The 71,502-nt window shown below is 45.7% G+C and overlaps 1 protein-coding gene across 1 annotated transcript; it reads left to right on the top strand.

Moving 5' to 3' along the window:
* The first annotated feature begins 41,325 nt into the window (after positions 1–41,325).
* Positions 41,326–70,930, top strand: GTPBP4 (GTP binding protein 4). The gene is made up of 17 exons (XM_066281002.1): positions 41,326–41,481; positions 43,232–43,402; positions 46,413–46,516; positions 47,034–47,170; positions 49,588–49,688; positions 50,919–51,011; positions 52,584–52,775; positions 52,858–52,923; positions 56,243–56,332; positions 57,098–57,208; positions 60,081–60,158; positions 60,505–60,556; positions 61,449–61,549; positions 63,775–63,972; positions 65,389–65,454; positions 69,022–69,165; positions 70,287–70,930. Exons 1-17 carry the CDS (start codon positions 41,434–41,436, stop codon positions 70,437–70,439), a joined length of 1,905 nt encoding a protein of 634 aa, XP_066137099.1. The 5' UTR covers positions 41,326–41,433; the 3' UTR covers positions 70,440–70,930.
* The last annotated feature ends 572 nt before the right edge of the window (positions 70,931–71,502 follow it).

The following is a 71,502-nucleotide window of genomic DNA, read 5'->3' as shown; positions in this document are numbered from 1 at the left end:
CACATACTCACAACTGTAAACCTACTTTCCCCCTACCCTGTATAATGTGATATAACTCCCATGATTATGTGCATTATTTGGTAAAAGGATTTTATTTTTGTAAGAGAGTGAGAGAGAGAGAGAGAAGAAGAGAAGAGACAGATAGACAGAAATGAAGAGAGATAAGAAGCATCAACTCATAGTTGCATCACTTTAATTGTTCATTGGTTGCTTCTCATACATGCCTTGACCAGGAGACTCCTGCTGAGCCAGTGACCCCTTGCTCAAACCAGTACCTTGGGCTCAAGCCAGTGACCTCAGGGTTTTGAACCTGGTTCCTCAGCATCCCAGATTGATGCTCTATTCACTGCACCATCACCAGTCAGTCAGTAAAAGAAATTTTATAGATGTGATCAAAACCCCAAGTCAGTTTACCTTGGGTGGGCCTGACCTAATCAGGTGAGCTCTTTAAGAGCAGATGGTTTTTGTGGCTGGCCTCAGAGAAAGAAAGCAAAGACCTGTAGAGAGAGATGTCAGCTTCTAGAAGGTGAGAGTGATCCAACAGTAGCAAAACTCAGGGACCTCAGTCATATAATCACAAGCAACCTGAATGAGCTCAGAAGAAGGTCCTGAGCTATAGGTGAGACCACAGGCTCTGCTGGCAGCGTGATTGCAGCTTTGTGAGACTCTGAGGGAAGGGGCCCAGCTAAGCCATACTCAGACTTCTGACCTACAAAGCTGAGATAATGAATGGATTTTGTCTTCCACACTGAGTTGGAGGTAAATTGTTATGTAGTGATAGAAAACTATAATATATTCTCTTTCTACCAAGGCCATGTGACAAGCTATATTATTTCCACTCTTTGTACTGAATATTCTACTCCCCTGCTTGGAGAGAACTCAGCCCAGGACTAATCCCACTGCTCCCTGCCCTTGTCCTGTGTCAGGGCTCCTGGGGTGTTTGTTGCTGGTGGCCTCAGAGACTCTAGGGTCCACTCAGTCATGCTCTGCAGCCTGTCACTCCCCTCCCCCATTCTTCATGATGCTGTCAGACCTTCTCCCTCCTCCTCAAACCACTAAGGTCCCCCCCACTTCACCATTCTTCAATTTCACAAAGAAAATAAAAGCCACCACACAACTCCCTTTGTTCTCTGACACAGACTCTACTGCATTCTGTGTGTCCTGTTTCCTAAGAAGAGGTGAGGTCTTCCTGGGTCAGGCTGATCACACTCTGGAAACAATTTTCTACATTTGTCACCCCCTCTTCCCTCTTCCTAGTCGTTCTCTTAGCCCACTGCCAGCTGGCCTGCACCTCCCTTTGTCTATACAGACTGCACCTGCTGAGTTGCTGACAACCTCCCAAAGAACAGTCTTCAGTGCTTGCCGCTTTGCCTCAGTTGGCCGCAGCCTTCTTTCTGAGCAGTGTCTTTTCTTGACTGCTCATCTTGACTTCTCTCTTGGCAGCCCTTCTTTGTTTGTTTTGTAGTGTCTCTTTCCTCTCTTTCCTAACTTCTAGCACCTCTTGGGGTTTGCTGTGCATCCTCACTCTGCCCGCCCTCACTAAATGACTTTCCATCACCATTTCTGTTTCAATTATTCCCAAACCTGCTTTTTTTTTTCCAAACCTGCTTTTGTGTGTATATATATCCAGAAGTTAAATTTTGTTTCCCCAGCTGCCTACTCAACACTTCCCAGAGGGCTGAAAAAAGTTCACCTTCTAGTAAATAGAACTGAATTCTGAATCTCTCCTACTGCCTGTCCCCTCTCACCTACTGCCCTGTGCCCACACCAGTTGCTTCTTTTTTGTAACCAGTCTCTGTGAGAGGTGTTAGTGACCAGTTCTGTTCCTAAAGACAACTCAGTGTGCCAGATCTCTCCACTGGACACTGTACTTAGTTACTAGTACACTTTCCTCACCAACCTGGTCACTACAGAGGTCTCTTTGTTCTCCCAGCATCCATTCTTGCCACACCCCAGTGCAGTGTCCCTCAACAGAGAAGGACAAAGTTAACACATGAATTTGCTTACAACTCCTGCTCTGTTGTGTGTGTGGGGGGGGCATCCAAGTCTTGCCCGGGCACCCAAAGTCTTTAGCCCTTTCCTATCTGGCTCCTTTCCTTTCTGACACTCACTCCTTCGCACTCCCCTCCTGAAATGTTACACTCCATCCATACTGGATGCTACCCATTTCCTACGTGGTCATGCCATAGCTCAACTCCAGAGTGCTTTCCCTTCACCAATGATGCGTTTTTGCATCTGGAGCTCAGGAGCCAACAAGGGCTGATCACAGCCTCCCAGGCCTGACCCAGCAATAGGTGGGATGGGAGAAAGCAACAGAGTCTGCAGGGCTGAGGGCTTCAGGGAAGGCAGAAGGCTCAGAGAACAAGAATAATGTAATGGACAGATCAGATGATGTCCTTTGTGGGAAAAACAGCCGTGTTAAGTGTGCTTGCTGCTGGTAAACTTTGCCTGATTAGTGCATGGGTGTGTGGCAGCACCCTGTGTGTAGGGTCTGTATAAGGCTGTGGGTGCTTTCCCTTGGGGGCGATTCTCCCAGATCATTCTCCCGCCTCTGTGAGGTGCAGTTTTCCTGCTCCCTTGCCCTTCATTATGAAGATTTTTTTTGTTTATTAGTTCATTCCCTTTTTTGTTTATTCACTCACCTGTCTTTGCGAGCTTCCAATAATGGGTATGGCCCTACGTTTTCCGGCTCCTCAGTTCCTCTACCATCTGCCTAAATTCAATGCGAACCTGCTTGGCCTCAACCACCAGCATTATGTATGGCATAGTCATCAGGATTCAGATCAGATTGTTATGGAGCCGCTGACACCCTTGAAAGGTGGGGTAGAGGGGTGGTCGTTTTTCTTCAGCGTATGATTCCCCATGGATGTCCTTTTGGGGGCTGTGGGATGGGTGTTTTTTACAGCCCTGCAAGAAAAACCAAGAGCCTGTGCGAGAGGCTGCCCAAGGTCAAAATTCCAGGATGAACTGAACACTGAGCACTGACATTGGCATGAGCTGTAACAGTTACTAGAGATAGAGCTACAGGTCCAAGAACTGCAGGGCAGGCTACAGGCTGAGAACCAGCAATGGCATGAACTGGAGCAAGTGCTGGATAAGGAGGCCAACTGGGTTCAAAACCTGCAGTGTGAGATGCATGCTGAACACCAACAGCACCTAGAATTGGAACGATCTCTGGAGAAGGAGATATGGGTTCATGAGTTGCAAATTTGCCCTGCAAGCTGAATAGTGGCAGCAACAGATGTTGAAGAAACAACTGCAGGTTCAAGAGCTCAAGTCTCAACTTCAGAAAGCTGGTAGCTTCATGAGCTAAAAAAGTTTCTGAAGAAGGAGCAGCATCCAGGCTGATGGAGTAGCTCTGAGTTGGTAGGAGCAGGCATTTTCAACCCCTCCTCTTCTGAGGAGGAGGTTTGGGCTGAAACTGCCTTCCGCAAACTCAGAGCCCAGCTGGTGGTCACCCAGAAAGTAAAAACCCAGCAGCCAAGAGTCCCTCAGGGGCAGGCACAGCCCCCTCCCCAGGTAGTGGAGCACTCTGTGGTCTGGCCCTACACCCAGGCAGAGCTGATGGAGTTGGAGGTGCAATTCAGGCAGAAACCCACTGATTCCCTGGCAGCGTGGTTGCTGTGGTTGTGGGACATAGGGGACATGTGGGCATCATGTTCTCTGGAACAGAGATGGAGAAATAGGCCACTGTTACCACATACTCCTCCTTAAGGCAGCATCTTTAGAACTGCCATGACAATCCAGGAAACCACACCCATTCATACAGTCTGGCAGAATGCTGGGGACTTTCTGGGGATAGTGAGTTGGTGGCAGTCATATACTGAGCTACCCTAGGTCCTCTGGGAGCTAGGTATGAAGAATGCTGCTTTCAACCCGAGGTCCTATGGGCCAGATAAGGAAGTGTTTATGGCAAGAATGAGGGACCTTATTCTCTGTAGCACCCCGTCAGCCCTTTTTGGGTCACTAGTGGCTATCTTGAGCCCCTTTGTGGGGCAGCCCATCAATGTTGTTACACAGATGGTAGCAGATTTGGGGGAGCTGGAGGCAGTACAAAATCTTATAGCTTTGAAGGCTGTTGCCTGTGCTGCCCCCCTGACTAATAAAAGAAATGGTCCTGTAAAGGTTACCCAAACACAGATATGGGTAGACTTGATTGTGGCTGGGGCAAATTAGGGAGAAATTGGATGGCAAGCCTAATACGATTCTTTTGGAGCTTTGGCAGCAGCTTAAACCAGTAACGAGATTCCAGCTGCTGTGATGAACGGCCCCAGCAACTACTAATAAAACGGTGTGTGGGTTTCATGGTTACAAGATTATATGATGGAGACCGCTGAAGGAGAAGCGGACCCCCAAGACTCACTGTTCTAGTTTTAATAGGAGGAAGGTTGAGGGACCTAACAGGGATGGGCGGGAACCAGAGGCCCCACGTGGAACTGGCAATCCACTGGTCTCCTTCTAATGTAAAACAGATTTGGCTTTGGTGGATACAGGTGCAGAATGTTCCTTTCTTTATGGGAACTCTCAGAGCAGTTTGCTGGAACCCCAGTGGCCATTAACAGTTATGGGGGCCAAACTGTTCAAGTGAAGCCAATAACTATTCCATTGGGGTTAGGAAGACTGCCTCCTAAGCCATATAAGGGATCTCCTATTCCTGAATATATTTGTGGGGTAGATATTTGTGGGGTAGATATCTTACAGGACTGTGGTTGGAAACTTCAGCCAAGGAGTTCGGCCTTTGAGTCCTGGTTGTGAAGGCAGTGTTGTGGGGACATGTAGCACAAAGCAGTACCACCTGCCAGGCGGTAATGAAGAAATCAGTGGACGATCCTCGAACTAGAAAAGGTGGGGATCATCTGGCTGGCACACAGCCCTTACAACTCCCCAGTATGTATGGCCTGTGTGCAAACCAGACAGAACCCAGAAAATGACAGTGGATTACAGGGAACTTAATAAAGTTGTTTCCTGCTTGCATGCTGCTGTACCCTCGGTAGCTAACCAGATGGATCAGTTAAGCCAGGGGTTGGGAACCTTTTTAGTTGAGAGAGCCATGAATGCCACATATTTTAAAATGTAATTCTGTGAGAGCCATACAACGACCCGTGTATGTTACGCATTATCCAATAAAAATTTGGTGTTGTCCCAGAGGACAGCTGTGATTAGCTCCAGCCACCCACAACCATGAACATGTGTGGTAGGAAATGAATGGATTGTAATATATGAGAATGTTTTATATATTTTAACTTTTTTTTTTTATTAAAGATTTGTCTGCGAGCCAGATGCAGCCATCAAAAGAGCCACATCTGGCTCACGAGCCATAGGTTCCTGACCCCTGAGTTAAGCCATGAAGTGAGGATATACCACTTTGTGGCAGATTTGGCTAATGCCTTTTTTTCTATTGATATAGCTGCAGAGAGTCAAGACCAATTTGTCTTCACTTGGTAAGGGCAACAATGGACCTTTACAGTATTATCATAGGGCTATTTGCATAGTTCCAGCTTGTGTCATGGGCTGGTGGCTGCTGACCTAGCTAAATGGAAACAGCCAGAGGCTGTTTGTATGTATCATTATATTGATGACATTATGCTAACTAGTGACTCTCTTCCAGAATTGGAGCAAGCAGTCTCTACTCTGCTATCCCATTTGAAAGCGTGTGGCTGGGTGGTCAATGAGGGCAAATTACAAGGACCTGGGTTATCTGTTAGGTCCTAGGAGTTGTCTGGTTGGGTAAGACAAAAGTTATTCCTGACACAGTTGTAGATAAGATCCAAGCATACCCTGTGCCCACTACAATAAAGAAGTTACAGGAATTTCTAGGTCGATGGAGGTATTGGAGAGCATTCATACACCATTTAGCTCAGTTACTGTGTCCCTTGTATCACCTTATTCGGAGGGGGTTTGCTGGGATTGGACTGAGCAGGCACAAGGTGCGTTTTCAGCAGCTAAGAGAGCTGTTAAGGCTCTCTTGATTGGCTTTGATTCTGCGTGGCCCTATGAGCTTGATGTCCTTGTCACCTCTGAGAGATTTGGATGGGGCTTGTGGCAACGAACAGAGCACCTACGGAACCTATTGAGTTTTGGTTCCAATTGTGGAAAGGTGCTGAAGTTTAGTACTCATTAGTGGAGAAACAGTTGGCAGCTGTGCATACTGCCCTCCTGGCCACTGAGAGTATTATGATCACAACTCCAGTTACAGTCAAGACCACATACCCTATTGCAGGATAGGTGAGAGATTGGACAACCAAACCTTGTAGTGGTATAGCCCAAACCTCCACCCTGGCCAAGTGGGGTGCACAATTGCAACATCGCTGTGCTCTTAGCACCAGCCCATTGAGAGAAGAACTGCAGGAAGTCTTGGGTTCAGTCACTTATGCGACTTTAGAGTCAGATGCAGCTGGGGATCAGGAGGCAGAACCTGAAGTCAGTCCCTACCAGGAGGGGCGGGTGCCCATCCCTGAGGATGCCTGGTGTACTGATGGTTCTACCAGGGGCCAACGTGCCAAGTGGACAGCCACAGCCTTCCATCTGGCCACTGAGACTATTTAGATGGACGCAGGTACAGGCCAAAGCAGCCAATGGGCAGAATTAAGAGCTATATGGCTAGTTGTCCGTAATGAACCTTCACCTCTAATGATTTGCACTGACAGCTGGGCTGTCCATCATGGACTGAACTTTTGAATTGCTACTTGGCATATTAACCAACAGATGGCAATGCACCATCCACTATGGGGTCAGGTCATGTGGCATGACCTATGAGAAATAGGACACCAGAAACAGGGGACAGTATACCATGTCACAGGGTGTGCCCCTCTAGCCCATCCTGGGAATGATGAGGCAGACACCTTGGCAAAGGTATGATGGTTGGAGACTATGCCCACAGGTGACATGGCGCAGTGGCTCCACTGTCATCTGCTCCATGCGAGACAGAAAACTATGTGGGCTATAGTTAAGGGGTGAAACTTGCCTGTGTCCTATGCAGAGGTACTTGTAGCCTGTGAGTAATGTGCAGTGTGTTCCAAGAAGCACCCTCAGAAATAGCTGGTATCACCTAGGCAGATCCAGAGGGGTCATGTTCCACTGACACGATGGCAGATAGACGTCATTGGACCCTTACTAAAGTTGGACAGGTACCAGTATGCAGTCACCTGTGTAGGTACTGTCACTGGTCTGCTTGCTGTTTACCACACTTGTAACCCTGACCAGAGGACAGTCATACAGGCTCTGGACCACCTGAGTGCTGCATATGGTCAGCCACCAGTCCTTGAAAGTGACAGTGGTACACATTTCACTGGTAACTGGTGAAGCAATGGGCTCAAGACCTGGGGGTGGACTGGAAGTACCATGTCCCCTAGGATGTTGGTATCACTGAGCGATATAATGGACTTTTAAAGCAGGAACTGCAATAGGAGGAGGTCACTAGCTCCCTTACTGGATGGACATGCCGCTTGTGGACAGTACTCTGGATTCTGAATGAGAGACCTGCATGGGGGACCCAGCTCTGGTGGAGGCCCTCCTGCTCCGGGCAGCTGCTCCCATCCAGTTGCAGATACACAACAAGGACGCTTTGCTCAAGCCGGGCTTTGGATGGCAGGGCAACGTGCTCTTGTCTGCCCCAAAACCTTCCTTAAAGGCCAATAGCTTCAATTGTCATGGCCCTGAACTGCATAGGCCCCGTATCTACAATGGGTGGCCTTGTTGGCACCATGGGGTAAGGGGCTAGAGGTAGCCCTCCAGTTAACTCCCTGGGCAACCAGCACCTGGCCACCTAAGGTAGAAGTGTATTATCCCTTGGGTGCTCAGGCAGACAGCATTATGAAGGGCGCCTTTGTAATTTCTTTATGGCCCATAATGAGTTCTCCCATTCTATTACACATAGAACCAGCAGGTCCTGGTGTGCAGGCCAATAAGGTTTGGTATGCCCGCCCAGGGCGGCCTCTGGTACCAGCTACTGTGCTGTCTGCAGACAAAACTCTGGCCTGTATTCTGCCAGAAGGGAAAGATTTGCCTCTCTTGGTGCTGCTGACCACTCTCTCATTTTCCCCAAAGCTGTGTTTATAATTCTATTGCTGTAGTCTGTACTGTTTATGTAATGTACCCCACTCTTTGCACAGGGACCATCACAGAAGAAACCTGTCGTGTAGATTGTGAGGTGAGCAACCCTAAAGGGGTGGAATGTGGGTAAACAGCTGTGTTAGGCTTGCTCGTGGGTTTATGGCTGCAAGCACTTTGACTGCTTGGTGCATGGACGTGTGGCAGCGCCCTGTGTGTATGGTCTATGTAAGGCTGTGGGTGCTTTCCCTCAGGGGCAATTCTCCCAGATCACTCTCCCGCCACTGTGAGGTGCAGTTTTCCTGCTCCCTTACCCTTCACTACGAAATGCAGGTTTTCTTTTGTTTATTAGCTCATTCCCTTTTTGTTTTTTGCTCACCTATCTTTGTGAGCCTCTAAAAAATGGGAATGACCCTATGCTTCCTGGTTCCATAGTTCCTCTACCATCTGCCCAAATTCAATGCGAACCTGCCTGGCCTTAACCACCAGCATTACCCTCTCCATGCTAAGAATCAGTCTTGACAGATGGACATTAGAAAGAAGGGCATTCATTTGTCAGCAGTGATGTAAAGGGGCAGGACTGACCCAAGCGAAAGAGAGCAGAGACCACACTGGAACCTGCTTGATCACTCTAGCTAGAAGGTAGACTCCTTCCAAGAGGCAGTGAGAGGTGTCTGGCAAGAGGTCATCTTTCGTTTTGAAACTGCCTCCACCGCATCTTTCTGTCTGTCTGTGGCATAAATGATACTGACTGCTTTTTTCCACATTAATCTACTTCTATAGGAAATAGCACTGTGATCCAAACCAGAAAATATAGCCCAAAATTGTATTCTTTGTTCTCAGATTCTTCCATATGCCTTCACCTTAATCCTGAAACTTCAGTACTCAACAAGTACTTGTTGAGCATCTACAATGTGCCAAACAACACTGTGCTGGTGAGGTTCAATAAGAAGGATGTGCCTGAGGTGTTGTGTGTGAGTCAGCAAGAAAGACACACAGGAAATGTGCTCTGGACTTAGCAGCCAGGGCTTCTTTTTATGCTGCTGATTGGTTGGTGGAGTGATGTCAGATAAATGATGAGTAAAAAATACAAAAACCATGAGCTTGATAAAAGTGGACATCCCTAAGCCTGCTTTAGACATACAGACAAAATTACCTGCAAAAGGGCTGAGGGTTGCATGTTTTATAAGTTCTCCAGGTGACTCTTGGATGTATGAGAATTTAGTGGTCTCTTCAGCATCTGAACAGAAGTGTAGAAATGTAAGATGATGAGTCATGGTCTCCTTCCCCCTAGAATCCCCAAGTCTACCCTGATGGTATACAGGGTGGCAATGTGGGGAGGACACAGTACATCCTGCAAGGGAGCTCTAAGGAAACAGATATTGTAGGTGCCCACATTTATAAACTTGTCCACAAGCCCAGAGGGACTTGGTCATCTTTTTAAAATACAATTTCAGTAACATTCAAGGCATGCTGTGTTTTGTCATGGGCTAGGTAGGGCACAAGCCCTGGAAATTTATGGATTAGGGACAAGGACTACGAAATAACCAGAAACCAGGATGTCAGATATTTTTGCAGCAAATCATCGATTTGGGCTAAATAAAAACTGACCATAACTGAAGTGCACGTGCACCAGAGGCCTGGTTCAGCAGACGTGATAAAAGTTAAAAGCCAAGTCAGGGTTAAAGGTCACAGGCCACAACATGCAGGGATCAAGGTGACTCAGTCCCCAGACCCTGCTGAGGCAGTACAGTGTAACAATGGGGTTTCCATGCACAGGTGATGCTGGCCACGCTGGCCGAGGCTGGAAGCTGGGGAAAGGGCAGCTTCTCTCGGCTCGGGGCTGAGCCAGAGGAAGAGCTCAGACAGCTCAGATCTTGGAGAGGAATGGAAAGGATGAATGACTATGGTGGAAGAGGAAATGTTGGAAGATCTGGAAATGAGGGTTGTGAAAAACCAACACTTGGTGTAGACATCCTGACCAGAAAATGACTCCAAGTAGACCTTCCATCCCGGTCCCTGCCTTTCACGCTGAGTCTCTGAGACGGCTTCTACAGGAAGGTCAGAAGTGAAGAGGTCACCAGGCATATTGAGTGGACATTTGTGTGACGGTGTATCATCCTCTGCTCCTGTTCTACAACCACTGGCTTTCTTGAGAGAACCACGCCCTCCTTGGTCTGTCTCGGTGGGAGTCACAGCCGCACAGACACTGTCACTGAGGAGCATGGGAGACCCCAGCGCACTGTCTCCCTGACTCAGTGGGAGTCTCTCAGGGACAGGAGACAGTGGTGCTGAATGATTTCTGTAGCAGATCAAAGGCCAGGGCTTGTCTGGACTCTGAGCCCGACACTGTCTGGGCTCTGTCTTCTGTCTGACCTCCTTCCTTACTACCACCATCTTCTTTACATGGATGTTGCCACATGGGCCTCAAGGATGACCTCAGATGTGCTCTGCATGCTCCTTCCATTTCAAATTCTGTAATTCTGAGACAGCCCATATCTTCAAATAACTGATAATAGAGCCAGAGAGGCCAAAAATATAGCAAAAGATGCAAGAGAACTGGCTAAGTACAGACATTTGTATGTAAGCAAAGCAAACTAAAAAAGAAGAAGTAAGAAATGTGTCATTTTGAGTCATTTCTACATGAATCAGTTATTGAATAGTCAAGTAATCAATGAGGCCATTGTTGATTCACCAAGTTGTTCAACAGACATTTGTCAAGCACCCAGGAATGACTGACCCCTGCAGGAAATAGGGAAATATTACCATGTTGAGAGATGACTCTCTTTTGGAAAAAACAATTATGTCCACTCTTAATGTAATAAAGTATTATAAGAGTGTGACAGATGAAATTTTAGTTCAGGTTTTCAGAACTGTTCAGTGACTTATACCAATCAGCCAGCAGAAGGAATTAATGCAAACACTCGAGCCCCTCCCGTCTGGGGAGGAAAAAGCCTTCCTTGTGGATCCATTTGTTATTTTCATTTGTCTCTGAGTTCGGGGTGTGATGTTGTTTAAAAAGTAGAATGGAGGTAATGGGGCCTTGTTAATTGAAGGCACAGTTTTTCCTTTGTTTCCATCTGAAATCTCTCTGCCATGCCCATAGAGGCAGAGCAAGAAAAGAGAAAGAAAGAAAAAGGGAAAAGGATATGGGGCAGGAAGGGGAGGGAAGAGTGGGAAGACTGTGGGACTTGGAAAGTGGGTGAGTGTGGCATCATCACTGAGGACAGTGGAGCCCAGAGAACAGTCCAGCCCAGAGGGAAGCCGACAGGCCACTTGGGTACCTGAAGCATTCCAGGGGCACAGAGATGGGAAAGGACACGTATCTGTGAGTGGAGGAGAAGGTTGGCTTGAAAATCAATGAAAGGCTTGTTGGAAATTTGAAAAGAAGCCCCTCCTTCCACCGCTCACAATAAGGTAGCTGCAGTCTGGAAGAGTCTTGGTCCTGGACAGGGTCAGACAAAAGGTCTCTGCTGAGTGGGTTAAGTGAGCGACCATACATTGTGGGGTGAAGCCACTCCACACCCCTTTCCTTTCCACACATGAGTCTCATAACCCTGGCAGCTGCAGGACAGCATCTACAGCAAGATGTGGACACATTTTTGTAGTCTCAGTAGTCCTTGAGAGAAGCCCAATAGGTTTTAATTCAAGCACCCTGATGACACCCCCACACTCACCTACTCCACGCGGGGCACATACACAGCGACCATTGCCTCGTTAGTGCCCTACTCCTACGTGTGGATGGCTCCAGCTCACTTGACTCTGGAGGAAAGCAGCCAGTGTTGAATTATTACCAGAACAAACAGAGGCCAATCAGAGGAAATGGACACAATGCAGGGAGACATAGAAACCCTAGGGATTTGCACCCTGGGAGAGAGGAGAGTAAATACTGCAGCCAGGAAACAAGAACAAAGATAAACCTGTGGTTTGGTGAGTAGATAGAACATTTGAGGGAAAAATTGTGGACGGAGGGATCATCCAGACCTTCTATAAGGAATGCTATCTCGGCATTCCAGAACTTGGGAATAAGGCATGATCCTAAGAGCCACACAGGGGAGGAGCACAGCCACATATAGAATTGGAAGCAGATGCCACCGAGGACTGTAGGAGCCAGCGCTGGACTGTAAGAGCTGATTGGGCGAGGCCCCCCTGCACTCTAAGGACAGATTGCCTCCCACTGGAGTTCTTATCCAGTCCAATTATTGGAACTGGTCACAGATTAAGCCAAGTTCCAATATTCAGAGTCGCTTCCTCTGGAAGCTAGTGGAGATGTGTTCCAATCAAATGAGGGATTAGACAAGAAACACAAGGACACTGGGCCCAGAAAGAAAATCCACATCGGGGAGAGGGGAAGAAAGAAAGGGAAAAGTCCCCGGAGTACCACAGTGGAAGCTGAGCAAACCCAGTGCGTACTGGGGAGGAAGACCACACGCAGCCTAGGAGCTCAGCACTAGGAAGTGGGACAGAGGAGATGCAGCTATAACGTGCATGTCGGGAAGAGGTGTATGTCCAGGGCCAAGAGACTGTGCTGGGCGATTTATTATAGCTACATAGAAAGGTAAACAATAGAAAGAACAGGCACCACTCGCTTTAGGACAGCAATTTTCAACCAGTGTGACCCAAGAATGTTTAAGGCATGCAATACCTGAATATTTAGTCAGGGGCATTGACCTCTTTTCATTTAGATTGTTAAATAAAAAAATGACAACAGCCAACACAACCATAGCCATTGCTGTAAATGAATCAAAATTATACCTATTTTTTGGTCAGTTAGCAAAAAATTTATTTTTGTAGTACCGTAGAATTATAGTAATTAGTATTTGTGTGACACAAAGTGAAATGTTGTAAATTGTTGCTTTAGTGGGGAAAAGTGTAAAAGAAAAAAACCAGAATTATAGTTGTTGTTTTTAATACGAACAGTGTTTACATGGATACACTGTTGGTTATGATAACCTAGTGGTTATGATAGAGCACGGTGAAAATACAATGGCTGGCATGTGTGTGCATGTGCGTACATGTGTGTGCATGTGTGCTCCTGTGTGTTTGGTGGTGAGCAGCAGCCAGCTGCGGATAGCTGAAAACCCCGGCACACCAGATGGGAGTCAATGGCTAACCCTAGGAAAAAAAGGAGCAGGAGGCAGCATTATGAACACTTTCAGAGATAAATCTGTGAGCCAGATGGTGGGGTCTGGGCAACAGGATTATTGTGCAACCAAGGTTAGGATCCTGTGAACAGAGATTTCTGGTAGGTCCATGTTGCCCATGAAGATGGCTGCAGTCAGTCTTGACTATCTTTTCTGAGTTACACCTGTTTTTTCCTTAAGTTCCTTCACAGAGAAGCAGAACATCAGGCTTTTGGGTGTGGGTGTCCCTTTGTCCTTTGTGTTGGTCGGGAAAAGAAGGGGACAGAGAAAATCAATAGTTATTGATCTCCTTTATGTGTCAAGCACCGTGTTAGATATTTTGCACATAGTACTACACTTAGGAGACACACAGATAAGGAAAGTAAAGAATGGGGCTGCATAGAGACTGGTTCAAGGCCAGGGAATCAAAGCTGCAGTCAGCCAATGCTCAGTGCTGCTCACCTCGCCGCCCGTGCTCTGTAAGCACTGCGCACTGTGTGCGTGGGGTGTCACCATACAGTGGGGTAAGGAGGAGGGGTAGGCAAGCAGATATGGGGCCCTATCCCAGTCCAGGTAGCTAGTGTTATTTAGTCTGTGACAAAATGTCATCAGAAAGAGCTGATCTGTTTCAGAAAACAAATCTAAAACAGGGGAAAGTAGAAATTGATTAGAGGAGTTTGGCTCAATTAAAATAAATTCTCTCTCTCTCTCTCTCTCTCTCTCTCTCTTGAGATTATGGAATATATATATACACATACTATATTACATAGTCCATGATCAGAAGAAATATTCAAGCAGAGGCTTTTTGCAATAGATGGAAATTTAGAGTCAATATCCACTGAGGTTCTATCTCCAAGGCCCTAGAATCCTCATGGCATGAAAACCTCATTAAAATTGGTAACTTGTAATAATCATCCAGGGCTCAACCAGGCATCCCCAAACTACAGCCCACGGGCCGCATGCAGCCCCCTGAGGCCATTTATCCGGCCCCCCACCGCACTTCCGGAAGGGCCACCTTTTTCATTGGTGGTCAGTGAGAGGAGCACTGTATGTGGCGGCCCTCCAGCAGTCTGAGGGACAGTGAACTGGCCCCCTGTGTAAAAAGTTTGGGGACCCCTGGTCAAGCTATACTATAGTAAGTACACCTTTGAACTAATAAGAGGGCATTCTAAATCAAGTCATACTACTTGAAAGCACATTGAGGTTAACCGTTACAGATGTGCCAAACATTTGTATGCTAACTAAAAGAATTATTTGAGATAGTTTCCAGATAATTTTTCTACTCAGCAAAGTATTTACTAGCAAAAATATGCTAATAAAGTATAGTTTTGGTTACTACATGCACTTGACTTTTCTCTAATTCCATCGGTCTTTCCTCCAATTAACCTACATTGATAGGGTTTTGCTCCATGTGGGTATTTTAACTACAGGTGCAGAATGAAGGTTTTAATGAGGTTCCTTTAATTAACTGAGAATACAGAGAAGACACTCAGGATGAGACTTCTACTTCCTAGATGGATAGTCTAAGGCAGTGGTCCCCAACCTTTTTTGGGCCACGGACCAGTTTAATGTCAGAAAATATTTTCATGGACCGGCCTTTAGGGTGGGACGGATAAATGTATCACGTGACCGAGACAAGCATCAAGAGTGAGTCTTAGATGGATGTAACAGAGGGAATCTGGTCATTTTTAAAAAATAAAACATCGTGGCCCTGGCCAGTTGGCTCAGTGGTAGAGCATCGGCCTGGCGTGCAGAAGTCCCAGGTCGATTCCCGGCCAGGGCACACAGGAGAAGCGCCCATCTGCTTCTCCACCCCTCCCCCTCTCCTTCCTCTGTCTCTCTCTTCCCCTCCCACAGCGGAGGCTCCACTGGAGCAAAGATGGCCCGGGCGCTGGGGATGGCTCCTTGGCCTCTGCCCCAGGCGCTAGAGTGGCTCTGGTTGCAACAGAACGACGCCCCAGAGGGGCAGAGCATCGCCCCCTGGTGAGCAGAGGGTCACCCCTGGTGGGCGTGCCGGGTGGATCCCGGTCGGGAGCATGCGGGAGTCTGTCTGACTGTCTCTCCCCGTTCCCAGCTTCAGAAAAATACAAAAAATAAAATAAAAAATAAAATAAAATATCGTTCAGACTTAAATATAAATAAAATGGAGGCCCTGGCCGGTTGGCTCAGCGGTAGAGCGTCGGCCTAGCGTGCGGAGGACCCAGGTTCGATTCCCGGCCAGGGCACATAGGAGAAGCGCCCATTTGCTTCTCCACCCCTCCACCGTGCCTTCCTCTCTGTCTCTCTCTTCCCCTCCCGCAGCCAAGGCTCCATTGGAGCAAAGATGGCCCGGGCGCTGGGGATGGCTCTGTGGCCTCTGCCCCAGGCGCTAGAGTGGCTCTGGTCGCAACATGGCGACACCCAGGAGGGTCGCAACATGGCGACGCCCAGGATGGGCAGAGCATCGCCCCCTGGTGGGCAGAGCGTCGCCCCTGGTGGGCGTGCCAGGTGGATCCCGGTCGGGCGCATGCGGGAGTCTGTCTGACTGTCTCTCCCTGTTTCCAGCTTCAGAAAAATGCAAAGAAAAAAAATAATAATAAAAATAAAAATAAAATGGAAATTATGTAAGTTATTTATTCTTTTTCTGCGGACCACTACCAAATGGCCCACAGACCCGTACCAATCCACGGCCCGGGGGTTGGGGACCACTGGTCTAAAGGGATGATCCTGAAAGCTCAGCACCTGAGTGTCATTTCCTTGTTGATGATCTCTCAACAAGTTGAAGTTCCTTTGAACCACAAAGAAGAACATGGATAGAGTGGATAGAGCATCAGCCTGGCAGTCCCGGGTTCAATTTCAGGTCAGGTCATAAAAGAGAAACAACCATCTGCTTCTTTCCCCTTCCCTCTCCCCTTTCTCCCTCTTCTGCTCTGGCAGCCACTGGCTCAATTGGTTTGAGCATCAGCCTCAGGCACTGAGAATAGCTCACTTAATTTGAACATTGGCCCCAGACGAGGGGTTGCTGGGTGGATCCCAGTCAGGGTGCATGTGGGAGTCTGTCTCAATATCTCCCTTCCTCTCACTTAAAAAAGAAGGAAAGCTTGGCTGATGAACCAAAGTGATGGAAAAGTGTTAAGAGAAAGAGACATCTCTCAGAAGCTGGTGGTGGAGGAGGTGAGCCCCTGTACATAGCTATTCCTTACTCAGCAGCATGCTCTGGACAAGGTGCTAGAAAGACACTATGATTCTGTCTTGACTACAGATTCAGTATGGGTCCACAGTAGGGTATTTGAGGAGAAAACTAATGTTACCTTAAGCTTTTTGTGCATTGTCTAAACCAGTGGTAGTCAACTTGGTCCCTACCGCCCACTAGTGGGTGTTCCAGCTTTCATGGAAGGCAGTAGCGGAGCAACCAAAGTATAAATAAAAAGATTTAACTATAGTAAGTTGTTTTATAAAGATTTATTCTGGCCTGACCAGGCGGTGGCACAGTGGATAGAGCGTTGGACTGGGATGCGGAAGACCCAGGTTTGAGACCCTGAGGTCACCAGCTTGAGCACGAGCTCATCTGGGCTGAGCAAAAAAAAACAAAACAAAAAAACTCACCAGCTCGGACCTAAGGTCGCTGAGCAAGGGGTCACTTGATCTGCTGAAGGCCCACGGTCAAGGCACATATGAGAATGCAATCAATGAACAACTAAGTTGTCACAATGAGAAACTGATGATTGATGCTTCTCATCTCTCTCCATTCCTGTCTGTCTGTCCCTATCTATCCCTCTCTCTCTGACTCTCTCTCTGTCCCTGTTAAAAAAAAAAAAAGATTTATTCTGTCAAACTTAGTGAAAATTCGACATAAAGTACTTAGTAAGTAATTATTATTCTATGCTTTAACTTGCTGTAACTCTGCTTTATAAATTTTATAAAGTAAAGTTACTTCTCTACTTTATAAATCACCATTACTATGGAACTGGTGGGCAGTTAGAAAATTTTACTACTAACAGGGATACAAAAGTGGGAGGTAGATATAAAAAGGTTGACTACCCCTGGTCTAAACCAAGGACAGTCCTGGCACTGTGATCCTCTGCCAAGCTCAGAACACACCTGAGCACTGTGTTTAGATCTCAGCTTTGTATTTTAAGAAATATTTGGGCAAACAATAGCAGGTTGGGATTCAATTTTTTTAAAATCCTGGAAACTATGTTTTGTGATGAATAATTGCATGAAATGGGGATAGTTTCTGAATTGGATAGGATTTTGAACAAACATCACAGGTATTTTCAAATATTTGGAAGGAAATTAAGAAAATGATTCATTTTTACTAGGTGTGGTTGTTAAAACTTGCATTTGGTCTTCCCATATTTACCTTCCCTATTTGTCTTTCCTGTCACCCCACCTACTGCAGGTAAATGTTCAGACTAAATTTTATTGCTTGGGGTTTGAAGGGAAGTTTAATGGCCAGGGCTCCTCCTAAGTTTTACAAAAGCTTGTGAGAAGTTAAAGGTTTTGAGTGGTAGGATAGAGACAGGAGTAATAATTTTATTAGGCAAAAAAGAGATATTTTGGGGAACTAGGGAATGGAAGCGGGGTGACTTGCCCCACTCAGTAGCCCTATAGTTACCTTCCATCCCATCAGAGGCAGCCTGATTCCCTTTCTATGAAGGTGCCCCTGGAAGGTGTGTCATGGGACTGCACGCCCCACCACAGCCCCACAGGACAGGAAGTTAAAGGGCCATGAGCATTCAGTGGTAACAAGCATGGGCTGATTAAAATAGGAATGCCCCTGATATTTGGCTCTGCATAGGCCCAGTTATTGACTAGTGACTAGGAGCTTGATCCTCCCTGAGATGAAATACTGCCACCAACACTGCCAGAGGCCTGATGTGGATGTAAGTAGATTTAAAGAAATGGCAATTTCTTGCACATCTGCACCCATGGATTAATAACTATACACTTATATAGCTTAATGACAGAGCAAGGACCAGTAGGTAGAAGGCTCTGGAAGGAGTATTTTAGTTAACACTGCCTAGCAGTGGGACAGACTGACATGAGAAACCATGAGTTCTGGTCACATGGGCGAGCTGGTGTCTATCCCTCAAGGGTCTTTAACAGGGAAATCTCATGATGGGCAGTACAAATTGAGCTAAGTGGTCTTTTCTGGTTTTATGAATCATTGGAATCATGGGAGTAGGACTGAGAGTCTACATAGTTTGTACATGTTTACACAGGAGTCCTTTTTTTAAAAAAATATTTTATTTATTGATTTTTTAGAGAGAGAGGAGTGAGAGAGAGAGACAGAGAGAGAGAGAAGGGGGAGGAGCAGGAAGCATCAACTCCCATATGTGCCTTGACCAGGCAAACCCAGGGTTTCGAACCGGCGACCTCAGTGTTCCAGGTCGACGCTTTATCCCACTGCGCCACCACAGGTCAGGCTACACAGGAGTCCTTTGAAAGCAACAATCATGTCTTCTATATCATGATCAGGGACTTTGCACTGAAAACAACTGCATTGTTTATTTTAGTCTTGCTGCTAGAATGAGTGATGGAACTTGTTTTCAAAGAGAGGAAAGGCAGCTACATCAGCTTTGACTGGTCTCAAAGTAGAGTGTGTTTTTTCTTCCTTGGTGTCTATTGCGGTAACTATAAGACTACTGAGCCTCCAGAGAGAAGAGAGTTAAGTAAAAACAGAAAGTACAACAGGAAGACTTCGGGGCAAAAACATGACAGATTGAAGGAAGAATGGGGACATTGCAAATGCCCTTTCCAAGCCACCAAGTTAAAGGTTTATTACAGGATGTGCTGGCACTCCCAGTGTTGGGCTTGGCTCAGTTGTCCTCCGGTGATCACTCTGCTGCATGTGGGATGAAGTTGTCAGTGTTTACAAAACCAATTAAAGTGGTATTAGTGTCTGTGTGTGTGTGCGCGCACACACGCGCTAAGCTGCCCACTCAGTGTTCGTGCCCAGCTCCTTGGCAGTTGTTCAAGAACAGAGTTATTTAGGTAAACTTTTGGAAAAGAAGTTGTTCTTTAATTTTAACTACTTTTCATTGTATTGAAAACTTCAAGAATTTCATCAGTGCAAATATTGGTTTAAATAGCAAATGTGGGAAAGTACCTTTTCCTTCTCGTTTTTGATAAGCTTATGACAATTATTTTTGTCCCTCTCAAGTGACCTATCAACAAGTCCTATGTACCTGTCACATATATTAAACATGGGCAAAGGAGGTTGTAAATGAGGAGAAAATTACTCTAATTTATTGCTCTTTATGCATACAATGTGTCAACCAAATTACAACTGTTTATCTTACATAATTTAGGGATAATAAAAAATTGAGGTGACCAAAGTTATTTTGTAATAACAGTGAAAAAATAATTTTGTCTCAATTTATGAGGATGTCTGATCTCGATTCCATATTATTTGATCATCTGAACATGCTTGTCCATCAGGAAAATACTTGGGAAAATCTGTGTTAGGCCATGGTAGAGTTGCTTTTATTGGACTAACTTTCCTGCTAATAACAATCATAAAATTTGTATTAAATATTATGAATTTGAAGGTAACAGAGATGAACAAAAGCAGCCAGAAACTGGAAACATAATTCTGGAAATAGGAATGCAAGCTAATGAGGGCAATTTAGCTACATCCATCTGACAGTTCCCCTTCAAGAACATTTCCTGTTCTGTCAGGGCACCGAGAACAGAGTTCAAGCAAAAACCTTGGGAGGAGGACTGCTGAGGGCCAGCCAGCTGCAGCACCTGGCCAGTCAGGGCAGGTGGTGGACTCAGGGGAAGGAGCTGTAAACACCAGGCAAAGTGGCCACACTTGGCCCTCGTGGGCTGAGTGAAGCATGCATCTGGGTGGGTCTTTCTTCTTTGGCAATGTTTGCCAGGGGATGCTGATGGTGTGGAGCTGGTTTCAGAGCCATTGGTCTTTCTAACCTCACACTCCAAGCTGTGTTAGTGCCCCAGAAATGTGGAAAGCAGGAGACTGCCTGAGACAGCAAGTTGGTTCCTTGTTCCAGGAGGTAGGCAAAGAACGAATGGCTAGAAATGCTTATTGGTTCCTCAAGGGTCATGGCTATGGTTATCTTCCCCCCTGCCTGTGGACCTTACCAATCAGGAGACACACAGTGATGCAAGTGAAACCCCTGCTGTCATTCCAGAGCATGGGAATGCTCGATCACAATGACAACACTATATAAAAGAGTCATGTGATACAGGCTGTGGGTAGATGTTCCAGGCAGAGAAGACCATGAATGCCTGTATCATATATATTTCTCCTATTGAAATAGAAGTCCATGTTTAAGTGACAATGATAGCTGACTAACTATTGGTTACATGCCAGTTAACCCTTTAAGAAGAGAATTTAATCTGACTGATGATGGCGTCCATGAGCCACCACACCAGAGTCTCCCGCACCGTGATTTATTTATCTTAGCACCAATTGAAAAAAGTTGCCAAGACTCTCTAAATGGTGACACTCTAAATCCTGCCCTTGTTAGGGTAGGCCAGGTAGGTAAAGAGGCTCCATTCTCCTGGAAACCACTAGGGGAAGAGGAGGCCCAGGCACCCCTCTCCTGGTTGGGGGAGCAGGGGGATTCTCACATCAAGTCCAGGCTGACATGGCCTAAATCAAGTCAGTGCCTCTATGTATACTATGCAGCCCACTTAGACACTCACAGATAAGTAGCTCAGGCTTGATTTAGGGTTAGTCCTGTGTTGCTTGTTTTATATGATTTTACTAAAAAGTGCTAAATTCTGTCAGCCTGTCTTCTTTCTGTAACACTGGCCATGAGTTAAATAACATCCCTGTTCCTTGCAACTTGCAGGATAAGGATGCTTATCCACCCTGGCATGGGGTGATGTTTTCCACAGTTAGAGCATAAGTGCTGCTTAATGGATAGGATGTTGACTTTGGATTACAAATTGAGATCCGGCACCAGTGTTCAAAATGAGGAAGAAGCAGCCTTCGACAGAGAAGAAGAGGGAGGGAGAAGCACGGGCACCGGCTATCATCCCAAGCCTACATGTCTGTGGAGCTGCATGCAGTTCTAGTGACACAGAAGTGATAGCTGGCATGTGCGCGCATCCAACTCCTGCCAACGCTGTCATTCTGTCCAGCGGAGCTCTGTGCTTCCATCTACCTCTCCTCTCAATACGGCAGCCCTGTGAAATAGGGGCCAGGTTGGGTCACTTTTCCTGAGCCCTGCAGGATTTCTCATCTCACTGGTACTGTGTGAATCTCCCAGCCCACTGCTGCAGCTGCTAGAAGCCCCCACTCACAAGCACATGCCTCACTTGTGCCATCTGTCGAAACCAGCCCCTCAGCATCCATGTGGTCACACCCTCCTACCTGTCAGGTCTTTGCTCAAACCTCATTTATCCACGGGGCCCTCCTTGACCACAATCCCTGTGCCCCCTCCTGTTCTGTATTTTCTCTCCACAGCAGTGATGACTGTCTGACATGCCCTCCACTGGAATGTGGCTCTATAAGGTAAGGGTTCTGCCTGTTTTGTTCATTCTTGTATCCTCAGGGCCTGTGACAGTGCCTGACATGTTGGTGCTACATGAATGTGTTGAATGAATGTATCTCAATTGGGAGCTTTAGCTCTGAACCACCTGCCCCCCACCACTGGGCTCTGTTGCACATCAGGAAAGGAAGTCCTGTTCCATGGCCGCAGAGGAGCCAGCCCTGACACCAGAGCCTGGGAGAGAAGTACGTCCACAGCAAGCACATCCAAAAGCCGGATTGTAAATGGAACAGGAAGCTTGAGTCACTCAGATGATTCTGTGAACAAGAAGGAGACTCCTCAGATACCCAGGGACAGGAAGCCATGAGCCCAGTGAGTCATGACTGCCCCCGGCCCTGTTCCTTAGGCTCCCTTGCACCAGGAAAGGATAAGCACCCACTCTAGAATCTCTGAAGTTGAAAAGTGTTGGCCTGGCCATGAGGTGTGCGTTCCAGTACAGTCTGACATAACTGGCACATCTTCTATCAACTCTAGTCTTCAGGTTTCTCCATCATAAACATGGAAACTCATCAATTCATAGACCTGTTTCTAAATGATGTTTAAATAAATAAAAGGTCAAAAGGCAAAAATCACTGTGCATTTATTTTTACTTGATTTTGGCGCCTTTATTAAGCGATCCATTTACTTATCTGATGAATGTCTACTTTATGAACTCACAAGTAATACAGATGTTCAAATGTCTGCTCTGTGTCTTTGCATGCAATACATGTGCTTAAATGTCCACTGTGTGGCCTCATATATACTACAGGTGTTCAGTAGAAATGTCTGCTAACTCCTCACGTACAAGCCTCTACTGCTTCCGCTACCTTCACCACTAGAAGTAGCCATAGTTGAACTCCTACTCCCACAATGTAAGTACTAATTAATTAGTTCATTAACTTGGGAGATGGCTGCATCCAAGGACAATGCAAGCCTGCAGCAGGCCACAGGGTGCCCCTGTCCAAGGGGGTGGTGATGGCCTCATGGAAGGTCCACAGCTTAGGCATAGATCTCTTTAAAACGTGTGTGCTTTCTGAGGAGGGCACTATTTACAGTGATGTTTGAAAGAAATTGTAGCAATTAGTCTCTCAACCTGAGAGTTGTTACAGATCCAATTTAGGAAATAGGGAGGGCTGGGGCCAGAGGAGTGGTAATTACAACACAAAAGTAACAAAAATTAGAATCGGATTGTGTGATTCTCTTATGCTTCAATATTATTAATGATTCCATTTCCACTGTTTTTTGAGGGTTTTTTCCCCCACAAAGACAGAAAGAGAGACAGAGAGAGGGACAGATAGGGACAGACAGACAGGAAGGGAGAGAGATGAGAAGCATCAATTCTTTGTTGTGGCTCCTTAGTTGTTCATTGATTGCTTTCTCATATGTGCCTTGACTGGGGGTCTCCAGAAGAGTGAATGATCTCTTGCTCAAGCCAGTGACCTATGGACTCAAATCAGCAACCATGGGGTCATATCTATGATCCCACGCTCAAGCCAGCGACCCTGCACTCAAGCTGGTGAGTCCATGTTCAAGCCAGATGAGCCCACACTAAAGCCTGCGAATTTGGGTTTTGAACGTGGGTCCTCCAGATTTGATGCTTTATTCACTGAACCATTGTCTGGTCAGCCTCATTTCCATTGTTCTGAGAATCCTAACTGTTTTGTATTTTGGGGACAAAATTTCTGATCATTGTTTCTTTCAGTATATTAAGCCTTTGAATTAGTCCTCGTATTTTTTTTTTACAGAGACAGAGAGAGTCAGAGAGAGGGATAGACAGGGACAGACAGACAGGAATGGAGAGATGAGAAGCATCAATCATTAGTTTTTTGTTGTGCATTGCAACACCTTAATTGTTCATTGATTGCTTTCTCATACGTGCCTTGGCCGCAGGCCTTCAGCAGACCGAGTAACCCCTTGCTCAAGCCAGTGACCTTGAGCTCAAGCTGGTGAGCTTTTGCTCAAACCAGATGAGCCCGCGCTCAAGTTGGCGACATTGGGGTCTCGAACCTGGGTCTTCCGCATCCCAGTTCAACGCTCTATCCACTGCACCACCGCCCGGTCAGGCGAATTAGTCCTAAATCACCCAAAGTTTCTCAATCCCCCTATCCTGTTGTCACCATCATTTGGTTCAATAGGTGAGTTATAGGTGAATCTGTGCAGCACCAGGAATACTGTGGAATCCACATCACACTCCTATTCAGAGATCTGGATGGGCCTATGCAATTCTAGGCTGTGCTGATGAGATACTTAATAAACTGAAAGAATACATGACATCACAGAGGGTTTTTGTTTGTTTTTGCCCCATTGTGTGAGAGAGAGGGAGAGAGAAGCTTCAACTCATTGTTCGACTTAGCTGTTCCATCTAGCTGTGTACTCATTGATTGCTTCTTGTTCATGCCCCGACTGAAGATCGAACCTGTGAGGTTTACGTATTGACCCCATAGATGTTCTGGTATCATACCACAAAGAGATTTCAAATATCAATATTTGACTCAGGTGAGATCTCTGTTATGTTTAAAATTATAGCAAACTTTTCTATTATCTATGACTTGTACAAAGGAAGCGAGGAGAAGAAAGAGAGAAAGAGATTGAATTCTGATGAAAGAACTGAAATTATAGATTAAAAAAACCATACAAATATCTCTAAACCTCATTTTAGGCTGCTAAATATTTCTCTGTCTATCCATTAGTTCATCCATCCATTTTACCCATCCACCTGCCCAACCATACATCCACCATCCATTCATCCACCCATCTGCCAATCCATCCATCTGTACATTCATCCACCAGCCCATCTGTCATCCATCCATCCATCTGTCCATCTACCCATCCATCCACACACACACCCTTTCATCCAGTATCTGGTGATTGTTTATCATGGGAGAACAAATTCATCAGAAAGACCCTTCCCAGCTCCAGCATTCTATTATTTTATGGACCCAGCACTGTTCTAGCTACTGTAAGGTACACAGGAGTACAAGGCATGGATATTGCCGCTGGGTTTTCAAATGGACTTGGAGGTCAAAAACTAGTTTGCAGTCAGACAATGGTTTCACATCACTGCGTTCTATAAGTGTACAATTACATTTATACTTGTGAACTCTCTCTGACACATTCTTATTTAAAACATGGTGGATAGCAAAAGAAATTATATCTTGCATGTTGTTGGTGTTATAAACAACAATAGTTAATGTATATATTAATAACTCTCAGCTGTGGGTTCCAAGGACATCTGACAATGTCTGGAGACAGTTTTGGTTGCCACACCGGGGTCGAGAAGTTAGTGCTACCGGCACCTAGTGGGTAGAGGCCACGGAGGCTGCTAAGCATCCTGCAGTGCGGTGCACAGGACAGCCCCCAACAAGGAGGTATGGTCCTAAAATCTCAGTAGTGCTGAGACCGAGAAACCCACCTGTGTCCATGAGTGTGTGCATGCACTGTGCATCTGAAATGCTGTTTACCTGGCACAGGCGATCTCATCTAATACAGCAATCCTCTGAGGAAAATGTACGTGTGGCTACTGTGACAGATTAGCACGGATTTACTAGCTTAGAGCAATGTTTTTCAACCAGTGTGCTGCGGCACACTAGTGTGCTGTGAGACATGGTCAGGTGTGCCGTGGGGAAATTAAACATGGGTCCCCAAACTACGGCCCGCGTGCCAGATATGGCCCCGCAGAGGCTATTTATCCGGCCCGCTGCCAGCCACCTCCATCCGAACATAAACATTCCCCTCACAACCCCTCCAGCTATCAGCGACAGGAAGAGTGGAGGCACAGGGAATGCTCACTGACCAATCACCTTCTAGGATTCATCCCGACCACTAGCGATGAACCAATAGTAGGCCGCCTCTCATCCACACCCAGGAAGGTCCCTGCTTGGGCACTTGTCATTGTGTGGCCACGGTGAGTAGTTGAAACTGCTACTCCTCCCCATGGTCCCGATTTCTAATCCTGGTCAGGACTGGAGGTAAATGTTGCCACCACTAGATGAAGCCTCAGCCTCAGCTGGTTATGTCTATCCTGATGGTGTATATAGATATTTGACCTTTTTCTTTTTAAAAGAGGCCCCCACAGAGGGTGATATACAATGCATCACAATGTTATCTAACTTTAAAGCTAAAGTTTGCCAATCTTCCTTTGGACAGTTTTTGGTTATCTGTTGCCAAGGAGTTTCCCATTCTGGCCAACAAAGCTATTTTGACATTGCTCCCGTTTTCAACCACATATCTATGTGAGCTGAGCTTCTCAAGCTTGACTGCGATAAAAACTAAAAACAGAGAGAGACTGAGAACTGTTGAGGAAGAGCTTTGTGTGTGTCTTTCTACCATTCCTGCCAGGATATCCCTTTTGTGTTCATCGAAACAGGCCCAGGTTTCACACTAAGTGAGTATAAATACATTTAGAAACTATATTATTAACTATATGTATAATATGTACTGTGTTAGAGTGTCATTTTGGTAGGTGGTGTGCCCCAGGATTTTGTAAATGTAAAAAATGTGCCACGGCTCAAAAAAGGTTGAAAATCACTGACTTAGAGGACTCAGATTTCTTACCCTACAGTTCTCAGGCTAACAGCCTGAAGTGAGTCTCACTGGGCTAAAACCCAGGTGTCAGCAAGGCTGGTTCCTTCTGCAGGTTCAAGGGTCAGATCCTTCCCTTTTCCAGCTTCTACAAGCATCCTGGCCCTGGCCGGTTGGCTCAGCAGTATAGTGTCGGCCTGTTGTGTGGAAGTCCCAGGTTTGATTCCTGGCCAGGGCACACAGGAGAAGCAACCATTTGCTTCTTCACTCATCCCCCTCCTCCTTCTCTCTCTCTCTCTTCTCCTTCCATAGCCATGGCTCAAATGGGTTCAAGCAAATTGGCCCTGGGTGCTGAGGATGGCTCCATGGTCTCACCTCAGGCACTAAAGTAGCTCAGTTGCTGAGCAATGGAGCAGCAGCCACAGATGGGCAGAGCATTGCCCAGTAGGGGACTTGCCAGGTGGATCCTGGTCAGGGCACATGCAGGAGTCTGTCTCTCTGCCTCCTCTCCTCTCACTGAATAAAAAATAAATAATTTTTTTATAATGTTATTTATTTATTTTTACAGAGACAGAGAGATAGTCAGAGAGAGGGATAGATAGGGATAGACAGACAGGAACAGAGAGAGATGAGAAGCATCAATCATTAGTTTTTCGTTGCAACACCTTAGTTGTTCATTGATTGCTTTCTCATATGTGCCTTGACCATGGGGCTACAGCAGATCGAGTAACCCCTTGCTTAAGCCAGAGACCTTGGGTCCAAGCTGGTGAGCTTTGTTCAAACCAGATGAGCCCACGCTCAAGCTGGCGACCTCGGTGTCTCGAACCTGGGTCCTCCACATCCCAGTCCTATGCTCTATCCACTGTGCCACCGCCTGGTCAGGCACTGTTTTTAAATTTTTTATTTATTGATTTGAGAGAGAGAGAAAAGTGTGTGTGGGGGGGCAGGAACCATCAACCATATTTGCTTTTTGTATGTACCTTGACCAAGCAAGCCCAGGGTTTTGAACCAGCAACCTCAGTGTTCCAGGTCAGTGCTTTATCTACTGTGCCACCATAGACCAGGCAGTGATGGTTGTTTAGTGCAGGTGGTGGGCCCTGATGATGGAGGGCCCCAGCCTCACTTTCCACCCTGTGCTGGAGCACACTTCTCAACAGCAGCGGTTTCCCACCCTGGGGTGCACTGGGCCCCTGTTGATGAAAGCAATTCCAAACCTGAAGGTTTAAGAGTTTATCTGAGCCAAACTTTAGGGGCCAGTCCCAGAAGCAAAATATCAAAGGACTGAGAAAATGCTTCAGATAATGGCAGTTTTGTATTTCCTTTCATGCATTTATAATCAAAGGAGAAGACCTAAGAGCAGGGGTCTCCAAACTACGGCCCGCGGGCCGCATGCGGCCCCCTGAGGCCATTTATCCGGCCCTCGCAGCACTTCCGGAAGGGGCACCTCTTTCATTGGTGGTCAGCGAGAGGAGCATAGTTCCCATTGAAATACTGGCCAGTTTGTTGATTTAAATTTACTTGTTCTTTATTTTAAATATTGTATTTGTTCCCGTTTTGTTTTTTTACTTTAAAATAAGATATGTGCAGTGTGCATAGGGATTTGTTCATAGTTTTTCTTATAGTCTGGCCCTCCAACGGTCTGAGGGACAGTGAACTGGCCCCCTGTGAAAAAAGTTTGGGGACCCCTGCATAAGAGGGTAAGGAGGGTTACATAAAATTGTTGGTGGTAGATTAAGGAGGAGAGAAAGAGAAAAAAGTGGTAAAATCTCTAGACTTGGACAAAAAGCAAAATGGACACATACTTCTGCTACACTGGTAGGTACAGGATTGCCAGCATTTCCCAGGCCCAGTTTATAGAGGTGTGCGGGTAAGAGTGATGAGGACTGCTGTTGTTGTCTCTCCCTTATCTCTGCAGGTCTGCAGAAGACACTGTTCTGACATTTTAAGTATGTTATTCCAGATGCACAAAAACAATGGGCAGGGCTGCTCAAAGTAGGGATTAATTCACTATATAGGACTTAGGATGTAACTTCTCACTGTAAACTGCTCAGTTAGGAATTTGTATGACTGAAACATCCTGTGTATTTACTTTCAGTGTGTCAGGCCTGACAGGTAGCCCCTGTTTTGTATACACCCTTGAAAAGCTTCACAAAACTGCCTCAGTCCACCCCCAGAAAACCTGATCCAATTGTGCCAGGGGTGGCCATGCATCTGAATTTAAATGCTCAGGTGGTGGCTCTTGCTGGGTGGCTCAGTAGATAAGAACTGAGCCCAATGTGCTGAGGTCATGGGTTTTTATCCTGGTCAGGGTACATGCAAGAAAAAGTCAATAAGTACACAACTAAATGGAATAAGTAGGTGGAACAAGTTAATTCTTCTCTCTCTCTCTTTCTCTAAAACAATAGAAAATTTAAAATGCTCAGGTGGTGGTCACCAGCAGCCCCAGGACACTGCCTCCCATCTCCCAGCTGAACTTCCTCCTCTGGAGACCACTGTTTGCACTTCACCAATAATTTTCCTATTTAATTTATCATGTTTCTCTCGATTCTTGGACTTAGGTGTGTATCTTACCTCATGATACAATTTTGTTTTCAAAACCCTACCATCTCTTATTTTTAAAACATAACTACTGGTCCTGGCCGGTTGGCTCAGCGGTAGAGCATTGGCCCAGCATGTGGAAGTCCTGGGTCCAATTCTCAGTCAGGGCACACAGGAGAGGCAATAATCTGCTTCTCCTCCCCTCCCACTTTCCCTTCTCTCTCTCTTTCTCTCCTGCAGCCATGGCTCAATTGATTCGAGCACATTGGACCTGGGTGCTGTAGATGGCTCCCTGGAGCTTCTACCTCAGGCACTTAAAATAGCTTGGTTGCAAGCATGGCCCCAGACGGGGGTTGCCAGGTCAATCCCAGTCAGGGTACATGCAGGAGTCTGTCTCTCTGTCTCCCCTTCTCTCACTTTAAAAAACAAAACAAAACAAAAATATAACTACTAACAGGTATTGAATGTGGGAAATGAGAAATCCCGTTGCTGAGGGTTTTCACTCTATAATTTATGGTACAAATATGATCTAGCTAGGGACATTTAATAGTGTGGCATGTTAGAAGTGAGCACATAGTAGGTGTTTCACCACGACTGAGTTGGATGGGCTGCACATACCTCCATCATTTGAACTATGTATTGATGGCTTTGCCACTAGGCCAACAAGCAGAAAGGGTCAGGCATACTCCAGCAGAGCATGAGTTTCCATGCTCCACCCTGGCCTCCACCCATCCCACGTCATGAAGAGGCCTCTGTGGTGTCGCAGAATTATTCTTACACCCTCCTGGGAGAAGCAGCTTCCTTCTTTTCAATCAGCAGTCATGCCACACCCACAAGAGGTGTGTCCCTCTAAGGGTGCTTGAGTTGTCAGCACCTCTCACTGCAGGAAGGAGCTGAAAGAGACTAGGAGTGTGGAGAATGTTCTGCAGGGCGAGAAAGCTGCTTCGGGGCACAGACGGCTGCAGGTGCTGCTCTCCACTGTCCCCCTGACCACAGGGCACATGCTAGCCCTGTGGGGTGGTTGGAAGGACGCTGCAGAATGGGAAGCCCAATTCTGCTCACACTCAGCACTTCTGAAAAGCCCAGCAGGAGGATGAGAGTTAGATTTTTCAGCCTTGAGCACTGAGTGGACTCAGAGTTCAATGTGCTGATGGGCCAGGTGCTAGAAGCTTTCAGAGAACAGGTCCTGTGGTAACTAGGTCCTCCAGGTGCACATGAAGGGTGATATACTGAAGAGTCCCCATCTTTCTCAAGGCCAGGATGTGTGCCAGCATTCCCTAGATAGCATGTTCTGGAGCAGTCCAAGGATATCTGGAAACCTTGTCAGCCAGAGTCTACGTGGCCAGCGGAGGTCCTGACAAGAGTGCAAAGATAAGGCCACCAGTAGAATTTGGAAGTGTTGTGAACCAGCGTGACTCAAAATTGTGCAGGTCTCTAGTGGGAAAGGTAGAGGATTAGAAAATAAACACAGAAAGAAAAAGAATGAGATTGGGAGGTGTTGGTCAAATAAGTTTATAAATATGATATTTAGGTTTGCTAGCTTATAGTTTGCATTGAGTGTGGGGGACAGGCTGTAAGCAGGCAGGGTCAATATACCCTAAGGCTTGGTTTTAAGACTAAGCCTTTCCCACCCTAAGTAGCTTTGTATCAGAGACTTCCTTGTTTGTATATTGGATTAAAGGTTTTGATTTCTACACTATAAAATGGGGCAGACCGGGAGCTTGCTCTCTCTTGGTTCCTGAGATTAGCATTAGAGGAGAGAGCAAAGAAAAGAGCAGAGAAAGGCCACGTGGAGGAGAGGAGAAGCAGCCAAGATGGTAGAGTGCTGAAGGAGTAGCCAGTTTGTGCAGAGAGAAGGAGATGGGGAGCAGAGGTGAATAAGGCTGGTGAGGTATAAACCTTTGATCCTAGGAAAATTCGAATAAGTCAATGGCTTTGGAAGCCCTGAATGAAAGAGAAGTGTTTTCTCACTGTATTTCTTGCCTGCTGAGTGCAGGCTAGGATTAAAGCTAATGGCCCACAAGTTTTTGGCTTTATTGTTTCATTACCATCTGTCCGAATCAAATGCGAACCTGCATGGGCCAGGCAGCTGTGATGGTGGCCGTGGCTACTGGCTTTACAGGAGGCCTCTTGTAAGTGTGATAAGGTGCCAAAGAACTATAAAACTTAGTATTGGAAATATCATTTTAAAGAGGAAAAGTCAGGCATCTTGCCCCCTCCTTTCTGTGGAGAATGGAGGGAGAAGAATGCGGGAGCTTCCTGGCTTACAAGGACAACTGGGTCATCTAGTCATAGTTTAACTATAGTCCTCTGGAAGGATAAAACTTATCTGGAAACTCCCTCTTCCCCTTCCTTATGATCCTTTAGAAGACAATGTATACATATCTTAATTAAAAATTCCTACATTGATTTTAACTCTTCCTCCCCTCCTGGAATCCTGAGAGTGACCTATACCTCTAGACAAAGGGATCACGAAACCACTCCCCTTGCTTGAAAAACCTGCATTCTGTAACATTTTATTTTATTTTTATTTATTTTATTATTTTTTTTAAAGTAATCTTGTTTTTATTTTTTTATATATTTTTTTTATTTTTTACAGGGACAGAGAGAGAGAGTCAGAGAGAGGGATAGATAGGGACAGACAGACAGGAATGGAGAGAGATGAGAAGCATCAATCATCAGTTTTTCGTTGTGACACTTTAGTTGTTCATTGATTGCTTTCTCATATGTGCTTTGACCATGGGCCGTCAGCAGACCAAGTAACCCCTTGCTGGAGCCAGCGACCTTGGGTCCAAGCTGGTGAGCTTTTTGCTCAAGCCAGATGAGCCCGCGCTCAAGCTGGCGACCTCGGGGTCTCGAACCTGGGTCCTCCGCATCCCAGTCCGACGCTCTATCCACTGCGCCACCGCCTGGTTAGGCTATTTTATTTTTTTATACAAGGACAGAGATAGAGCCAGAGAGAGGGACAGACAGGGACAGACAGACAGGAACAGAGAGAGACGAGAATCATCAATCATCAGTCTTTTGTTTTGACACCTTAGTTGTTCATTGATTGCTCTCTCACATGTGCCCCGACCGTGGGCCTTCAGCAGACCAAGCAACCCCTTGCTCGAGCCAGTGTCCCAGTGACCCTGGGTCCAAGCCGGCAAGCTTTTTTTTTTTTTTTTTTTTGCTCAAGCCAGATGAGCCCACGCTGGAACCTGGGTCCTCTGCATCCCAGTCCAACGCTCCATCCACAGCGCCACCACCTGATCAGGCTGTAACATTTTATATGCTTTCTAATTATCATCCCTCTTGAAATCCTTTACATGTATAAAAACTTGTAAACTAAACAAGCTCCAACACTTTTAGCAAAGGTATTTTCATTTGGCCTCTCTCCTTATCCTAAGCTAACCATTTCACTGTGGCGACAGGGATGGGGGGTAGACACTAGAAGATTTGGGAATGTCTTTGCCGGGTTTGTAAAACAATTATCACTACTGTGTTATCCTGTGGTGTAAGAATGCTTTTCCTTTTAAAAGATCCTATAGATAGATGTTGTAAGCTTGTTAGTAACTGACTATTGTACCATGCTCCCTCCTTACCCACCCCAACCAATACTTGATTTTGTATAACGCAGGAGGGAGGGAGGGAGAGAGTTAGGGGGAGGGGGAGGGGCACAGAGAAAACTAGACAGAGGGTGATGAAGGACAATCTGACTCTGGGTGAGGGGTATGCAACATAATTCAATGACAAGATAACCTAGACATGTTTTCTTTGAATATATGTACCCTGAATTATTAATGTCATCCCATTAACATTAATAAAAATTTATATATATATAAAAAAAAAAGGTCTAGAACGGTAAGAGGGCCTACATGATTTGGGATTGTGCCCTGTGTAGCTAGCCAGCTAATTAATAAACTCCTCAAATTTCTTCTGTAACCTGCCTAGTGTCTCTGTGTAACCCTTGGATTGCAATACTTTACAACATAAGCTGATGACCTACAAGAGCGGCCTGTACTCCCAAAAGCTTTATTTTTATAGTGTAAAGCAAAGTTATTTTGCAAAACAAAGAGAGCTCAGATACAAAGTTACATTTCCAAGGCAAACCAAGAATTCTCCCCAGAGCCCCCAAAACCCTCCACCCTGCATAACATTTTAACTTCACAAAACAAAGGGTACAAAGAAAACTGCCTCCACTGTCTTCGAGGGACATGGCGGATGGGACAAGTAGAAACAATCAACTTCACAGTTAATATGGAGGTGGGGGGAAGGGCATGTCAATTGCCTTTATCAACTTAATCAAACAATCAGAAGCTGTGGGGAAGAGCTTAGCTTTGAGCGTCTCAAGCAAGCAAGCGAGATGGGGGATGGCCAGCAAGGATTGGCAGTTCACTGCCAGTCCCCCACACCTCTGTCCTCCAAAAGTCTAAACTGCAAGGACTCTGTCAGCTTGCCACCTGTTTCCCACGTGAAAGGGCTGCTAATCCCATCCACAACTGGCTAGATCAACACATATGTTGGTTCTGAATCTGGAATAAGAGTTCTCCCACACTCATTCATATTTCAAATCAGATTTGAAAATGGCTCTGTTTAAAATTGAAAACATTAATGAGCACATTTCCATGGTGACAACTTTGGTGTTTCCTACAATGCTTCAGCCTGGCATTGCTTAGTCTAGCAAAGACTTTGAAGCAGTTAAAAATGCGGTGAGGGATGAGATTCTGCCATGGCCTCACAAACAAGCCAACCCAAGAAGCCTTTCTGTTCACTGAGCAGTTCAGCAGTTGGATCTGGACTCCCCAAGAAGTGTCTTTCTTTGATCATGCCACATCCCTGTACAAGTGAGCTGCACACACACTCTTGGAAACCTCATCTTTTGCAATAAGAACTCTGTCCCCTGGTTGTAATAATCAGCAAGAATGTAAATACTGCCTGACCAGGTGGTGGTGCAGTGAATGGAGTATCAGCTTGGGACACAGAGGACCCAGGTTTGAAACCCCAAGGTCACTGGCTTAAAACAAAGAGTCACTAGCTTGGCTGGAGACCCCTGGTCAAGGCCCATATGAGAAAGCAATCAATGAACAACTAAGGTTCCACAACTATGAGCTGATGCTTTTCATTTCTCTCCCTTCCTGGTTATATGTTTCTCTCTCTCTCTCTCTCTCTCTCTCTCTCTCTCTCTCTCTCTCACACACACACACACACACACACACACACACACACACGAATGTAAATGCTTTAATTTGAGGGAGAGGAGGGCAGTGCAGCCCTCACACCACAGGGTAAACCAAGGAGAAATGAAGAGGAAGCCAGGCCCAGCACCTGGCTAAGAGCAGTTCCTAACTACCTCATCTCTACATCAACTATTTTGGGTCTCAACAGGACTCACAAAGAAGAACAAGAAAGTCCATGCTCCGATGGTGCCTTTCACTGCCTTCACGTTTAACAGTTCCCATCTATTTGGACAACGCATGTAAACCTACATACATGTGTAAACATATACAGACTTCTGCTACTTAACTATAATTGGTTGTAGATGTTTGTCTCTGCAGGTCAAGAGTCATGGCTATCTATTTTTTTCTTTAGCAAGGTAACAGTCGGACAAATTAAAAGATTAGTGGGTGCCTTGTGTTTTATTGCTGCTGCAACTAATGACCACAAACACGTTTAAAAGCAACACTGTTCATTACCTTACAGTTCTTCAGGCTGGAAATCTGCAAAGGGTTTCCCTATACTGACATGATCATGTTGGTAGAGCTGCATTTTTTTCTGAGAGTTAAGGGATGGAGTCCTTTCCTGGACTTCTCCAGCTTGTAGAGGCACCCACATCTCTTGGCCCAAGGGGCCTCCCTCCATCGTAAAAGCCAGTAGTGGTGGTTAAGTCTTGTCACATCAAATGACACTAACACAGATCTTCTTCCACTTAGAGGACACTTGTGATTAACTGGTGTCCCACCCCGCTGAAGCAGGATCATTTCTCTACCTTAGATCAGCTGGCAACCAACATCATTCTGTCTTGATCTTGATCCCCCCTCGCATGGTAAAGTGACATAGTCACAGGTTCTGGGCACTAGGACATGGACATCTTTGGAACTAGATCATGGACATCTTTGAGGGCCTACTCTAGTGTGGGGCCACACACCAACAGTATGCTTGGTATATTGTAGTCATGTAATGCAGTTTTCTTAAGTAAAACAAAATAAATACACCTTTATATTCAAACACTATTGAACCTTTCTAACTTTTGCTATATTGTCCTGTTAACAATTGTGTTTAAGTCTTAACTTTTTCTCACCCTCTAACTTAAATCATTGTAACAGTTACTAATATTTTAAAATACATACATTGCTTCCCATACAATCGAGATTCATGTGTATCCTCAGGGCAGCTTGGCAGAATGACAATACAATACAAGAAAACAACAAGACAAAACCACACGCAGGAAGTCGTAGGGTGATGCTTCAGCAACCAGAAGGAAGGCTGTGATGACAGGCTGAGAAGCAGCAACACGAACAGGGTGCCAAGGGTCTGTATCTGCTTCCATCCACCACTCACTAATTCTGAGCCCATCCCCAGACAAAGATGAACCTCAGGAGGTAAAAATCAAATGGTGTTTGTTGGCGATGAAGCCAATGTTGAAGTGCCATGTGGTTCAGATCTGCTTTCCCTTTAGATCCCTCCTAGAAGCTGCCCCTCTAACAGAATAAGGGTCTTGGAAGCATTCTCCCCACTGCCACAGAAGGGTATAATGTGCACCATGGGGCCCTAAGGGCTTGGTTAAAGACACAAACCTGAAAGCTACACAATTAAAAGAAAGCTTTTTTTTTTTTGGTAATGAGGAGTTGACAGCAGGCATTTTGCAATGTATACTGGATTGCAGAATAATTGCTTTAGGGTCCTGAACACATAGTCATTGTCAGAGCAGGCTGGGGACCCTGTGCACACAAAGATGAGGGTTTTATTTATTTGCTCGGGGCAGGTGTGAATCAGGAGGGTGTAATCCATGAACCTTCTTAGATAGTTTGCAAAAATATATGGGAATGAGCATATGTTCTCAACCACAGCTGAACTACCTAGCACACACCATCCTCTGTGCTTCATGAAACTATTTGTATAAAATACTGTTATATACACCAAAAACACAGACAAATTACTTTTATGATTTTATCAGTTCCCAGCCACTGGAACAGAAGATGTCTCCTGGCTGTGACCTCACATGGTGGGAGAGGAGGGAACTCTTTGTGTCTCTATTATAAGGACACTGAGCCCATTTATGAGGCCTCCACCCTCACGATCACATCACCTCCCAAAAGCCCCAACTCCTAGTACCATCGCAGTGGGGGTTAGCTTTCAATGTATGAATGGGGGTGGGGGGCATTCAGACCAAAGAGGTTGGTAAACATTTTGGGAAAATGAATCTATTTCAGAGATAGATTCAATATCACTCTTAGCTACCTCCTTCTAAATCCTGACCTCTCTTATTTAAAGAAGTAAAGAATCTTGGCTGTGTCTTTTGCCTCAACTCATGCTCCCTTCTGAGTTCAGTTAATCTTCCTTTCCCAAATAGGAGCTAGTAAATAAAGAATAATATTGGAATCAGAAAAGCAAGAAAACAGAGATATGAAAATAGCTGCTCCAACTAGTGAATTCAAGAATTTTTCATGGAGGTTTGCTCACTTTTTTAATCATATCTTTTAAATCAGCTCTAATAGCTTGTCAATATTTGCCTAAAAATTTTTATCTATGGAGTCTCCAAGTGTGATTCTGATTGACTTCACATCTCAACATGTTGGTCATTTGTCAACCTCTGAATGCCTTCCAAATGAAGTATTTATAAAGGCTGTAAGTCTCTATTGGTCCAAAGACTTGCTCAGTTGAGTACACTGCACTACCATTCGCTTTCAGTTGGCAGAAGCTGCAGGAGCCAAACAAGTGTCATTAATTAAAGAATAAAAACAAGATGGTGTTTGCCATCATTCCCATGTGATTTTTTTTTTAGAGGGGGTAATAGTGGGAAGCATCAACTCATAATAGTTGCTTCCTGTATGTGCCTTGACCAGGCAAGCCCAGGGCTTTGAACCGGTGACTTCAGAGTCCCAAGTCAACATTTTATCCACTGTTTATGTAAGTACCAGTTTCTTGGTGCTTATATACCTTTCATGCACAGGTGCAATGCATGCCACTCAGGGCTGGAGAGGTCCTTTCTGCCTCCATCCGGGTGGGACACAAGGAGAGAGGGCCTATGCAAGTACCCTTTCAAAGAGTCCTCAGGGCAGTGGGGAGAGACGAAAGCCCTGCCATCAGACAGTCTGGGTAGCTCTGTCTCCATTGTCAGGCGTGGGCTGAGAGACAAGGTCTCTATGCTTCATTTCATCATCCATAAAACAGACATACAACAGTGCGCACCCCAGGTTGTGGCCTCTCCCCCAGGTTGTGCCCCTCCCCAGGTCACTGACCCACCCCTAGGCCTTCATGAGGGTTCTAGAGAGAACATAGCTGGTGTTCAGGGAGTGTGAGTATTCTTGAGGCCATAGCAACGACCCCACTTTCTATGCATTTTGTACATAGCGATTGAGAAAACACTGATCCATCACTTAGACACCTGCCAGGCATGGGTCAATGCCTTAGCCATTAACTCACACACAGAAGAAAAAAACCAAGCCAACCTCAGTGAGCCATGGTGCCATCTGTTCATCCTTTGGAAGAAACCACTTCCCTCTGACTTGCCCTCTCCCCTGTTTGAAATACCACCCACCAATAGGCAGACTAAATTCACTTTCTCAAAAACACCTTCCTGGTTCCAATAGCCCCCAGTCTTTATCTCCTATGACTTTGACAAGCTGTCTACACAGCATGCCAACACTCTTTGCAGTGTTGTACTTCTGTTCAAAACTTTGTGTGCAGAAATGCCATTTTCCAGACAAATTAAGTAGACTGTAGGCTACAGTAGTTCTTGAAGCACGAGCTTTCCTCTCCTAGTCAAGAAGAAATCTCAATGAATGGCATTACAAGGAAAGTCTGCATTTTGCATTTTTTCATTTAAAAAAAAGGAAATCATTGCAAACTTGAGAACCTTATAATTAGTGACAAATTGCTTGTAATAAATCTCATTACAGTGATGTCATGACACTGAGTTTGAGAAGCACCAGTCTCTATTTCTAATTTGACCTTCAATGTATAGGCAGTTCTCACCGAATTATGTTGTAACAGGTTTAAAAATCAGTTTAGTGTTTTTTACTTTAAAGCTTGTTTTTCCATATGCAGTGTAATTAAAAAGAGCCAGGATGTCCCACCACAGACATGCCATCCATAACGGACTTGGACTGGAGACCTAGAAAGATCTGTGTGCTGTGGAGCTTGGACTTGGCCCAGAGTTCTGAAGTCCACAGTGTCACTGCCAGGGTCCTGTGGGAGTGAGGAGAGAGCAGGTCATTGTGTGTGAAGGTAGTAAGTAACCAAGGAGGAAACAGAGACATCAAGGAGGGAAAAGCCATCAGGTAGGAGAAAGGTGGGGCTGTGGTGTTTGGAGGACGGCAGTCCCTGTAGTTCTGAAGAAAGAGGGTGGAAGTGACCACTAGGAATACAAATATTGATCGAGTTACGACCTATGCAACTTATGACCGTTCGACTTTACAACCACAATCGCTAACCACGACGGCTCCACGTCTGGCAGCGCAAGCACTGCCCAGCTGGGCATACAACAGTGCAGATCAGCTTCCAGCAGCAGTACCGTCTCCGCGTGCACCATTTCAACTGTTATCCCAGATAGCAATTTGTGTTTTGTGTCTTGGATATTTTTCATCAAACCCCTCCCAAGATGTCTACCAAGAGGAAATTATCTTTGAAAATATTAAACTAGTTGTACTGGTAATGCAGTGTTTTACTTAGACCTGATGAATGTAAAAACAAAACAAAACAAAACAAAAAAAACCAAAAAAACAAAATGGTGTAGAGATGATACAAATGGCATATATACCAAGAAAATCATGATATATAAAAATAATAAAAGAAATTATGATATATGACTTAAAGATTAAAAAAAATTTTTTTTACAGGGACAGAGAGAGTCAGAGAGAGGGATAGATAGGGACAGACAGACAGGAACGGAGAGAGATGAGAAGCATCAATCATCAGTTTTTCGTTGCCGTTGCAACACCTTAGTTGTTCATTGATTGCTTTCTCATATGTGCCTTGACCGTGGGCCTTCAGCAGACTGAGTAACCCCTTGCTCAAGCCAGCAACCTTGGGTCCAAGCTGGTGAGCTTTTTGCTCAAACCAGATGAGCCCGCGCTCAAGCTGGCGACCTCGGGGTCTTGAACCTGGGTCCTTCCGCATCCCAGTCCAATACTCTATCCAGTGCGCCACTGCCTGGTCAGGTGCAACTTAAAGATTTTTATAACATCATTTCACAGTACTGTACATATAGCCTACTCAACTTACGACCAAATCGTGTTACAACTGGTCTGTCGGAACCAATCGTGGTCGTAAGTTGAGCACTAGCTGTATACTGTAAGTGGTGTTGGCAGACTGTTCTGTGTTCAATTTTGTCTCCCTGGCTAAAATGAAAAATTCTTTAGCACATAGAATGTGTCTTTTATGTTACATTATGTTCCCTTCAACACCTTACATGTAATGAAGCCCTGTACATAATAGCTGCCTGGGCATGTAAACTGGTCGGTGGCCTTCATTATATTCTTTATCAATCCCTAGAAAATTACCCTGATGCATCCTCGCCATATTTAAAGAAGGCATAATGCAGTTTTATATGTGTTGCTAATGTTTTTGTGGTTACTTTTCAAGGACCTAACTTGAATACTGTCGTATAGATCCATGACTTTTATTCTTTTGCTAAGGTAAACATTGGGTCTGCTACATAAATTTTTGTTAATTTTCTTACATATGTTTTCTTTCTTTACTTTTGGTTTGAGTAAAGGATTCATTATACGGACCAGGGCTTTAAGAACTAGAACATGTAGGAAATACTTTTTAAATGTAGCTTTTTAAGTTTTTATTATGGAAGATTTCAAACATATGCTAGAGAAAACAGTATAAAAGAATACCATGTATCAACTATCACCCATTTTTTCCTCCTTCTTTTCCAAGCAGAGGGGAGATAGACTCCGCATGCCACCGGACTGGGATCCACCTGGGGGAGGGGGGTGTCTGGGGCCATGCTGGCCATCAAGCTACTTTCAGCACCTGAGGTGGAGGCCACACAGGAGCCAAATGCACTTGAGCCAATAGAGCTATGGCTGCCAAAAGGGAGAGAGAGGGAGAAGGGGGAGAGAGGGAGGAGTGGAGAAGCAAATGGTGGCTTCTCCTGTGTGCCCTGACCAAAATCGAACCTGGACTTCAGCCCATTAGACACTCTACCACTGAGACAACCAGCCAGGGCCAACTATCACCCATTTTTTAACAACACTCAACTAATGGATATCTTGTTTCCAATTTCGAACAGAACATTTTCCATGTTTACCCAGTAGGAAAGGTGTTTGCTGGGTTTTGTTTGTTTCTTTTGTTTTCTTTGGTAGACTGCCTGAAGGAGGAAATTCTTATTATTTTGCCAATAAGTGTTTTGTTTTTTGCTCATGCATAGATATTGAAATTTCATCAAATATTTTTCTTGCATAATTGTTTATAGAATATTTTATTTAAAATTTCTGTGACGACGTTCATGAGTGAGTCTGGCATATAATCTTACTTCCTTGTGCTGGACTTTCCTGGTTTGGGTGGGGTTAAGGCCCTGAGTGGGAGGGTGGGTGAACCAGGGACTCGCGACTTAGTAAAGAACCCATTGCCCTCACAAAATCTAACACGCGCGAACCCACCGTCTCTGGGAGCGCAGGGCCCGCTCCCACGACCCTGAGTCCCCGGAAAGCCCCGGACCCCCGAGATCCCCAGAATCCCCGGACCTCTCAGTCTGTGAAAACCCCAGAGCTCCCCAAAACCCTGAGTTACGGGAGGCCTCCTGAGTCTCCAAGACCCCCGATATCCCAAGATTCCCCAGATTGCCGAGGCCCGGAAACCCTGAGCCCGTGTAGACACCCGGAGATCCCCGAGTCCCTAAGAACCCTGACATCCTCAGAAAACGCCAGACCGCCGAGACCCCCGAGAAATCTAGACCCTTGAGTCCCTAGAGAACCGCTGAGCCCCCGAGATCCCAGGAAGCCTAGGTCCCCGGAAACCATGCGCATCACCAAGACCCCCGGGACCTCCGGCTCCCCACGCCCACCGTAAACACCCCGGATCCCCACGATCCCCAGAATACTGAACCCTGAGTCCCCGAAGAACCTCGGATCTCGGAGATCTCCTCCCCCACCGAGATCCCTGGGCCATTCCCCGACGCCAATCCCGGGAGAAACCCGCGAGTCCCAGGAGACCCCCCCCAAGACCCTCGAGCCCCTCTCCTCCGAGCCGAGGCGAGGCGGGCGAGGACAATACAGACTCTCCAGGGAAGACTGCCGGGACCTCTCCTTCACCCAGTGGAGACTGAACCTCCGCGCAGCCGGCTCCCATCATCCTCCCGGTCCCCCGCACTCCTCCAGCCTACCAAGTCCTGCGTCTCCTCTGCCAGAGACCTCCGGCCCGGCGGAGGCGCTGTGCGATGCGGCGCCTGTGTGAGGGAGACGCAGGGAGTTCCCGGAAGTGGCGCGCCGTCGGCGGAAGTATCATCCCACTCCTCCGCGGAAGTCTCTTGTGTTGGTGTGAGTCCCTCGTGTTCGACTGCCGACATGGCGCACTACAACTTCAAGAAGATCACGGTGGTGCCGTCCGCCAAGGTAGGCGTCCGGGCGCCTTCCGTTCTCGCCTTGTTCCGCGGCCAGGTGGCCAGGAGGGCCCCGGCCTGCAAACGCACCCTGCCGCCCCGATCCAAGGCCACGTCCTTCCTCGAGATTAGTGCGCCCCGGGGTTAGGACTCCCCTCCAGAGGGGAGGGTGCTTTTCTCAGACCTTAGAATGCTCTCCAGAGGCGAGTGGTCCTTTCCTCTGTTGGAAGAGTCTTTCCCCAGAGAGGAGTGTTTTTTCCTTAGACGTTTGGATTCTCAGAGGAATCCAAAAGATTCCCTAGCAGATGCGATTTTTCTTCAGATGATCAAGTGCCCCCCCAGACATTGAGGGGGGTCCTTCTGCAGATATGGACAGTCCTCAGTTACCAACGAGATAGGTTCTGTAGGTTTTTTTTTAAATTGAATTTGTATGTTAGCTGAAACAGGTACACTTATCAATTAAATGCAACTTAGCTATTTGAACGTAGTATTTATATTTCTGTATAATATTTATCGTTCGTATAAATACTGAAACATTTTCAAATACATCAACCTTAAACAATCTTGGATGATGCAGAAGATGATGGATTTTTTTGGAGAGGATGGGACTGGTGTTAGAGTGTCAGGGTTTGATTCTGCCGATAGAGTCAGTTTCTTGAATAGTCATCGGGAGGTTTGTACAGAGCTCTTCTTTTTCTCATCATAAATGGCCCTGTAGCATCTTAGGCTGTCAGTTACTATACAGTAAACGTTGATGAACCTCTCTGTATCAGGATCTTGCTCCTCTAACTTTGTCATTCCTGCTTCAGTGAGACCAGAAGCATCAACTAACTCTTTTGGAGAAAGCCTTTCGGTTCTGGAGTTTCTAGATCTGTTTTCTTCCCTACATGCTGTCATCTGCTGCTATAGTTCTATAGGTTTTCATTGGTTAGTTCTTTGCCATGGGAGTGGAGTAACTATGATATTTTCACTGATGTCCAACTGCAATTGACTACCAGTAGCCCTTGTCGGTCTCCGTTCATGAGTACGAGTTGTAAGTCAGATGTTTGTAACTCAGGCACTTACTGTATGAGAGTCCTCTTTGGAGAGATGGGGTCTTCCGCAGATGTTCAAGTCCTCTTTAGAGATAAGAGCATGCTTCCCCAGACTAGGGGGAGGGTTGAAAAACGATAAAGCTGGTAACTTTTGAACTGGCCCCTTGAGGATTCATCAAGCTGGTAGGTGGAGGAGGGAGTAGAGACCTAGAGGCCTGACACCTGTATCTGTCATGGTACTGACAGTAATGTAGGCACCTGTCAACTGGTCTTTGTGCTGGGGAATTCACACAAAATCTTTAACGTCCTTAGCCACCTTCCATATTCTAGAAAATTATAAACTGGATTTTTGCTTTACTCATCATTTTATGTACTTCCGAAGTCAAAGATAACATGAATTGAAATTGTGGGATTGTTTCTTTTTTTTAGACATTTTTTCTGATATATGCTTGAGTTGTCTGATTCCTTAAATTTCAGAGGCTTTTAGGTGTTTGGAAATTAAGATAAAAGAAAGTTTGGGATAAATTTTATTTCAGCAGACATTTACTATAAGTATTTCTTAAAGGCCATAAACTATAAAGATGAACAAAGCAGTCTGTGAAATAGTTAGAAAAAGTTTTAGTTTAAAATATATACTATTACTAGATATTTGTCTTTTAAGAAGGTTTTAAATAAAGTGGATGAAAAGTGGACATAATTGTATAACTGTTTTATTTTATTTAATTGCAGGACTTTATTGACCTGACATTGTCAAAAACTCAACGAAAGACTCCCACTGTGATTCATAAACATTATCAAATCCATCGCATTAGACATTTTTACATGAGAAAAGTCAAATTTACTCAACAAAATTACCATGACAGACTCTCACAGATTCTAACAGATTTCCCGAAATTGGATGTAAGTGACTGGGGGCTGCAGATGCTTATGTAAATGTGAACTTTCAGATAATGGGTGTTGAACCAGTTTGGTATACTCATCTGACAGGTAGTGAAGTAAACAAAATAATTGAGTTGTCTAAGTTAGTGGCAAAATTGGGAACAAAACTCAAGATTTTTTATTCCTTAGTATTCTTATTTTCTGCCAGCCAAATCCCATATAAGAAGGCCCAGAGCTGTCTCTTGAGGCTTTGTAACCTCTTGGCTTGCAGGGGCCTGCCCACGGTCTCTAAAAGCTGTGACTGAATCGGAAGCCCAGGCTTCTCATGGCTCACCTTGTCTGGTTTCTTCTCCCTCTTTCCAAGACTCCTTTTCCTGGTCTTAAGTTGGATCAGGGATCTGAGGTTTACCACAGTTTGTGGTCTTATTGATTCATCAGCTGATGAGGGTCAGTTCAGCACTGACTGCTATTTTTACTGGTGATAAGAAATTGTGTAGAGGAGCTGTGAGTTCTCCATTGAGCCAAAAAAAGTTGGACTCTTCACTGCGGAGTACAGTTTGCCCATTTGTTTAGTTGTAGAAAGCTATAGTGACAGTGCTTCAGTCCCAGTGTAGGATCATACGGGCAAGGTCATTGAGGTGGTGAAGGTTGTGGGGTCAGCAGTACAGTGTGAGAGCCTAAATTTGCCAGTGCCCTGAAATAGTCTCTGCAGGTAGGTTAAGGCAGAGAGAAAAGGTTGGTTTATATGACAAGAATTTATTTTATATTTGAAAAGATAATGGTTGCTTTAAAAAAAAATGCAGAAGTGTTAAAAAAATTTTTTTTTTAAGTGAGAGGAGGGGAGATAGTTAGATTCGCACATGTTCCCTGACCAGGAACCACCTGGCAACCCCCGTCTGGGGCTGTTGCTTGAGAACTGAGCTATCCTCGGTGCCCAGGGCCAACACTTAAACCAGTCGAGCCACTGGCTGCTTGAGGGGAAGAGAGAAGGAGGGAGGACAGAAGCAGATGGTTGCTTCTTGTGTGCCCTGACCAGGGATTGAACCCAGGACGTCCGCACGCCAGGCTGATACTCTACCACTGAGCCAACCAGCCAGGGCCTAAAATTTAAAAATTTCTGCTAAATGAGTGGGACTTACTTTATCTCTCTTGACATATGTGCTCAGTAGGTGCTTGTTGAATGAGTATATTATTTTTTGAGAAAGGGTGCTTTGGAAAGTGGGGATAAAATAAAAACAATGAGATTATTCTAAACTAATTTGATATTATTCAATAGTACATAATTTGGCTTGAGCAAACAAAATACTTTGATCTTATTAGTACCAAATTTCTGTGGTTCTTTGTAAGAAGTTTTATGTTTTTCGTCCTTGGCATCATGTTTTAATATATTAGAGGTTCAAATTTATGAACATTGTATTTTTTTGTTTTTTTAAACTGGAGTTACCTGGGAACAGTTTCAGAGTAGAGGATTAGAATAAGTCACCATTCATCAGGTTGCTGTGTCTCAGGTTCTGTTCTAGGCACTAGGAATACAGCAGTTATAAAAGAAGTCCCTATCCTCATGCAGTGGGGGAAAAACGGTAAATATTAGAGAAAGTCCATGGTGTGTGAGAGGAATAAGGAGAGTAGGGAGTGCCCCGGCAGGGAGTTTATCGCTGAGACCCGAAGAAAGTGAGGTGGTAAGGTGTTTGGCTTCCTCAGGAGAGCCAGGTGCCAAGGCCCTGAGGTCTTGGTGTCTTTCAGGTTCAGGAGGACTCAGGATGTGTAGCAGGGAGTACGAGAGGGAAAGGACTGGGGGATGGGTCAGAAAGGTGAAGGGTTAGGCGAGGCAGCTTGTGTAGGACTTGAACTTTGTTGTTAAGGAAGGAAGTCTTTGGAGCTGAGCCTGGGACTAGACGTGTTCTGCCTTAACCCTGAGAGAATGACTGACCTGTGGGGGTAGGAGGGCACTTAGGTCAGCACAGTGACTCAGACGACTGCTGGTGGTGAGGCCGCTGAGAAGTGGTTGCCTTCAGGGTATTCGAAGGAAGAGCTAGCGGATTTGCACATAGAGTAGGTGTGGGCAGTAGCACCTTGCACAGTGGGCTTGCCCTTCACTGAGACGGAGGGGCACAGGTTTGAGGAGAGCAGTTAACACGTGGTAATGGTGAGGTGTTGGTAAGACCTTTAGGTAGAAGTGCTGAGCAGTCTGAAGCTCATGGGATGTCAGTCCTGGAGAGGGACAGATGGGACTTATGGAAATGTAGATGTGTGAAAACCTACGTGAGGTCATCCAGGAAATGAGTGAAAAGAGTGCTTCAGGAAATTCAAATGGTTAGCGTTAGGGTAGGATCTCAAACCACGAAGGAGTAGGAGAAGAAGTAGCCAATGAGAGAGAAGGTCCTAGAGGCCAGGTGAGTAAATGCATCAGGAAGTGAGGGAACCGGTTTGGGGAGATAAAGGGAGAACTGAAGGTCACTGGTGGTGATGAGCTGTTTCAACAGTCTGGTAGAGACAGTCCTAACTAGTTTGGATTTGTGGGAATGGGGGAAAGAAAAGACACTGTCCCTATTTTTGTGGCATTTGTGAAGGGGACAAAGGAAAGGAAGGATTGGGGATCCAAAGGAGTTTTAAAACTTAAAATTTTGTGGGATAAATAACATGTTCTCAGGCTGATGGTAATAGCCAGATGGAGAGGGAAGACTTTCTGGAGCTCAGCCCTTAAGTTGTAAGGGGGTGAGGTCCGGTGCACAGATGGACGAGGCCTTGCTTGGGTCCAAGAATAGCTCTCCCACAGGAGCAGGGATGAAGGGAGTGTTCTGGGCACAGGTCTGTAGGCAAGTGGAAGTGACCACTGGGCTTTACTTACCTATGATTCCTGTCAGAATCAGACGGGCATTAGCCAGGAGAGAGATCTGGGGAAAGATGTTGGGGGTTTGGGAAGAGAGTGAAGGATGTGAAGTATTTCCCTAGGAAATTATTCTTCAAGTTTGATTTACACATCGGGATGAGAAACTTGTACCAAACTGACACTTTGCTTTTCTTGTTACAGGATATCCATCCATTTTATGCTGATTTGATGAACATTCTCTATGACAAGGATCATTACAAGTTGGCTCTAGGGCAAATAAATATAGCCAAAAATTTAGTGGACAAGTAAGGGATTTTCCTAATATATTGTCTTTTAAGTTGTCAAAAGTGAAAAAGAGCCCTGGCCGGTTGGCTCAGCGGTAGAGCGTCGGCCTAGCATGCGGAGGACCCGGGTTCGATTCCTGGCCAGGGCACACAGGAGAAGCGCCCATTTGCTTCTCCACCCCTCCGCCGCACCTTCCTCTCTGTCTCTCTCTTCCTCTCCCGCAGCCAAGGCTCCATTGGAGCAAAAATGGCCCGGGCGCTGGGGATGGCTCTGTGGCCTCTGCCTCAGGCGCTAGAGTGGCTCTGGTCGCAACATGGCAACGCCCAGGATGGACAGAGCATCGCCCCCTGGTGGGCAGAGCATCGCCCCATGGTGGGCGTGCTGGGTGGATCCCAGTCAGGCACATGCGGGAGTCTGTCTGACTGTCTCTCCCTGTTTCCAGCTTCAGAAAAATGCAAAAGAAAATGCAAAAAAAACCCAAACAAACAAACAAAAAAAGTGAAAAAGATTTTATATGTTTCTTTTTATTTCTTTAAGTGTTGCTAAAGATTATGTGCGGCTTATGAAATATGGAGACTCTCTCTACCGCTGCAAGCAACTGAAGCGTGCCGCCCTGGGGCGAATGTGCACTATTATCAAAAGACAGAAGCAGAGCTTGGAGTATTTGGAACAAGGTACTTGTCATACATAAGCAAAAATGGTCTTGAGTGGGCTCTGTTAAGGCACTTGATCCATGTCGAAACTTATTTTTGAAATGTTTGTTTTTGTTTTATTTTAGAGATGACAGATCAAATTGTTTTTCCTAGCCTGTCCTAAAAGAAATTCTGACAATCCAGTTATTATTGAAAAAGCAGCTAGCATTTTAGTACTCACATTAAGAAAACGTCTGCCTGACCAGGTGGTGGCGCAGTGGATAGAGAGCATTGTACTGGGACGCAGAGGACCCAGGTTTGAAACCCCGAGGTTGCTAGCTTGAGCACAGGTTCATCCAGTTTGAGCACGGGTTCACCAGCTTGAACGCAGGGTCGCTGGCTTATGTGTGGGATCATAGATATGATGCCATGGTTGCTGGCTTGAATCCAGAGGTCACTGGCTTGAGCAAGGGGTCACTTACTCGGCTATAGACACCCCCCGCCCCATCAAGGCAATCAAAGAACAGCTAAGGAGCTGCAACAAAGAGCCGCACAGAGAATTGATGCTTCTTATCTCTCCCTTCCTGTCTGTCTGTCCCTATCTGTCCGTCTCTCTGTCTCTCTGTCATGAAAAAACAAACAAAAAACTTATGTTTCTCATATTTAGTAGGTAAGGCATATATAAATTATAAACCATAGGAAAATACTGAAAATATGTATAAAAATAAAATGACTCATAGTTTTACCTATTATTTACTTTTAAATTCTTTTAAAATTGCTTTTTTCTTTGTAACATGATAGCATCAAGCTGCTACTCATTTGATTACTGATACACTAGGACAACATCTGAATTAACATGGTAGGGTTTTTACTGGAACATTTCTTTGCCTTCTTACAGACATAATTTCTTTTTTTTTTCTGAAGTTGGAAACGGGAGGCAGTCAGACAGACTTCTGCATGCATCCAACCAGGATCCACCCAGCATGCCCACCAAGGGGCGATGCTCTGCCCATCTGGGGCGTTGCTCCGTTGCAGCTGGAGCCATTCTAGCACCTGAGGTGGAGGCCATGGATCCATCCTCAGCACCCAGGCAAACTTTGCTCCAATGGAGCCTTGGCTGCAGGAGGGGAAGAGAGAGACAGAGAGGAAGGAGAGGGGGAGGGATGGAGAAGCAGATGGGCGCTTCTCCTGTGTGCCCTGGCCGGGAATCGAACCTGGGACTCCTGCACGCCAGGCCGACGCTCTACCAGAGCCAGCCGGCCAGGGCTACATACTTTTTTTTTAAAGATTTTATTTATTCATTTTATGGGGGGGGAGGGAGAGAGAGAGAGAGAGAAGGGCAGGGGAAGAGCAGAAAGCATCAACTCCCCTATGTGCCTTGACCAGGCAAGCCCAGGGTTTCAAACTGGCAACCTCAGGGTTCCAGGTTGACGCTTTATCCACTGCGCTACCACAGGTCAGGCCTACACACATAATTTTTACTATAAATGTTTTTTAACTCAGGTTGTTTTGTTCTCCCTACCCCAGCATCTAGCAAATGATCTGTGGTAAGATTACAATACTTGGGCCCTGGCCCGTTGGCTCAGTAGTAGAGTGTCGGCCTGGCATGTAGATATCCTGGGTTCAGTTACAAGTCAGGGCACACAGGAGAAGTGATCATCTGCTTCTTCACCCATTCCCCTCGCCCCTTTTCCCCTCCTCTCTCTTGCTTCTCTCTATGTCTCTCTCAGCCATGGCTTGATTGGTTCGAGTGTATTGTCCCCAGGCACTTAGAATAGCTCTGTGGAGCCTCTGCCTCAGGTGCTAAAAATAGCTTGGTTGTGTGCATGACCCCAGATGGGCAGAGCATTGGTCCAAGAGAGGGGTTGCCAGGTGGATCCAGGTCAGGGCACATGTGGGAGTCTGTCTCTTTATCTCCTCCCCCTCTCACTTGGAAAAGAAGAAAAAAAAAAGATTGCAATGCTTGGCTGCTTTGATAGTGCTTTTGATAATCTGACCTTCAGGGTAGCTTAGTGTCACTGGTGCTATATGCACTGCAGATGAGCCCTCTTAAGAAGTTATTATGTGGAAGCAACCCTCTGTCTAGTCAGAAAATGATGCATACGCACTTGATTCAAAAGCACTTTGCCAGATACTGTCTCAGTAAGGGTTGCCTGGGTGCTTAGACATGTGTTTTGGCCCCACCTTGGACCTGTTGGATAGAAATACCAAGCTGGTGTGTCCTAGGAATAGGATTCTTGGTACAGCCAGAATTGGGAAATACCATTTTTTATACCATGCTGTTTCTGCAGATAATCCTTTTTTCATTCATTTGTATTTCTCCTTCATCACTTACATTGTAAATTTGAAGTGAGGTTAATATAACCACAGGCCTGGAGTATAAGGGAAACAGATCTTAAACTTTGAGTTTCTTAATTTTTCTTGTGAAATTAAGCACATTTCATTTAAATTTCTCACAGTGCGTCAGCACCTGTCTCGTCTGCCAACCATTGACCCGAACACGAGAACCCTGCTTCTTTGTGGGTACCCAAATGTCGGCAAGTCCAGCTTTATCAACAAGGTTGGTCTGTCTCTGATAATTACACAGGTGACCAGTGACCTGAGGCCAAAGCACTGCCATGTCCTGGCTGCATGGGATGGAGGGTGGCTGGCCAGTTATCTATTATTTGAAACTTAACTAACTTAACTGGGCTTAAAACATTGTATCCTCTAGGGAAGGATTGAGTTTGTCTGATCCTAGATTTATATTGCTCTTACAGAGATCATTTTTTTGATTCTTATGTGTTTCCTACAAATTTCTAAGGGATTTGAGATGTTTTAAGTACATTTTTGTTACCACACATGTCCTCTCACAGGACATGCTGTCTTGGCATGTTCTGGAAGTGGTGCCAGTGGACCCGCCATTCACTGTGGCAGTGGCAGGCTTCACTCACTGAACGGGACTTCCCAGTCTCTAGAGGTACTGGGTACTGTCCACTGGGTTGCTGTGTCAGCTTTCACATAAAGTATTTGGTTCATAAGTGGAAAGTGCTGAGTCATTCTTTATTTGAATGGATTTATTAGTTGGAACTCAAGGGCACTATATATGTAAGTAACTTAATGCTAGGATAATTGACCTGAGCAGAGCAGAAACAGCTGCTAAAATGTCATTTCTCAAGCAGCAACAGCCCAGATGCCAGTAAACAATTGTTGCATTCACGTGGCTGTTTGCTACCAAGAACACTTTTGCCTTTAAGCAAATTTGTAATTTTGTCCACAAGTTTTACTCACATGTTGACAAGCCTGAGCTCTAAAGTGTCCTAGCTATGTCTCCAACATTCATAGGCCAGTGCTGTGGGGCAGAGATGGGGGCCACTTAATTAAAATTAAACAATAAAAATACTGAGTTCCTGAGTTGCCCTGGCTGCATATCAAGAGTTCGTGGGCAGCGTGTGAACAGCGGGCCCCATGTGGATAGTGGAGATGCAGGTTTTCGTTGTCAAAGAGAGTTGTGCTGGGCATTGCTGGGGCCAGAGTGGATGAGGAGTAGCTGGTGCGTGTCCTCCTCCTACTGGGCCTGCCTCGCCTCCCTGTCCCTGATTCAGACTCCTTACCTATGGGCCAGTGATAAGGAAGTGGAGCCCATCGTTTGTCAAAGTGCGGTGGCTTTGTACTTAGCGGTTAAGCATGGAGGTCTTGCTTGTTTGTTTTTCTCTACCACCAAAGCAGTCTTGACAACATGTCAGCTACTTTTACGCTGTTTGAGAGGAAATAAAGTGTGGAGCACTGTGATTGTTTTGTTTGCTTTCAGGTGACCAGAGCAGACGTGGATGTCCAGCCTTATGCATTTACCACCAAGTCTCTGTTTGTTGGGCACATGGATTATAAGTATCTGCGCTGGCAGGTGAGAGCACTTATCTTTAAACAGGACAGATGTCTTGGTGGTTTTGTTAGTGGAGTGTGATTTTGATCCCTACAGCACTAAAGAGTCCATTTCTTACGCGTTTAGGTAGAGGTGGGAAGTAGAGGTGGGGGTGCCAGGAGCACCCTCATGAAGAGAATACCTTTAAGATTTGGGGTTGATAGCCTGACCTGTGGTGGCGCAGTGGGATAAAACATCAACCTGGCCTGACCAGGCGGGGGTGCAGTGGATAGAGCGTCAGACTGGGATGTGGAAGGACCCAGGCTCGAGACCCCGAGGTCGCCAGCTTGAGCATGGGCTCATCTAGCATGAGCAAAAAGCCCACCATCTTGGATCCAAGGTCGCTGGCTCTAGCAAGGGGTTACTCCGTCTGCTGAAGACCCGCGGTCAAGGCACATATGAGAAAGCAATCAATGAACAACTAAGGTGTCGCAACGAAAAACCGATGTTTGATGCTTCTCATCTCTCTCTTTTCCTGTCTGTCTGTCCCTATCTATCCCTCTCTCTGACTCTCTCTCCCTGTAAAAAAAAAAAAGTCAACCTGGAACACTTAGGTCATCGGTTCGAAACCCCGGGCTTGCCTGGTCAAGGCACATATGGGAGTTAATGCTTTCTGCTTCTCCCCCCTTCTCTCTCTCTCTCTCTCTCTCCCCTCCCTTTCCCTCTCTTTCTCTCTCTTCTCTGAAAATTGAATAAATAGTCTTTAAAAAAAGATTTGGGGTTGGTAAGGGCAGTTGTCATTCCTTTGATGGGGTTCAGGGGAGCAGTCAGCAACCAGGAAGATACTGTGATATGGTAACAGTGGTGCTGTGAGGAGAGTCTCCTTGTCGTTTCTGACCCTGTTTTTAGAAATGGCATTTGTTAACTTGAAAAGCATGAAGCAGTCTGTTTCCACAGCTGAGTTTAACTTTGTCAATGATGTAGTTCCTCACACATTGGCATGTTTGCCAATTATTCCATTTCTGTTTCATGATGTCGATAATGAGCAGAGCATTCTTTCAAAGTCATTGGTAGTTCCTTAATGAACTCCGCAGTTCTATCCATTCCCTCTTTCCCCCTTATTGCTTTATTTTATCACAGTCAACTTGGAGACCTATGTTTTATTATGTAGTTTTGTCAGGCCTCGTTTGGATATGTGAGTGACCTCTAGGATGTGCTGGACAGCAAGTTTGTGAGCAGTGTGCTTTTTTTTTACAGAGACAGAGTGAGTCAGAGAGAGGGATAAACAGGGACAGACAGACAGGAACAGAGAGAGATGAGAAGCATCAATCATTAGTTTTTCATTGCACGTTGCAACACCTTAGTTGTTCATTGATTACTTTCTCATACGTGCCTTGACTGCAGGCCTTCAGCAGACTGAGTAACCCCTTGCTGGAGCCAGTGACCTTGGGTTCAAGCTGGTGAGCTTTTGGTCAAACCAGATGAGCCCACACTCAAGCTGGCAACCTCGGGGTCTCAAACCTGGGTCATCTGCATCCCAGTCTGACGCTCTATCCACTGCACCACCGCCTGGTCAGGCAGCAGTGTACTTTGAGTAATGAGTCTGACCATTAGGTTGTAGATACCCCAGGGATTTTGGACCATCCATTGGAGGATCGGAACACAATCGAGATGCAGGCCATCACGGCCCTGGCCCACCTGCGGGCCGCAGTGCTCTACGTGATGGACGTGTCTGAGCAGTGTGGGCACGGGCTGCAGGCGCAGCTGGAACTCTTCCAGAACATCAGACCTCTCTTCGTCAACAAGGTGAGGGCAACGACCAGTACCACAGTTTGTGGCCTGCAGTATAAAGGTGATGATCACCTTGTTATTTCTCTTCTCTCTCCAGCCTCTTATAGTCGTAGCCAACAAATGTGACGTGAGGAGAATAGATGAGCTTCCAGAAGATGACCAGGTGAGTCACCCTAATGTTTTCAATATTTCTTACTAATTCTAAATCTCATCTCAGACAGCCAGAGTTAAGAAAAAAATTGTAGCAGTGGTAGTCTGGTTTTTGATTTTACAGTTGAGGTAGTACCGTCAGTGGTTCCGTCAACACGACATTTTAAAAACCATTTTGGGTAAACTAAACCCGAAATATCCTGATAGATGTTCCAATAGAGGCTGTGGAAATATCCCTGCATGCAACGGGTTGATACGTTTAACCTTTGGAAGATGTGCTTACATAGGAAGGGGCTGTTCTCTTACACCAGTGCTTTAAGGTAAACACCGCTCAGGCCTCGGCAACCAGGTGCACAGGTGCAGCACTTGGCAGAATAAGTGTCTAGGTAGCCGGGGTTTGTTACCTGTGTATTACCTACATGTCTGCTGCACAGAGTATGTGATGAAATGAGTTTGGAAACTGAGTAAATGAAGGAAAAGGAGCATCTGACCCTAGAACTAGAATCTGTAGTGTCTGCTAAAGTTTTCCACGAGGCAGGGAATGTGAGCCTTGGTTTATCAAACTGATTGAATCCTGCGGCCCTCTTTAGTAGCATTTTTCGGGACAGACGCCGTGAGCAGCTTTGTACTGGTAATGTGGTTCTCACGTCATGGCCCTGACAGGCCGTCGGCTGCTTTCCCATGGTAATATGTTCTGAATGCAAAGCCTCCAGAATCAGAAACTGGGGGGGTTGCCCAGCAGCCTGGGCTTGAACAGATCCTGGTGATGGGCGCACACGCAAGGTTTGGGAGCCACTGCAGTAGAATAATGACTTCATAGCCACATCTCTGAGAGCATACCTCATTGAACTGAGCAGGTCTGAGTAGAGGGTCCCGAGGAAGGGCATGCTGCTCATCGCAGAGTCTCTTGTGTTATGTGGATGTTTAATGCTTGGTGAGAATTAGGTATTTTCAAGCAGCAATGCTGGTTTTTGAGGGGAACTGTGGTATATTCTTTGAATTACTGATTTAAACACTGCCATCCAGCCTGACCAGGTGATGGCACAGTGGATAGAGCATCAGACTAGGATACGGAGGACCCAGGTTTGAGACCCCGAGGTTGCCAGCTTGAGCGCGGGCTCATCTGACTTGAGCAAAAAAAAAAAAAAAGCTTACCAGCTTGGACCCAAGGTCACTGACTCGAGCAAGGGTTTAGTTGGTCTGCTGAAGGCCCTCAGTCAAGGCACATATGAGAAAGCAATCAATGATCAACTAAAGTGTCGCAACAAAAAACTGATGATTGATGCTTCTCATCTCTCCGTTCCTGTCTGTCTGTCCCTATCTATCCGTCTCTCTGACTCTCTCTCTCTGTCCCTGTTAAAAAAAACAAACACTGCCATCCAAAGCTTCCCTTACCATTGAAAGGACCCATGTACCTACTTAGTAATCTCAGGTTTTCAGTCTAAAAGCAATGAAGGGTCGAGAAGAAGGGAAAGTTGGGGACACCTGGCAGGCTGGGAGTGAACCTTGTACCAGATGTTCAAGTTCTCATGTTTACAAGTTTGAGTTCAGCATCACTATGTAGCAGTCCTGACAAGTGAGGTCACTTCTGTGGAGTAACAATGACACCGTTGGGTTTTTACTGGTGATGTCGGGAAAATTTAATGAAGTTGACAAATGACAACAGGCGCTACTGCGATGCTGCAGTCTAGATAAAACTATCTTGTAGCCTGTATTCATCAGTGCTCTGGCTTCATCAGCAGCCGGCTAGGTTACAGCCCCATCTTGTGTGATGAACCTGTCACCATGTGCTTAGGCAGATGTAAGACTACTCGGGTCACATGCTAGTCAGTAATGAGACTGGCTCTCTGACACCGTTATTCAGGACTCCTGCTCTTTCCTGTGGGGAAGCAAGTCTTGTTCATGGGAAGTTAACAATCACAGCAACAGTCACTGAGTTTGAGTGATGTGTATGATGAAGGGGAGCACAAATGAGGTTCTTTCTCTTAGATTAGAGTCTTAGTGGTTTATAAGGAGCTAGATTCGTAAACATTTTTGTGTTGTTTTTTGAGGAATTCTCTTAGGCTATGGAGGCCGAATATTTTATTAAAAGTAGCTTTGAGCCTGACTGGGCCGTGGCACAGTGGATAGAGCGTCTAACTGGGATGCGGAGAACCCAGGTTCAGACCCTGCGCACGGGCTCATCTGGTTTGAGCAAAGCTCACCAGCTTGGACCCAAGGTCTCTGGCTTGAGCAAGGGGTTACTTGGTCTGCTGAAGGCCCACGGTCAAAGCACATGTGAGAAGGCAATCAGTTAACAACTAAAATGTCACAACAAAAAATTGATGATTGATGCTTCTTATCTCTCTCTGTTCCTGTCTGTCTGTCCCTGTCTATCCTTCTCTCTGACTCTCTCTGTCTCTGTAAAAAAAAAAAGTAGCTTTGAGTCCTGGTCAGTTGGCTCAGTGGATGAAGCGTCAGCCTGGTGAGCAGATGTCCTGGCTTTGATCTCTGATTAGGGCACACATGAGAAGTAGCCATCTGCTTTTTTTTCCCCTCCCCTCTCTCTCTTTACCCCTTTCACAGCCAATGGCTTGATTGGTCTGAGCATTGACCTCAGATGCTGAGGATAGCTCAGTTGATTCAAGCATTGGCCCTAGATTTAGGTTGCCAGGTGGATCCAAGTCGGGGTGCATGTGGGAGTCTGTCTCCTCTCACTTAAAAAAAGTAGCTTTGAAATAATTATTTTAAAAATGTGTATCTGCCTGACCAGGTGGTGGTGCAGTGAATAGAGGGTTGACTTGGGACGCTGAGGACCCTGGTTCAAAACCCTGAGGTTGCCTTCTTAAGTATGGGGTTGCCAGTTTGAGCATGGGATCATAGACATGACCGCATGGTCACTGGCTTGAGCCCAAAGATTGCTGGCTTGAGCAAAGGATCACTGGCTCAGCTGGAGCCCCTCGGTCAGGACACATATGAGAAATCAATCAATGAACAACTAAGGAACCACAACTACGAATTCATGTTTCTCATCTCCCTTCCTGTTTGTCCATCTCTTTCTTTCTCCTTCACTGAAAAAAAAAATTGTATCTTGATCTTGCCAAGTTTCTCTGTGGAAGGTAAGATCTCACAGAATATTCTGAAAAGCCTCTGGTTTGCTCGCTGTTGTCTGGTTTGATACTCCTAGTAATTTGTATTAATCGGGAATAATAAATGTTTCTGGAGATGTCTTTCAGAAGAGTTAAACCACAGACGTTGTACTAAATAGCATTTATAACACCCATTTGAGGAATAGTAGGATTTGTTCATGGGGACCTGCAAATAATGTATCTCTCACTTCTTTATATTCCCAGAAAATATTTTTAGGTCTGCAGGCTGAAGGATTTCCTGTGATAGAGACCAGCACCCTAACGGAGGAAGGCGTTATCAAAGTGAAAACAGAGGTTAGTGCTTCCTAATAGGCAGGTGTGAGCACTTTTTTGTCTTTCTCTTGTTTTAGAAGTCAGTCATGGGGGAAGAGGTTTCTTTCCAGGTGTTACAACACGAGCTCTCGTAGTGGCTTAGGCAAGAGGCACGAATTCAGGCTCCTTCACGGACGCCCTAGTCCCACCCACCCTGATGAAAGTGGGGCTTTGCAGATACTTACACTCCCAGCACAGGTAATTTTAACTTTGTCCACTGCCTGCTGTTTCTCTCAACCTGCCAGTATTTACATGGGAGCTGGACTGAGAAGTACTTTAGGTCAAAAAAGTAAAAGTGGGAAGAGCTTAAGGAGGCACTTCCTATTAGATTTTACATGAAACTAATCTTTTTTTGTTTCTATTTTTATCTCAAAAAGAAAAGGCAACTCTGATACTGTTGGTTTTACTCAGGCTTATTTGCTCTCGTTAAGAGTCCTGAGGTGGTGGAACGTGAATCGAGTTAGGGAGCTGTGATTAGCACAGTGGAAGTGGGAGAAGGGCCAGAAAAGTTCTGCCTCAGATTGGGTCAGGCCTGGCAAGGGAGAAATAGGCAGCCTCCATCTTAGAGCGTGGGGTCTGCCCCAAAGGGTTTACTGGACCTTGCTGTGGTCCTGGGGACTCGGCCACCAGATGTCACTACTGAGCAGAATTGCTTTAGCTGGTTCCAGACCTCTGGTTGGTGGCTCTTCCCTGGAGGCTGCTGCAGGGTGCTTTGTGACTCTATTCCTTGTTTTCACACTTTCTCAGGCTTGTGACAGGCTCCTGGCTCATCGAGTTGAAACCAAAATGAAAGGAAATAAAGTGAATGAGGTGCTGAACAGATTGCATCTGGCGGTGCCAAACAGAAGAGATGATAAGGTAAGGTTGCTGGTCCAGAGCGCCTTGGAGCTGGGAATGTGGTGTTGCTGGCACAATGGGTGTGCTGTGTGCCGTCACCCAGGGGCATGGATCCAGTTACACATGTGTGCCTAATGGGTACCCTGTAAAATGAGTAGTCTTAAACTTCTTAATCAGATTAAAAATCAGGCCATGGATATCGAAAAGGTGAAAAATGAGTGTGAGGGGCCAAGTTAAAATCTGCTTCTCACTTCATCAGGGAGGGCAGTTACTGTTAATTCTGTATTGTCTTTCCATAAAAATATAAAAACATGTATTTTTTTTACTTTTTAAAATTGATTTGAGAGAGAGAAGCATTGATTTGTTGTTCCACTCATTTATGCATTTACTGGTTGACTCTTATATGTGCTCTGACCAGGGATCAAACTCACAACCTTGGCATATTGGGACGATACTCTAACCAATTGAGCTAGGGCCCGGGCGTATAAAAGTCTGTTTTTTTTTTAAAGTCTATTTTTTTAAAATAAAAAAAACTTTATTATGTTCTTTAAAATTTTTTTTATTTTCTTGCCTTTGCAGGCAGTGCTTAAGTGCACACCTTAATGTACAATTCTTTGCTTTTATTTGCAAATTCACCTGTTGATGAAACTTTAAGGTATGACATTAAAAATGTCACTGTCGTCCAAAATGCCTTACGAGTGTATACTGTACTGATGACTTTGATATCTGTCAGTCGCAGTGGTCAGCAAACTCAGTTAACAGAGCCAAACATCAACAATACAATGATTGAAATTTCTTTTGAGAGCCAAATTTTTAAACTTAAACTATAGGTTGGTACATTTCTTATCGAGGTAGCGCCTGCACATGGTATTTTGGGGAAGAGCCACACTCAGGGGCAAAGAGCTGCACGTGGCTCGCGAGCCGCAGTTTGCCCACCAGGGCTCTAGTGGATTAAAGTTGATTAACGTTATGGCTGCTAACTAGATGTACAGTGATGATACTCTGTCATATATACAAGTATGGAATTACGCTAGTGTACACCTAAAGGTACTTGTAATCTTGTATACCTGTTTTACTACGGTGTTTAAAAAGATGGTTCTGTTGTGATGCATTTCTTTAGTGATTAATGCAGGTAAGCGTTTTTGATGGGCTTTTTGACCTTTTAAGTTTTTTGGATCATTTACTTTTACTAATTAACTTGTAATTTTTATGTCGAGGAAATCAGACACTGGTATGTTCTTTTTAAAAAATTATAGTTACCATTCAATATTTTATATTAGTGTCAGATGTACAGCAAAGTTCTTAGAAATCCACATTCTTGACAAAATATATGATTTTTTTCTTTCTGTCATTTGTCTTTTGAGTTGGAGGATTTTATTTTTAAACCTGTTAGCGTGCCTGACCAGGCAGTGGCACAGTGGATAAGGCATCAAACTGGGATGCAGAAGACCCAGGTTCAAATCTCTGAGGTCGCCGGCTTGGGCATGGGATCATAGACATGACCCCATGGTCACTAACTTGAAGCCCAGTGTCACTGGCTTGAGCAAAGTGTCACTCGCTCTGCGGTAGCCCCCCGGTCAATGCCCATATGAGAAAGCAATCAATGAACAACAAAGGAATTGCAACAAAGAATTGATGCTCTTTATCTCTTTCTGTCTCTCTCTGTCCCTGTTCCTCTCTCTGTCTCTCTGTCTCTGTCACACACAGAAAACCTCTTAATGTGTATAAATATTTTCTCTGTGGCTGGTGAGTGTTGTTGTGTCATGCCTGCCATCCATTCCACAATTAGTTCTTATTCTGTACTTTGATGGTTTAATTTTATTTATTTTAATATTTATGTTTGGAATAGAAGTCTTCATTTAGCTATGTTTTGTTTTGTTTAGATTAGAGGAGGGGAGATAGGCACACTTCTGCATGCGCCACAACCAGGATCCACCCAGCAATGCCCCACACAGGCAGCTATCCTCAGCACCAAGGCTGACACTCAGACCATCAAGCCATTGGCTGCAAGAGCCGAGAGAAGGGAGGAGGGAAGCAGATGGTCTGTTCTTCAGTGTGCCCTGACCAAGAATCAAACTTGGAACATCCATACTCTGGGCCGATGTTCCATCCACTGAGCCACTGGCCAGGGCCCCATTTAGTTTTGAATTTGTTTTGTTGTTTGGAAGCAGAAGGAGGTAGTTGTCCAGATCTATTTTCCAGCTAGCTAGTCATGTATCTCAGGTTTATATCTTAATCCTTTTTGTTCATTGATCTGCTTTATTTCTTCTGTATTGTTTCCTTCAGTCGTGATTGTTCTTGGTAATCTTGACAATTATTTTTCTAACTGAATCTCAGAATCAGCTCGTGGAGTCCTGGCTTCCATGTCCAAACTGGTGCTATAAAAGTGCTATATCCTCCTTTGACCCTGGAATCACCTATTAATTTTTAATTGGACTGGATGTGGTTTTATATATTTTTTGCAGATATAAAATTTACTCACCTGACCAGGCAGTGGCGCAGTGGATAGAGCGTTGGACTGGGACACAGAGGACCCAGGTTCAAAACCCCAAGGTCGCCAGCTTGAGTGCGGGCTCATCTGGTTTGAGCAAAGCTCACCAGCTTGGACCGAAGGTCACTGGCTTGAGCAAGGGGTTACTCGGTCTGCTGTAGCCCTATGGTCAAGGCACATATGAGAAAGCAATCAATGAACAACTAAGGTGTCGCAACAAAAAACTAATGATTGATGCTTCTCATCTCTCTTTGTTTCTGTCTGTCTGTCCCTATCTATCTCTCTCTCTGACTCTCTCTGTCTCTGTAAAAAAAAAAAAAGAATTGACTGTTTTTCATTTCTGTGCTTGTTTCCCATTCAGCAAGGGGTTTTACATAAACATTTCCCACAATATCTTCTCAGGAGAGGCCCCCGTTCATCCCAGAAGGAGTGGTGGCACGCAGGAAGAGGATGGAGGTTGTGGAGCCTCAGAGGAAGAGGGTAGGTCACTGTCAGCCTCACTGGGTTTACCTTTGAGGACGGGCAGAAAGGCTTTGTGACGAGGGCTGGAGACTTAGAGCATGAACAGCCGACAGCACTGGTGTCCTCACCATTACGCTCTGTGAGAACACGTCATGGAACCCGACCAAGGTCCCTGACCTCGTGTACGTGGCCCTCCAGGTGGTCACAACAGCTCTCCTTCTGGGAGTAGAAGCTGAGCGCCAGGTGTGGAGAGGCTTTGTTCTTTGGTCGGAGAGGAAGTTATTTCACAGGAACAAGGAGCGGGCTCAGTGTTTCTGCACATGAAGGGTCAAATAGAGCTGATGATATCGTTTTATTATTGCAGGAACGAGATATTGAACTGGAACTGGGAGATGATTATACTTTGGATCTTCAGAGTAAGGGCCTGCATGTAACAGTTACTTTTAAATGCCAGTTATGTATTAAGTGTTTCAGAAAAGTGTGAGAAGGTTTTAATGAGCATAAGTCTTACAATATTTTATTAATTTAATTTTTCCCCCTTTTTTTTCTTTTTTGTATTTTTCTGAAGTGAGAAGCAGAGAGGCAGAGAGACAGACTCCCACATGGGCCTGACCGGAATCCACCTGGCCCACTGGGGGATGATGCTCTCTCTGCCCCTCTGGGGCATTACTCCCTTGTGAACAGAGCCATCCTCAGCATCCGGGCCAACTTGGCTCCTATGGAGCCTTGGCTGTGGGAGGGGAATAGAGAGAGAGAAAGAAAGGAGAGGGGGGAGGGGGGAGAAGCAGATGGGCGCTTCTCCTGTGTGCCCTGGCCGGGAATCGAACCTGGGACATCCATATGCCTGACCAATGCTCTACCACTGAGCCAACCGGCCAGGGCCAATTTAATTTCTTAAAGATCAAAGGTTGCATGCTGGCAGGGCGCTGAGATTTTCTCCTTTCTGGGAATTGTCAGTCACCTCAGATTGAGGGATTAGTTTTGTAGCTTTCACAGCAGATAAATATTAAGCCAGCCTGATAGGGTCAGTGATCTGTTACTCATTCATGACAGTTTACTTTTCATATATTTTATCAGTTTTATTTTTGTTATCCTTCTGTGGTCTCTTCATCCTGCGGTACTGTTAGATATTGTGAAATATTTGGGGGGTGAATCATGCATAAGCAGGTGGGTTTTGCTTACGTAGTGTCAAATACAAATGCCCTGTTTTTACAGAGTGGCATGACGTGTGTAAGTTTTAAGTTATTTTGGGCATGTGGTAGTTGTTACTCAAAACGACTGTAAACATAACTATTTTTTTAACTTTAGAGTGCTGGGACATAATAAATTCATCTGAAAAGTATGATAAGATACCCGAGATCTGGGAAGGCCATAATGTAGCTGATTACATCGACCCTGACATCTTGCAGGTTTGTGTCACTTGTTACATTCCATGGTGTTTATTTCTTTTCAACATGACCCCGAGAAGATAGAAGCACAACTTTCCGCTGGCCTCAGTGCTCAGGTCTGTGACTCGAGCACCGCTCTTGGCGCTCTTGCGTCTGTCGCTGTCGTTCCTCCTGCACCCAGGAGCCTCGCTGCCCCCAGTCACCGACAGCCCGCTGCTGCTGCATGTCCCAGCGCGCCCCTCCCTGCCCATTGGCAGTGCTGCTCATTCTCCTCCTGCACCCAGGAGCCTCGCTGCCCCCAGTCACCCACAGCCCCCTGCTGTCGCATGTCCCAGAGTGCCCCTCCCTGCCCATTGGCAGTGCTGCTCATTCTCCTCCTGCCCCCAGGAGCCTCGCTGCCCCCAGTCACCCACAGCCCCCTGCTGTCGCATGTCCCAGAGTGCCCCTCCCTGCCCATTGGCAGTGCTGCTCATTCTCCTCCTGCACCCAGGAGCCTCGCTGCCCCCAGTCACCCACAGCCCCCTGCTGTCGCATGTCCCAGAGTGCCCCTCCCTGCCCATTGGCAGTGCTGCTCATTCTCCTCCTGCCCCCAGGAGCCTCGCTGCCCCCAGTCACCCACAGCCCCCTGCTGTCGCATGTCCCAGAGTGCCCCTCCCTGCCCATTGGCAGTGCTGCTCATTCTCCTCCTGCACCCAGGAGCCTCGCTGCCCCCAGTCACCCACAGCCCCCTGCTGTCGCATGTCCCAGAGTGCCCCTCCCTGCCCATTGGCAGTGCTGCTCATTCTCCTCCTGCCCCCAGGAGCCTCGCTGCCCCCAGTCACCCACAGCCCCCTGCTGTCGCATGTCCCAGCACTCCCCTCCCTGCCCATTGGCAGTGCTGCTCATTCTCCTCCTGCCCTCAGGAGCCTCGCTGCCCCCAGTCACGACAGCCCGCTGCTGCCGCATGTCCCAGCGCGCCCCTCCCTGCCCATTGGCAGTGCTGCTCATTCTCCTCCTGCAGAGGCCTTTCCCTTCTCGGGCTCCTGCTCTCCCATCTCTGCCCTTCTCAGCGGCGGCCTGCCTTTGTGGAGAACGTGGGGGCCTGGGTGTGAGTGCTGCTCTGGCTGTTCTCACACAGTGCTGGTCAGCAGTGCTGTGGGTGCAGCGCCTCAGGCCTGCTTTCTTGTCTTGTGCACTTTGCTCCATCACCAGTGTCTGCCTTGTATTCCAGTCCCCTCCCTGTGGCTTTTCCTTAGCATACGAGAGTCTGCAAGTCTTTCTCATCTGTAAAAATAAAACCCCTGTGTCCTCCTTTAGTTGTTATTCTGTCTTTCTTCAGTCAAGCTTTTTGAAAAATAGAATTTTATAAATACTGTACTTGCTGTCTACATTTCCTTATTTTTCTCTCTTCATTTCCCAAATGGTTCCCTTAATTTATACTTTCACTGTCCCAGTATCAAGGGAATGAACCTAAATGCAAGCCTCCTTCACACTCTGTTTTTTCTACTTTTGTCGTAGTCCTTGTTCTCTGTTACCTGATTTTATCTTTGCTGCCTGGGTTTTAACTAGTCTGCTTTTCCCATCTCTTCCCTGTCTCATCCTGTTGTCCACATTCCCACACTTGAGAAGTCATGTTGCTCTTCTTTAAACTTTTCGGTTGTGCCTCTTACTTTTGTCTCTGTTGCACAGTTCCCAGTGTCCTCAGTGTGGGTTCTGGGTGACCTGTGCCTGACCTGGCCATGCCGTCTCATTCTCCCTCCCATGCTGTCGCATAGGTTGTGATGTAGATACACCTGACTGCTGGATCCTTGACAATGTATTTGTTAGGTTATGATATACATACGTATGTTTTTAACTGCGTAGCCAGTGGGGTTGTGTTTAGGGATGGCATTAGGATGGATAAATGGGACAAGCTCAGTGCAGATTGATGATTTAAGTTCTTCAAGAATGGAGGTTCTTCTGTGTATCTGCTGGGAGCGAGCATACTGAGGCAGGTGCTCCCTGCATATTTTTAACTTTGGTGTGTGCACTCATCATTTCTAACAAAGAGAAAGGCCTGGCCCCGAGCAGTTAGTGTGCTGTCAGCTCAGTGCTTGTACAGTGTTCATTTTCCTCCCAGAATCTTTGTTGAGAGGTCAGCTCTGGCACATGGTCATGGTCCGTCGTTGTATACTAAAAGGCTTAGGGGAAACCTAGTTCCCAAAAAGGTTCCTTCACTGATTTATGAGTTTTCATTATTGGTTTTGTTTAACTGACTCTTTTTAAAGAAATTAGAAGAGTTAGAAAAAGAAGAAGAGCTAAGAACAGCTGCTGGAGAATATGACAGTGAATCGGAAAGTGAAGATGAAGAAATGATGGAAATAAGACAGCTGGCCAAACAAATCAGAGAGAAACGGAAGTTGAAAATTTTGGAGTCCAAAGAGAAGAACACACAGGGACCCAGAATGCCGCGCACTACTAAGAAGGCAAGTTTTTTGTCTCTTCAAAGAGGTGTGACCCATTTCTTTGCATCCTAGATTCTTGTATAGGCATTGCTAGTTAAAAATATTTCCATCTATGTGTAACCATAACATTGTACATGCTTTGTTTTGCTGAATTGTATTGACTTTTAAGGTTGGTTGAACTTTAATCTTTTAAAATCTGATTATTGGCCCTGGCTGGTTGTCTCAGTGGTAGAGCGTCGGCCTGGTGTGCAGGAGTCCCGGGTTCGATTCCCGGCCAGGGCACACAGGAGAAGTGCCCATCTGCTTCTCCACCCCTCCCCCTCTCCTTCCTCTCTGTCTCTCTCTTCCCCTCCCGCAGCCAAGGCTCCACTGGAGCAAAGTTGGCCCGGGCGCTGGGGATGGCTCCATGGCCTCTGCCTCAGGTGCTAGAGTGGCTTTGGTTGTGACAGAGCTACGCCCCAAATTGGCAGAGCATCGCCCCCTGGTGGGCATGCCGGGTAGATCCCAGTCAGGCACATGCAGGAGTCTTGTCTGACTGCCTCCCCGTTTCCAACTTCAGAAAAATACCAAAAAAAAGAAATCTGATTATTATTCCTTTTCTTGGTGGTTTTCAAAGTTTATAATATCATAATTTATGATTTGTAGCAGTCAAGTAAGCTATGGATTACATGTATGGTACTTATTTTTTAATTATTTTATTAGTCAGGACTTATCTTTATAGGAACCTAACCCAATCTAATATAAATCTGAAGGTGGTTTATTGGCTCCTGTGACCTATTAGGAGAGGAGAACCAGGATTTAATCTCTGGTCGGTCTGTGAGGTAGGGTTCTTTCCAGCTCTCAGCCCATCTCTGTAGTTATCGTTGTCTCTACTCGTGTTCCTATCAGGGTGGCAGGTGAGGTTAGCTCCTGTGGTCGCTCCCAAACCACAGGGCATGATGGAAAGTGGGGGCAGCTCCCTAAAGAAAGAGAACGACATGCAGGGCGGTTCAAGTATAGTGGGACAGGAAGGAAAAGTCTAGTACACACACCTCGTGGGTATTGACACTGTTTTCATGTGATAGCGAGTGAGTGGTTCTGAGCAGACACAGACATCACTGTATCCCTCAGTGGTGCTTGGTGGGCCTGCGAGGATGGTGGCCTTTGGGGCTGTGTCGCATGACCTCATCCACACACAGGGAGTTCCGTGTGGAGTTGTAGAATCCGGGGAGGAAGTGTACACTGTCCTACATATAGCAAGAGCCCAGGATATGGTAGTTTTCATGTGATTTAATGAGCTGTTTGAAAATACTAGCATGAAGTCTAGTTAAAAGATGTAATTTTTATAAAAGAGATGTTTCGCAGATAATTATAAAAGGCACATTTTCCTTGAGTATTTTTTTTAACATTCCATCAAACTGATTTTGCTTAAAGCAAATATCCCTCTTCCCCTTTCAGGTTCAGCAGAAAGCCTTGGAGAGTGAGATGCGCAGTCTTGGTGTTGACATGGACAATAATGACAATGTGAGTGTGCAGAGATCGTCTCAGATACTTTTGTAGTTGGATACAGCTTTGTCCTAGAAAACTAGGTTCTCAGAAATCTGTAGGATCACAGGGTTATAATAAAAAAAAAATGAGGACATCTAGTCTTTCTGCTGAGGGGCTTCATCAGCCTGAGATTTTGGTTGGAAGTGGCTGGTTGAGGACGGAATACGTTAATCACACTATTGTTCATTTCCCTCTCTGAACAGGTTGGGCATTTGGCTCCACGGGCCGTGCAGTTGGTACAAGGTGGTGTTGCCAGACTCAGTTTTTGCTGTTCCCATTTGAGAAGAATTTAGGAATGCCTTGCCCGTGCCATCATTCTTAATAGAAACTCATCCTTGTGGGTGGGTGGACAGTTTCCCTGGATGCCACTCTGATGTCCTGTTTAATTTATGTCATGTGTGTGAGGCGGCCCCAGGGCATATTCTTTTTAATTTTTTTTTAAATTTAATTTCTTTTTAAATTTTCTATAGGTTTGGATGTTTCTTTCATTGGTACTTATTTGGTATAATCAGAGGGGTTTTCTGTTTGTTTTGTTTTGTTTTTTAGAAGGAGGAGAGAGATGAGAAGCATCAACTTGTAGTTGTTTCACTTTAGTTGTTCATTGATTGCTTCTCATATGTGCCATGAACGGGGTGGGGGTGGGGCTCAAGTCCAGTCAGTGACCCCTTGCTCAAGACAGTGACCTTGGGATCATGTTGATGAACCCACGCTCAAGCTGGTGACCTCAGGGTTTCAAACCAGGGACCTCAGTGTTCCATGTCCACTGTCTCCACTGTGCCACCACTGGTCAGGCCCATTGCATTTCCTTTTACTCTGTTTGCTTTCTGCCAGTATTTTGTTATGTTTATATATATATTATCTCCCATTCCAGGCTAATGTAAGATTTGGAAATTTCCAAACACTAGAAAGAAAAAAATTACTTGTGGTTAGGATACACAAAAGTGAACTAGGGCACCATGTGATGGACGCCTTTCTAGTTCCTGTTTATGCAGTGGGCTCTCATCTATCTCTTTCTTTCTTTGACATCTATTTTCACCCACATGCCACTCATTGCTTCTACTTTTTATTGTACTGCAGGCATAGTTTATCTTAGCGGAATTTTCTCATACTTTTGATTGAGTAAAAATTTTAGTCTCTTGGCCCTGGCCGGTTGGCTCAATGGTAGAGCATCAGCCCATGGTGTTGATGTCCTGGGCTTGATTCCTGGTCAGGGCACACTGGAGAAGTGACCGTCTGCTTCTCCACCCCCCTTTCTCTCTCGGATGGCTCTGTGGCCTCTGCCTCGGGCACTAAAAGAATGGCTCCATTGCTGAGCAGTGGGGCAACGGCACCAGGTGGGCAGATCACCCCCCCCCCCCAGTGGGTTTGCCCAGGTGGATCCCAGTCGTGTTGCATGTGGGAGTGTCTCTGACTCCCCTCCTCTCACTTAAAAAAAAAAGTAGTCTCGCCCTGGCCGGTTGGCTCAGCGGTAGAGCGTCGGCCTGGCGTGCGGGGGACCCGGGTTCGATTCCCGGCCAGGACACATAGGAGAAGCGCCCATTTGCTTCTCCACCCCTGCCCCCCCTCCTTCCTCTCTGTTTCTCTCTTCCCCTCCCGCAGCCAAGGCTCCATTGGAGCAAAGATGGCCTGGGTGCTGGGGATGGCTCCTTGGCCTCTGCCCCAGGCGCTAGAGTGGCTCTGGTCGCGGCAGAGCGACGCCCCAGAGGGGCAGAGCATCGCCCCCTGGTGGGTAGAGCGTTGCCCCCTGGTAGGCGTGCCGGGTGGATCCCGGTCGGGCGCATGCGAGAGTCTGTCTGACTGTCTCACCCCGTTTCCAGCTTCAGAAAAATACCAAAAAAAAAAAAGTAGTCTCTTTATATTAGGGCTTTTGGATTGCATACAGTTTAAATATTCATTGGTTGTGCCTCAAGGAATGTATGTTGATGTGTAAGAAATACACAATAAAAACAAGAATTTGTGTCAATGAGAAAAGACAAATTGGAAATATTAGAACAAAACAAATTTATGTTTTTCATCCTACAAAGTTATTTTACTTGAACTTTGATTTTGGTGATTAAAGTCTTTACATGGTGCTTTAATTAGCTTCAGTTTAGTTCTCAAATTACCCTGAGGTGCCACTGAGTTTCTCAACATGAGAGGAACTTGGCTACAAATAGTTCAAAGCTATTTTTCAAGAAGCCTGACTGTTAGAATGCATTTTAGGTACTTGTTCGAATTCTAGGGCTTTTTTGTTTGCTGAATTATGCCAGAGCATATATAGTATACCTTTGTAAACGAACTTTTTCATATTCTGGCTTATTTTATCAAAACAGCTTCCCAGAAGTGGAATAATGACAACTAAAGATTTTCCCTGGACAGATAGCTCAGGTCGTTAGAACATTGTCCCAAAATGTGGAGGTTGCAAGTTTGATATCTAGTCAGGGCACATACAAGAACAGCTTGAGTTCCTATCTCTATCTTTCTTGCTAAAATCAATTAAAAAAATTTTTTTTAGCCTGACCAGGCGGTGGGACAGTGGATAGAGCATTGGACTGGGATGCAGAGGACCCAGGTTTGAGACCCCAAGGGTCGCCAGCTTGAGCACGGGCTCATCTGGGTTGAGCAAAGCTCACCAGCTTGGACCCCAGGTCGCTGGCTCGAGCAAGGGGTTACTCGGTCTGCTGAAGGCCCGCGGTCAAGGCACACATGAGAAAGCAATCAATGAACAACTAAGGTGTCGCAGCGAAAAACTGATGATTGACACTTCTCATCTCTCTCTGTTCCTGTCTGTCTGTCCCTAGCTATCCCTCTCATTCTCTTTCTGTAAAAAAAAAAAAAAAAAAATTTAAAGAAAACAAAGTATTACATTTGTTGAAGTTTTCTTTCCCAAAGGGCTCAGAGGATTTGTATTTTCATCAGCAAGAGTGAGAGGGCTCTGGGCACGTGGAATCTTAGTTAATGTGCACGTGTAGCTTCTGACTTCTGGGGCTTAGGAATTGCTGGGCTTACTCCTGCCTGCCGTTTGAGGGAGCTGGGATAGCTTTAGTTCCAGACAGGTGGGGAGGGTGACCCTCGCACCCACCGAGAGCAGGAGCAGAGCTGACAACAGGGTGGGGGCTACAGAAGAACCTGTTGGTGGCCACCTGCTTGTTGTCCTTGCTGACCCTCAGGGCTGAGCTTTCTGAAGGCCATCACGGTGTTCAGCTGCATCATCCAAAATGGAAGCGTAAAGAAGAGATAACTCTATGTCTGAAATTCAAATTGTGATGCTAAGCTAATTATCTAGGTTAAGGAAAAACAGAGCTGAATGGGCAGCTCTAAATAAATTTTTTAAAAAGGAATAAAACTAGCTTTGTAACATAGGGCAGCCGTGTTAAGTGAAACATTTGACCAATAATTAATGTTAAATTAACTGTGTATTTTAAAGCTATCTTTCAGGTTATTTGATGCTGCCATTGATAGGAACTCCTGAGTGAGCTTTCCCCTTGTTGGAGTGATTTCATGTTTGCCACCAAGCCTGAGAGCCAGTCTGGGATCCTGAAGTGTGCTTATTGTGCTTTTCAGGCCCATTATGCAGTCCAGGCCAGAAGGTCTCGGAGTGTCACTCGGAAAAGGAAGCGGGAAGGCTCAGTCCCACCCACATCTCTCGCCCGGAGTCGCAGTTGCTCTCGAACTTCACGTGATGTGTCTGGTCTTCGGGACGTCAAGGTTAGTTTCTGTCATGTGCAGTTATTGACACAGTGGCTCTGCTTTTAGCTATGCAAGCGCTCGGGACAGTGAGAGGGCATTTAGGGCATTTGAGTTGGGTGTCCCCGAACCTTTGCTCTGGGTACTCCATTACCTTGTAGTGTCCATTCTTGAAATAAAAGTACTTTGTCTAATGGCACCAGGTGGTTTAAGGTCCCAGTTGTTTAAGGGTGTGCTAGGAAATGGTCCCTTGCTCACTCCCTGGAGGCCTGGGGCCCTTACCCACAATGAGCCATGCTGGGAACCAGTCAGGCTGTTTTGGTCAGTCTTTTGGGAAAGACACTGGATGTACTCTGTCTCTTGCAGAAACTACTTTTTTATAAGTGAGAGGAGAGTAGTTAGACTCCTACATGTACTCCCACTGGGATCCACCCAGCAACCCCAATCTGAGCCGATGCTCAAATTAATGGAACTATTCTCAGTGCTCAGTGCCAGTGCTCAAACCAGTCAAGCCACTGGCTGTGAGAGAGGAAGAGGAAGAAGGGGCTGGGAGGGGAAGAGAAGCAGATAGTCGCTTCTCTTGTGTGCCCTGGTCAGGATTAAACCCAGATGACCTTATGCTGGGGCAACGCTCTATCCACTTAGCCCACCAAGGCCTGGAGCTTTTTTTAAAAATAAACACAAAAATTGTTGGTTTTAGCATTTTAAAAATGCAGGTAAAGGAGAAAGTCTGTATAAGTGAGCAAGCAGTCTACCTCATGGAAGCCTGCTTTTTCCATTCCATTATGCCATCTCCATCTAGAAATCTGGATTTTATTATCAACACTGCCACTTGTGAGTCAGATGTGAGTAGTACAGGTCTGAGTCTGATCGAGCTTTTTAGTTTGTCTGAAAGGGAGTTAGCAAAAATACACTCTAATCTTCCATGCTAAATATATCCAGACAAGGTACAAAACTTGTCTGGATATCGAGTTCCTGCAGATGCCGTGGTGGGTCCACAATGGCAGCGAGTGAGACTTGCCTGGTTTCTCAACATAGAACATACCTAGACTGTAAGGGGGGGTCGTCACTGGTCATGAAAATGGATGTAGTAATTTGGTGTTCAGTAGTTGTGGTGTTTTCTGTTCTCTTCTCCTTTGTAGATGGTGAAGAAAGCCAAGACTATGATGAAGAGTGCTCAGAAGAAGATGAATCGCTTGGGGAAGAAAGGGGAGGCAGACAGACATGTGTTTGATATGAAGCCCAAGCACTTACTCTCTGGGAAGAGGAAAGCTGGTAAGAAGGACAGGAGATAGAGTCCTTCTCAGCGAAGCAGTTTGACTAGACTGTTTGTTTCCTGACTTGATATGGTATGATATCAGAAATTTGGAGCCGTGATCTGCAAGCTGGAAATAACACAAATAACTAAAGCACCTGTTGCTTCCTCAAAACTATAGTTAATGATACAGGTGTGAGAAATTTTTATTGCTGTATAACATTACAGATATCTTGAGACAGGTTTCTGCATTTAATGCCATTTTGATTGTGTTAGATTTATAGAGCTGGAAAGATTGATTGGTGTGATTGTTTTTGATGCAGAAAATCTTACTGTCTTCAGCAAGAGGTAACTGGTTTGGTTCCTGCTTGTGAATAGTCCTTTCTTGCGAAGACAGTGGCCCTGCTTTGCAGACACAGGTTGTGGGGATGTCAGATGCCAGCACTAAATTATTTGCTAGTCCTGTTGTACAATGTATCATTGTAACCTGTCTTCAACTGTTTCTATTCAAAATAAACTTCTAAAAGAGTAGTTCTGATTATTTAGTTCTTTTTTGTTTGTAAATTTGGCAAATGAAAGTGGGGGAAAGACCTTTTTTTTTTAAAGCAAAATACTTTTTTTGTGGAGTAAAATGTAGCCTAAGGCAGGCACTACAGCAACTACATGTGGGCATCTCCTACTTCAGTAGTCCATTGCTGAAAATCACATGTGTTGAGTAAAACACAAACACCCCAACCCAACGGCAGCAAAAGCACCTCTTGGGGGGGGGGGTCTATTTTTAATTATTTTAATGTTTCCATTAGTTTGAGAGAAAACGAAAAAGAGGAAGAGGGTGGAGACAGAGAAAAGCATTAACTCTTGTTTCACTTAGTAGTTCCACTTAGTTGTGCACTCATTGCTTGTAGTATGTCCCCTGACCAGGATAGAATCCACATCCTCTGGCACGCCGGGTCAACGCTTTATCCACTGAGCCACCTGGCCAGAGCTTGGTTTCAGTTATTTTTAATGGGAATCTTTGTAAGCTACATGTCAGCTCAAAACCCCAAGTACAGTACAATGTAGGAAATCAACCTGTTAGAGTATTAAGAGTGTAAAACTCCCTT

Source organism: Saccopteryx bilineata, chromosome 5 (genome assembly GCF_036850765.1).
Source record: "Saccopteryx bilineata isolate mSacBil1 chromosome 5, mSacBil1_pri_phased_curated, whole genome shotgun sequence".
Classification (NCBI taxonomy): domain Eukaryota; kingdom Metazoa; phylum Chordata; class Mammalia; order Chiroptera; family Emballonuridae; genus Saccopteryx; species Saccopteryx bilineata.
Note: the sequence above shows the minus strand (reverse complement) of the source record. Positions and strands in the feature narration are given on the sequence as shown.

What these genes read in the sequence shown, in the direction of transcription:
- GTPBP4 (XM_066281002.1), top strand. Translation starts at nt 41,434, where the DNA reads ATGGCGCACTACAACTTCAAGAAGATCACGGTGGTGCCGTCCGCCAAG. An exon ending in GACCTCTCTTCGTCAACAAG is followed by an intron (nt 52,776 to 52,857) that starts GTGAGGGCAACG and finishes TTCTCTCTCCAG; the next exon opens with CCTCTTATAGTCGTAGCCAA. An exon ending in ACATGGACAATAATGACAAT is followed by an intron (nt 65,455 to 69,021) that starts GTGAGTGTGCAG and finishes TGTGCTTTTCAG; the next exon opens with GCCCATTATGCAGTCCAGGC.